The 72089-nt window shown below is 43.0% G+C and overlaps 1 protein-coding gene across 1 annotated transcript; it reads left to right on the top strand.

Annotated features, from left to right (window-relative positions):
- Nucleotides 1-48295: 48295 nt before the first annotated feature.
- Nucleotides 48296-49317, top strand: LOC103017015 (serine/threonine-protein kinase pim-1-like). Its single transcript, XM_057529726.1, is given in 2 exon segments — nt 48296-48356; nt 48359-49317. Coding segments are annotated over 2 exon segments (1020 nt in total).
- Nucleotides 49318-72089: the final 22772 nt, after the last annotated feature.

Below are 72089 nucleotides of genomic sequence, written 5' to 3'. Positions count from 1 at the left end.
ACACAAGTTAGTCCGCAATAGTTATCAATTTCCTAATTTTCAACTTTTTCATAATTGTTTTCTTTAGGCATATATTGAAAAGACTGTTTTTCGAAGCAAATTGAGAGATTGGACTGGAAGGTTTGTGTAACATTCTAGGCAAACTGTAGGAAAACTCATTTTTTGAAAAAATGGATTTTTTAAAAAAAAATACAGATTTTGGTTCAAATTCCAGCTTTACTGTTTATTTAGCTGTGTGACCTTGGGAAAGTTGCTTAGCTTCTTTCTCTGAGCCTAAGCTTTCATATCCATGAAATAAAGATAATACTGTACCCATCCTCCCCACCTCTACTGGGTTATTGGGAGGAATCAGGGAGCTAACATGTGTAAAGAACTTAGCACCATGGCTGGCAAACAGTAGGCTCTCCAGAGACATGATTCTATTTTTTTTTTTTAAGAAATTTATTTTATTTTATTTTATTTTAGGCTGCATTGGGTCTTCGTTGCTGCACGCAGGCTTTTCCCTGGTTGCGGCAAGCAGGGGCTACTCTTCGCTGAGGTGTGCGGGCTTCTCATTGCCGTAGCTTCTCTTGTTGGGAGCATGGGCTCTAGGTGCGCAGGCTTCAGTAGTTGTGGCACATGGGGCTCAGTAGTTGTGGCTCACAGGCTCTAGAACACAGGCTCAGTAGTTGTGGCACACGGGCTTAGTTGCTCCGCGGCATGTGGGATCTTCCCAGATCAGGGCTCGAACCCATGTCCCCTGCATTGGCAGGCGGATTCTTAACCACTGCGCCACCAGGGAAGCCCGAGACATGATTCTTTAGGTTTTAAACACAAGTGCACTCAATTAGATGAAAAGGAATTCAAGTTGCATTCTAGAAAAAAAATTAATATTTCTCAAGGGAAAATAAAGAGCTATATAAGTAATTGTTGGCTATTTTTATGATTCTTTTTGGGAATGCAAAGGGAAGATTGCTTTTATCATTCTTTTTACTGTGACTGTAGATTTAAACAGGACTCAGAATTCCCAAAAATGCATATTCTTAAAATGACCCCCAATTTGTTTCCACTGAGCCTGCAAACATAGATATCTCACTAAGGACCCAGCTATAAATTCTTTCCTGGAAAACTTGTATATAATTTGTACTTTAGCCTTGGGGCTAATATCTCAGAATCTCAATGTGTTATTTGAAAATCATCTTTGGGACGTCCCTGGCGGTCCAGTGGTTAAGACTCTGCACTTCCACTGCAGGGGGCCCGGATTCGATCCCTGGTGGGGGAACTAAGATCCCGCATGCTGTGCAGTGCGGCCAAAAAAAAAAAAAAATCATCTTCTCTGCATCCTCTCTCTTATAACTATTGAGTAAGCAGATTGTTGAGAAAGTAATAACCTTCCAAAACTCAATCAAGGAATCATTGTGTAAGTAAAGAAAAATATAATGTTTTCTCCAGGCTGGCAAAAGGTAGCCACTCAGATTTGGTTAGCTTAAAACATTTTAAATATCATCACCCCGTTTCTAAACTTTGCCAAAATTCTTCAGCTGTTTGTGAAGGACTGTAGACAGAGGATATTTTTTCTAATTTTTTGCCTTTTGGACTTTGATTACCTGGCACTGAAACTAGATACAGTCTTTCTGAAATGGAGCCTCAAGCTATAGGCCTGTTCTCCTATTTTCAAATCCTCTGCTGTGTAACTTTTGGTTTGTTGCTTAACCTCTCTTTGCCTCAGCCTCCTCATCTGTAAACTGAGGATTATGGCGGCCACCACCATATAGGAGTATGGTGAATATTAAATGATTTAATCCATGTAAAAATATTTAACATAGTTCCTGGCACAGAGTAAATACTTGCATCACATGAACACTTAACTTATGGGAAAAGTCAACCACAGGAGCTGGGGAAATTAATGAGAGAGAATAATGTGTACAGCGTAAGTGATTCCAGAGGCCGATATGCTCAAGGGGCCCTGACATGAGCTGGGGTGGGGAGGAGCCTCTGACTATGCCGTCCCTTCCCGCAGCCTCGGTCCCAGGTGCAGGCATCTCACCTCCAGGGCTCAGGTGTTTAAAGATGCGTTTATCGTGGAGCTGTGGTCCCCACATGGGTAGCCAGCCACGTCAGTGGACACTCAACCAAAGGGACAACCGTGCATCCCATAGCTGTCCTCAACCTGAAGGCCCTTCCTAAGGGGACTTCAGAGGTAATTCTGACCCTATATTTCACTAGTTACAATTCAAACATTTTCCCCACATTTTAACATCTCCGAAATCAGGATACATCTATAATCATTGGTGTGTCATAGTTTAATTGAAGGCATTTTCTCTTCTCTAGTGATGTATAAAATAACGACGTGAAATAAATAAATAAACAAATAAATAAATAAAATAACGACATGATATATGCACACGTCACCCTGAATGCCGACTCTGATCACTGGCACAGGAGCTAACTCCACTGTATGCGTCAGCCACTATTACCCTTACAGTGTCTGTCTTTCCCTACCTCATCCACTCCCTAAATAGTCTGCTTTTGGGAGTGTATTCCTAACTCAATTTCACGAGTCACATAGTTGTAGCCAGAACAATCAACCTCTCAGTGGCTGAATTCTTCCGTATTAGACATCTTCCTTCTTGCTCCCTCACCAAGCCATCCTGCAGAAAGGTAGGATGCTAAGGAAGACACATGCTTCTTGCAGAAAACCCACATTCATTCAAAGGCAAAGCAGAACAAAAGAACACCGGTAAGCTACCCCAGCCACGGCCACTTTGTAGGAAACCATGAAAATCAAGCCGGAGCAAGCTTGTGAACAAAAGGTGAGCACCGTGAGCTTAGCTAGGTGGTCTGGAAATGCAAACAAACAAATGAGTAAATTTCCACAGAATGTCTTTCGTAAAACACCGCTCCCAACGTCACTACCCAGCCCTGAAAAGACAGTCTGTTCAGAGCAACTGGGACTTTTGAGATGGAGCCTTTTACTGGAATGTTAGAAATAGAAAAGGGCCTTGATAGGAAAAATGAGATTGCCACATGATAGGTAATTTATTACGCATCATTTATATCATGAGTCACAGCTAACCAGAGTTATCTTATCACTGCAGCTCTTGCAAAGAAACTATATGGAATAAGTCCCCGTGCATTTAATTCTGCAACCCTCTCCTTCCTTCCTACACGATCAGGGTTCTGGGATAAAAATATAAATTGAAAGAAAATATAATGGATTCTGAAGGAGCATTTTGCTTCCTCCTCTGTAACTGGGGAACCGTAATAATAATTCCTGTTTCACTGGAGTTTTGAGAGGATTCAAAGAAAGATACTCTTTGAGAATTCCTTTTTAAGTGTAAATCACTGCTTCATTTGTGTTATCAATAGGCCTTAAGAGAGGTTCAGACCTGTCCTGCCCAGTAGAAATATAGTGTGAGCCACATATGTAATTTTAAACTTTCTAGTAGCTTTCTTTTAAAAAAAGTTAAAAGGTAAAATTGATTTTAATAATATATAACCAAATATAGCAAAATATTGTTTTAACACATCATCGATACAAAAAATTATTAATTCAGTATTCTACTTTTTTTCATACTAAGTCTTTGAAATCAGGGGTGTATTGTAAACTTAGGGTACATCTCAACCCAGACCAGCCACATCTCAAGTGCCCAGGAGGCACAGGTCCCAGGGGTGCCAGAATGGACAGCACGCATCAAGAGAGAGCTTGTAAGAATGATCTCCAGCTCCTTCCCCTTCTATTCAAAAAAACTTTGTAATTAAAGTTGTTGAATAGGTATTGAATATACATGATACGAAAGTTCAGCAGGTATGAAATTCCATACAGCGTAAAGTAAATCTCACTCCCTCCTTTGTCTTCCAGAAAATGAATTTCTGTCCCCAGAGGCAGCCTCAGTTAATAGATTCTCAGAGTCTCCTGCCTCCTTCTAGAAATATTCTGAACAAATAAAAGCATATAATTATGTACATATCCATACACACGTGTCTACATAGTTACCTAAATATATACATATACATATTTTTTTTACTCTCTTTTCTACACAAATGTGAGCATTCTGTACACACCGTCCAGACCTTGAGTTTTTTCACTTAACACTAACCTTGCTACTTACTAGTTGTGTAACACTGGGCGAGTTATTAAATTTCTCTGTGCCTCCATTTCCTCCTCTGTGAAGTGGAGGGGACGATACCTAAATACTCCCGAGGGTTACTGAGAGGATTAAGCAAGTGAAGAAGCACCTACAACGTAGAATAACACCCGGCACATTCAGTAAATATTAGACTTTCTTTTTAGTAGCCACAGTAGTCCACTGCATGGCTCTACTCTAAGCGATGGAAACAGCCCCCTTTCATGGGCACTTAGTTTGCTTTTCCCCCCAGTCTCTTGCTCTTACAAAGAACATCTCAGTGACTAGCCTTGTACATATGTCATCTTGTCCATGTGCAAATACACTAGAGGATCAATCCCAGAATTAGAATTTCTGGGTCTGAAAGTATGTGTGTGTTTAAGTTGGGTTTCACGGCCATATTATCTTCCCGGGAGATCCCACCAGTTTACGGTCCCACCGGTGGCGTGGGAGGGGTGCCTGTTTCTCACAGCCTCATTCTCACGGGACACGTCCACTTTGTTTTTCTTCTGCCAATGTGATAGGTGGGAGACACTACATCATCGAGGTTTTCATTTGTCTTTCCCTTACGGTGAGGCTGGGCATCTTTTCATACGTCTAGGGGTTACTTAAATTTCCTTTTTTGGGAACCTTTGCTCATTTTTCTATTGGATTATTGCACTAAACCTTTTTTGACCCTGTCTACCCCACAAACCTTCAGGCCCTCTCTCTGCAGACCACCTGGATGCCTTTTCCCCCGCACCCCTCCCTGGCAGTAATCTAGACTGCCTTTCTGGTGTTATCTTGAGCTATAATTTCAATCTCATATTGTTCAGTTTTCACACAAAATAGCATATGTCCTTGCTCAAATCGTAAGTATCTCCAGGGCAGGAGTGGACTTCATGTTCTGAGAATGCCCGGCTCTCAGCCATGAATAAGGCAGGCATCTGATGAATACTTTTCAAATTTAATTTTGTAATTGAAAATCAGTGGCAGATAGTTACAGAAAAAAGAACATCACTCTCCCAACATTTTCTTTTTCAAATTATTCAAATTATTTAATTTATTCCATGATTAAAATTACAAAATGTTTAGCCCTTATTATTTTAAAATTATTAAAACTATTGGGGTTTTATTAAATTACTAAAATTTCAGCACCTCATGAGCAAAGACAGTTTCTCTCTCCCCAAAGAGAACTAAACAGTTCGTTAAACACCTTTAAAGATTTTACCTATGATGATACAAACTTATATAACAAGTATAGGGTGTGTGTGTGTGTGTGTGTGTGTGTGTGTAAACAGAAACACATATGGTTTGGGAAAGGTTGTTAGCAAAAATCAGATCCTACATTTTGTTTTTCAATTTGTGATTCTTTTACTTCAAGCATTTAGTCAACAAATATTTACTGAGCACTTACTATGTGCCAGGAGTCATGTTTTGTTTTGTTTGCTTGGATGTGCGTTTCTTTTTTTGTTTTTGGTTTTTAAAAAGTGATTTCTGTGATCAAGGAAGTTTGGGAAACAATGAGATGGTCACAGAATCCTGGGTTTAGAATAACCTTCCAGATTTCTTTTCCCCTGTCTCCAGAGCATCTGACAAATCCAAGTCAGTCTAGAATCTATCGTAGTTTAAAAGGCCTCCAGTGAAAGCGACTTCACTGCAATCTTTAGCACCTCTTCTAGAGTTTGCTCAGTTCCGTGTTCTTTGAAGGAAATGATCTCTGTAACAGATAATAAATGATGCACTAAAGTGCATCATCAGGTCCATAGCATGGACCTGTGTCAAAGGAATTAAACATGGTGACATATTAAATTTAGGAGATGTGTTAGGATCAAAGAATCTAGTCCTAATAGTTGTTGAATCTGCTTGTGCAGACATGTAACTTTGCTGTAGAAGACATTCAGCTCCTCTGAGCCTTCATTTTCAAAGCCAGTACTAAAAGCTAATGTGTAGAGGGAAAAAAATCAAGTATGATCAAAAATTACCCTTGACCATCCTTTCTGTTATCATAGTAGAGCAGGCAGGGACCAGACAAATCTCAGGACCAGGAAGTGCCCACTTCATCTCTTCCTTGAAATAGTGCACACGATTGCCTGGGTAATTTAAATCCTTCTTTATTCTCTCTCCCTCTTTTCTCTCCACACACATATAGTAGAATTCAGGGAGGTGAAATGGACCTAGAGGTGGCTGTACTTTAATATAACTACCCTGTATGCTTTTTCTGAGGATTAAAAATATAATTCGTGTAATGCAGCTAGTTCAGGGCTTGGCACATGGTAAACATCCAACAAATTTTAGCTCTCATCACTATTCCTACTATTACTTCTCTACTGAAAAAATGTTCCTTCTTTTGAGAAATTCTTGAAGCCAGATTTCACATTTCATTCTGTCTTAGTCACCCAAGCCCACTGCCAGCAACAGTGCAGACATATAATTTTGTCTTCATCCCATGAGTAGTTTCATGGCACAGTCACTGGTAAATAAGTGATCGATAAACACTTGTTAGATGAATTACAAAATCTGTGGTTCAGAAGTGATAAGGGCAAAATAAAGGAGGAAGATTATCTGATAATAGCACTTGCCTAATGCCGTCAAGATTTTTAAAAAATAAGTCTGATGTTTAATAAATGTCTAAATTGGCTTTAGCTTTTAAAAAGGCCATATACTCTTACATTTATTCTGTATTTCTTACACTCCTACCCTGTGCCAGGCTCTGAGCTAGGCCCAGAGATCTGGTAATGACAGATAAGAGCCCTTGGAGACCCGTAGGGGAGAAAGCAATAAATAAAGACAGTCCAAGAGATTATTTCAGATTCCAGTGCATCAAGCAGGAAATAAACAGAGAGATGGGATAGAAAGTGACTGAAGAGGAAACCAACCTCTACAGGGATTCGGGAAGGGCCTCCCAGGGGGAGTATATTTGAGCTGAGATCTGCGGTGATAACTTAGTGTCAAAATGTAGTACCAGTGTAAAAAATAAAAATGTTTAAACGTGTGATAGAGTCTGAAGATAACAGCTTCATTTGCATTCTCCCCTTTAAAGAGAAATCATGGCAAAGCATTTAAAAGTCTGATTTAGAAAGAATGCAGACAAAGGGGACCCCCTTTGAACTGCTATTTGGGAGTAGAAATTGATACAACACTTTGGAAAACAATTGATGACATCTAGTTAAAGCTGAGGGTGTGGGGCTTCCCTGGTGGTGCAGTGGTTAAGAATCTGCCTGCCAATGCAGGGGACATGGGTTCGATCCCTGGTCTGGGAAGATCCCACATGCCACGGAGCAGCTAAGCCCGTGCGCCACAACTACTGAAGCCCGCGCACGTAGATCCCGTGCTGCACAACAAGAGAAGCCACTGCAATGAGAAGCCCGCGCACTGCAACGAAGAGTAGCCCCCGCTCGCTGCAACTAGAGAAAGCTCATGCACAGCAATGCAGCCAAAAATAAATAAATACAATAAATTAAAAAAAAAAAAGATTAAAAAAAAAAAAGGCTGAAGGTGTGAATTCCCTACCACCCAAAATTCAGTGTCTAGTTATGGTCTTTAGATAAACCCTTAAAAATATCGCCTCTTGGGGCTTCCCTGGTGGTGCAATGGTTAAGAATCCGCCTGCCAATGCAGGGGTCACGGGTTCAAGCCCTGGTCTGGGAAGATCCCACATGCCGTGGAGCAACTAAGCCCGTGCGCCACAACTACTGAGCCTGCTCTCTGGAGCCAGTGTACCACAACTACTGAGCCCGCGAGCCACAACTACTGAGCCCACGTACCACAACTACTGAAGCCTGCACGCCTAGAGCCCGTGCTCCACAACAAGAGAAGCCATCGCAATGAGAAGCCCGCTCACTGCAATGAAGAGTAGCCCCCACTCACCACAAGTAAAAGAAAGCCCGTGCACAGCAACGAGGACCCAACGCAGCCAAAAATAAAATTAATTAATTAATTAATTAAAAAAAAATATATATATATATCACCTCTTAGGGAAGTAAGGAAGTAATTGTAAAGTCAAACTATAAGACAAAAGGAATTAACTCCACAAATATTTACAGAAGACTTAAAATGTGCCAGGTACTAGTCAAGGCTCTAAGAAAACCATGGTGAATGAAACCATCAAAGACTGTGGCCTCGGGGCTTCCCTGGTGGCGCAGTGGTTGAGAGTCTGCCTGCTAATGCAGGGGACACGGGTTCGAGCCCTGGTCTGGGAAGATCCCACATGCCGCGGAGCAACTAGGCCCGTGAGCCACAATTACTGAGCCTGCGCGTCTGGAGCCTGTGCCCCGCAACGGGAGGGGCCGCGATAGTGAAAGGCCCGCGCACCGCGATGAAGAGCGGTCCCCGCACCGCGATGAAGAGTGGCCCCCACTTGCCGCAACTAGAGAGAGCCCTCGCACGAACCAAAGACCCAACACAGCCAAAAATAAATAAATAAATAAATAAAGTAGCTATACAATTAAAAAAAAAAAAAAAAAAAAAAAGACTGTGGCCTCATGGACATAATGGAGGAAGACACACCAGAAACAAATAAAAAGCCCCAGCACTTGCTGCATACTTAATGTATATACCCAGTTTGTGATGCTGGTTTTACGTAAGAGGAAACTGAGCCTCAGAGAAATTGTCATTTGTCAGCTAGTAAGATGCAGGACATACTAGCCCAATGCCTTAGTCCCTGGACTCCACTTGAGTCCATGCCTACCCTCCCCACTGGACCCCATGGGAAGACAGATATGAGTTTTCATTTAGCACGCTGCCCACTGCCTGGCTGAGAAAGAGTTGCATAGTTTTGGGGTGAGAGTAGGGAGATTGGAGAGCCATCCAGAACTAAAATCTGCAGAAAAGACTGGGAGAAGAAACAGATTTCAGAATTAGCTACTCAGATATGGGAAGAGAGCCCATGGAAATAGGAAGAAAGAAGGCCCCTTTCTCCATGCTAAGCACTGCCTTGAGCACCTTACCTGCCTTCTCTCCTTTCATCCTTGAAAATCCCACAGCTAGTCCTTGGCAGCTCTAGAGTTTGAACCTGGCTGTCTCCAGAACTGAAATAACACTCAACCACTGAAATAACAAAATCAGACAAAATTCTGACATGCCTTCCATAAGGGGGCAGTAGGAAGAAAAGTGAAGGTGGGCAGAGGAAAATCAAAATCAGGTGTCCCCTGTTAATTTTTATCCTGCACTGATGAGGAAGTCCTGGTCTGGGAAGCAGCAGCCCACAGGCTGGAAAAAGGAATACTGACATCATTGTGCCCAGGGGTCATGCCTCCTGCTTCCGGAAGAGAATGACCCTCATGGGGACACTGTGCTGAATTTGTCTTTTGCTACATTTTTTTCTAACAGGAAAGTGTAAACATACAGAAACGTAGGAAAAAAATAATATAGTGAGTATCCCTGTACCCTTCACCCACAATAAATGACTGTTAACATTCCATATTAGCTTTAAGACATTTCTATTTTTTAAATTTTCAGATAGGTGATTTCCTTTTATTTCCATATTTCTTTGCATTTACCTTGTTTCTCTTTCTGCTAAATTCCTAAGTTAAATGTTAACTTATTTATCCTCCATCTTTCTTTCCTAAAAATTACATTCAAAGCTCTATATTTTCCTTCTATCACTGCAGGTGCATCCCACATTTTTTTAAAAAAGGCAATTCTGTTTATGTACATGCATGCAGAATTATATAATTTTCATAAATACATATTTTTTTAATATCACAATCACCTAATTTTCTTCCTTTTTTTCCCTTGATTTCTGCCACCTTCTCCCCTCTTCTCCATAACACTCTTGCTTCCAAACACCCAGCCCCCAGACACACCCAGTCTTCACACTGAATTTCCTATCATTTCATATTTTTATCCAGGTTCAAGTAATCCTGGGCAAGGATAGTTTATCATCGTTTGTTTTACCAAAATGGGGTAGTATTTTACACGTTAGTGCATTATACTCTTGTCACTCAACGATACTTAATGGAAATTCGTTTGACACAATTCTTACAGATTTATTCATTTTTGCTTATTGTCTGTACAGTCGTCCCTTGGTAACCTTGGGTGAATTGGTTCCAGGACTACCACCCACCATACCAAAATCCACGGATGCTCAAGTGCCTTATATTAAATAGTGTAGTATGGTCGGCCCTCCGTATCTGTGGGTTCCACATCTGCGGATTCAAAGGGCCTACTGTATAATATTCCACAGTGTGAATGTGCCAGTATTTATTCCTTTTGTTTCCAGTTTTTTGCTACCATTAACAATGCTGCAATACACATCTTTCAGTATTAAAAAAAAAAAAAAATCCCAGGTGTCCTAGGAGTAGGAGGTTGCTACAGTGCCCCTGTGGCAGGTGAGCTGAGAGGCTCACTAGCGAGGGCTCTTATCTGACCTGCCTTCCAGCATCTGCACAATAAGGAGATCAGATTAGAAAAGGACCAGGGTCCCTCCCTGCTGATGGAATTTTTTACAGTCAAATCATTCATTCACTCATGCAGTCACCTCGCACAAACTAATTGAGTCCCTGGGATGTTCAGACACCGACCTAGGCCCTGTGACTTGACCACGAAGAGGGCAGAGCTGCTGTGCTGGTGCGGAGAAGCAGATGATAAACACACAAGTAAATGATATCAACTCCGCATGTTGAGAAGGGCTGGGAGTTGCAGGATGATGGAGATGGTCTCTCTGCACAGGTGGCATTTACAGAGATGTGACTTGGTCAGTAATCAAAATGAGTCTCGTGATATTAAATTAGTGTATATATTGATGTGTCTGTAGTTCTTTCTGATCGCTGAGTCTCCAGTGAGGGCACTCTTGCAATCAGTCTAGTTTCTAGACCTTCAGAGTCTGGTCCTGTAAATCGGAAGCAAAGCCTGAGAAATCCCCATTTTTGGAAAACTCAGCAGGTGATTCAATGCACAGTCAGGTTTGGGAATGACTTCATGATTGTCAGGAAGCAGAAAAGACTAGGGAGGAAGGAAAGTGGGGATTTGAATTGAAAAGGCTGGCTCAGAGAACTTTCTCTCTCCCCCAGCCCCATCCAGAAAGTTATGCCTTTCAAAATCTTAAACTGCAAAGAGAGAAATCCCACAGGGACCCCCACCCCCTTCCCCAGGAAACACCCTAGGACTATTTCTAGGGCTTGATTCATTTGATGTGCAGTTAGAGAAGTGAAAAACAGCGGTGGGGCTGCCGGAAACCCAGCAGAAAGAAAAATCTCGAATTGCAAATGTAAAACTCCCACCCTCTGACAAAGATTATGCTGATGGCACTGAAAGCCAAAAACAGAGGCAGAAATGACCTGATACTGGAATATCCAAGAAGTGAAACGCCAGGGGGCAAGTCAGGATACCATCCCCCTACCCCATTATTATTCTGGAAATAATAATACCTACCTCAAAGAGTTGTCATGAGGATTAAAAATAAGACCGTTGTCATGTCCAGCGTTGAGCGGCCCTGGGTGCTTCGTTGGGGCTGGTTCCTGGCAGCTCCCTTCCCCCAAGCAAATTCTTCCTCCGGTGATCCTAATGCATCCAAGAAATCCCTGTGGTTACTGTGGACATGATCTGGGGACTTAGCTAGTGGGCTTACCCAGGTGGCACATTGTAACTTTACTCCAACAATTTGGAAAAAACGAACAGAGCCATTCTGACCCTTTTTCATTTCTTTTGCTTCTGCATCCCTACCTCAAGCCTGCATGCTGGTCATGCTCTACGATCTTTATTAAAACCCGTGAGGATGCTCCAAACCGCACACGCTCAAAGAGGCCAGGGCTTCTATCAACAGGTTCTTTTTGCTTTACCGCCTTCATTTCCCAACTTCGCTGATAATTGATGTGAATGATATAAAGGAGCTTTCTTTCGTTAGTATGTCGCTGATTTTCTCCTATCATTGGGCTTAATCAATCTCACTCTTTCCGAAAATTTCACTTTAGTCCATTTTAGGACAGTCCCAAAGGAACCCTTAACAGCTGTTTTCAAGGCAGTGTTGTGAAAACAACCCAAAATGGTCCCTGGTTTGCTGTGTTTACACAACTGTGAGGGGATGGGGAGCAAAATGTTTGAAAGTCATTTCATTTAAATTTTCTCTTTAAAAAATGTATTAAAATATGAGTTATTTTAATACATAGATACGTGTTATTAAATATGTATTTTATTTATAAATACATATGCATTAAAAAATTTTTTTTTGGTTGTGCTGGGTCTTCGTTGCCGCACACGGGCTCCTCAGTTGCGGCATGTGAACTATTAGTTGCGGCATGCGAACTATTAGTTGTGGCATGCATGTGGGATCTAGTTCTCCAACCAGGGATCGAACCCCAGCCCCCTGCATTGGGAGCACGGAGTCTTAACCACTGCGTCACCAGGGAAGTCCCTAAATATGTATTTTAAATATGTATTTATGTAATATGCAAATGTTACATATTACAAATATGTAAATATGTACATAACACGTATGTATTAAATGGTACTATGTATTAAAGTATGTATATTATTATGTATTAAAATGCATATGCAAATATGTATTTAAATACATAAAATATGTATACATACATATATATGAACCAAGCACTTGCTTCAAGTGGTACCTTTGGATAATAGGGAGTTTTTGTGTGAGTGTCAGCACCGACATTCTTCCAGAGATCGATTTCTGTAGCCCCATCTGAAACACTTATTGGATATTTTTGCTGGTTATTGATTTTAAAAATTTGGAAAAGGGCAGTGAGAGGAGATACCACCTCTCGTCCAACCACTCCCAAATCAGGGCTCTAGCACTGAGCTACCTTCTAGCCCTTTCCCCTCCTCACCCCCCCCCCCCCACCCCCGCAGTAACCATTTTAAACCTTTAGACCAGCACCTCTGTTTACCGTTCCTCCTTGTATCCTATCTACCCATGGTCACAAGCTCTGCCCAAATTGCTATCTTAGAAAACTCAAAAATATTTTTGAGGGAAGGGACGTGGGGGGGCGGAGAGAGGAATGGGTAGCAATTCAGAAAAGCAGATACAAAGTTAAGAAACTTTCGCTGTATAATCCGTCATCTGCGCCCCACCCCCATAAGACCCTTCCCCCTACACTGCACCTTCCCGAGGCACTTCACACTTTGTACCTGGGGTGAAAAGGGAGGGAATTTACAGCCCTCAGTGAAAATGTTCAGAGTCAAATTATATACTCTTATGGTAAAGAGAGGGGAGTGGGCAGTGGCGGGAGCACAGCTTTAACAAATCCTAGGCAGGCTTTCGTCCTGGCCGACTAGCTCGCGTCATGATAATACAATTTTGTATGTTAAACAACAGATGTCAAACAGAAGAAAGAGACGGGGTCTTTGCTTTTCTTCTCCTGTGGACCTTGCTCCCCCAAAGCAGCCATTTTTTCAGTTGCCATGACAGTGGTAATAGGAGTTTATCATTTTCCCATGCCTGCTGCATGCTAATGCCGAATCAATTCACGAATGTTATCTGGTTAAGGGAAGAAAGGGTCCAAACCACAATCTGCCATTGTGCTGCAGAGGGAGACATGACCAGTGCCTTTTCGCTCTCCCCACAATCCTCAGCTCCTGCTTTATGGGGCAATTTCTGTAAAGCAGTTTTGATTTGCCTGTCTATTAAGATACATAGTCACGATCAGCCATAGAACTCCTGATGCTGTATGTGCGAATTGACAAAGCAGGTTAACCATTGCTTTTTTTTTGAAAAGAAGTTGTAAAGGACAAAGATCATCTAGATAGTAACCATAAGTAATATCTATAAATCAAATATGTACATTAGATATATAACAATTCTACTCTTTCTTCCTGAATATTAATCCCACTTTCAAAGCATCAGACCCATTTACACACTGAATAGGAGATGAAAGCTCCTTTGAGACTTATCAAAAATGAGAAAATCATAATATTTTTATAAGAAGAGCACCTTCCTTCAAAAAACAAAGATGATGCAGAAATTAAGAAATACCACACTTGGAAGGACTTCTTAGAATGAAGGAAATTTATTCTGAAAAATGGACATAAAGGAAAAATGAAAAAGATGATGGGTACACAGATGTTTCTTATATTATTCTTGGTACTTCTCTGTGTGTTTGAAATATTTTATAATTCCTAAAAACTTTATGAATCAAAGTCTTTCTTTTTGGCTTTTAATTAACAGTGTTTAAGTCATAGCCAAATGAGGAAAAAGGGGGAGAAAAGGAAGAATAAACAGTGTAGCAGGGCAGAAGCAAAACTAAAGCCCAAAGTGATTTACAGCATACTTACGTTTATTTCCCTCTTAATTTCTAACAGAAAGTGGTGGTGGTTGTCTGCTGATGTTTGCTTATTTTCTTCTTCCTAATCCCTTAAAAAAAAATTCTTGCATCAGTTGACTGCTAAAATGATTACTTCAATTGTTGATAGAGTTTATTCTCCGGAATTGAAAAACCAGTTGCTTTTATATGCATTGTCTGCCTTATTTTTTAGGCATCTGGCACATTTTATTCCTTTTTTGTTATTTTGAGTTGTTCTTTTATCATTATCTGCAGGAAGCAGCATTAGCATGCCCAAGATAAGACGAGGGATCCAGATGTGCATATCAAAGGATGAACAGCTACTTATTAAGAAAAACTTTTCTTTTTAAGCCCAGCTTCTCTTCAAAGGCATAATAAAGCCTATGGCGTTAGTGACAAACTGGTAATTCAATGCCTTGTCACCGCCATGCATTGGAATGGGGAAAAAAAGGCAGGTCAAAGAAATTGGTAAGGTCCACACTTTAGAATTCTGAAAAGACAGAACTAGTAAAAGTTCATCTTCTCCAGCAGTATGCATTTATATCCTGCTGTGTTTATTCACTGTTTTCTGGGGGAAATGAATGAGCCACAAATGGGCTGGCTGGCTGTTATGATTAAGGATGAATTTTAAATCACCAGGTTGTTTTTTTAGAAGAGTGAAATATGTTTACATTGAAAGCATCTGATTCCAGTGTCATCGACCTGCATGTGCTTTCTCTGCAATCAAAACACGCTTAGTAACACACGAGGCGTGCATTTAGGTGAAAGAGCCCAGAGCTGTAATAGTTCATAAAGTAAATCTGAAAATCCCTTCCACTGTTCCTCTGCTTCTCATGTTAGATCACTCCCTCCCCCCTCCGTGTGCATCTCTCTGTGTCCCTTGTGGGAATTTACATTCATAGATGCACATAGCTACACACATATATTCATAAAGGCACAGATCTACACACTATATTTAGTGGTGGTGTTTTTTTTAATTAGTGCTGCCAAACCATACGTGTGCTTCCTTGATCTCGGCAGTTTGATTTGCCAGTCATTCCAACTTGGCACACATAAGTCGACCTCATTCTTTTTCATTTATACATTAGTGGTCCCTAACCACTGTACCGTGGTGTCCACAATCACTTCCCTTTTGGTGGCCATTTCAGTTTCTTCCAGTGTTTCCCAATTGCAAAAAAAGGATGCAAAAAATATCTTCACACATATATTTTTGTGTGCTTGTCCCCTGTTCTTTTTGCACATTACTTTTCTCTGTTGTCCAAAAAATATTTCTTTTAGTCGCTGGGGAAAGTTATGCATCTATAAACTTAAGTCTAAAGCAAATTAGAAATAAGTTTGTCTCTTACTTTCTCTTAAGATTAAGAGAAAATGTAGATTTCAGAGAACTGTAATATTTACATCAGTTTTGAGGGCATGTAATATCACTTTTGTTCTTGTGTTCTTAAGCCGATTTCTATAGTTGACTTAAAATTGACCTTGACTAAAGCCATTTTTGTACATGGATCTTTTTTAAAGTTAGCTGAGTCTTAAATTTGTCAGTGAGGCTATCGCTAGAGTTTTAAAAATATATAACTAGCCCTCTTGTTTGGTAAATAAAGAATGAGGTAAAGAAAATTTTCCCCAGGGCATAGATCTGCTAAATTAATTTTATCACAAAAATGATAAGATAGTGGTCTAAATCCTATCAACATATACATAGGGATCTACATTGTGGCAGTATTTGTAATAGTAGAAAGAAGAGAAATACCTCAATATCCACTGGTGGTTTCTTTTAAAAATTATAATACATGCAAAAAATAAAATAATACTAAAATGAATGAGAAGCCATCCCAACAGGAAAAGCATCTGCTGTACTGCTAACTGAAAGGTAAATTGTGAAGCTGCATGTGTTATGTGATCTACTTGTGGATGGGATGGTTGGAGTGGTGGACAGACAGATGGATGGACTCATTAATAAGAGTTATCTCCAAGGTATGGAAGGGGTGAGGAAAAGGAAGAGAGATATTAGGTGTTTACATTTTTTCATATCAAATTATTTACAGTGGGCATGTAAAGGTTTTCTCATTTAAAAAAAAAAATCACTATTTCACTATTGCCAATTGTCCCAAAGACTGGAGGACAGGCTGATTCTAACATTTCACTGGTTGATTTTCTTAAAAGAATATTCATTAAAAAGTATAAAATTATTTTATATCCTTGTCATTTAACTTTTCATGGGTATATGTCCACATAGTTCAAAAGTCCAAAACTAGAAAATGGTTAAAAAAATGGTTCCCTCCCAGAACTAAGTTTCCCTCCCCAGGAGTAATCACTGGTACCATTTTTATATGCATCTTCCTAGGTATATTTTAAGCATATTCAAGGAAATGCATATGTGTGTATATACACATATATAATAAGTTTATGTAAGTATAAGAAGAAGTATAAAAATATTCTTTTGTGGGAATTCCCTGGTGGTCCAGCAGTTAGGACTCCACACTTTCACTGCCATGGTCCTGGGTTCAATCCCTGGTCAGGGAACTAAGATCCCATAAGCTGCGCAGCACAGCCAAAAAAAAAAAAATTATTTTATTTTCCCACAAATGGTGCCCTGCTATTCAAACTGGTCTGTATTTTGTTTTTTCACTTAACTATATATAAAGAGAATTATTTTTTAACAGCTAAATGAATGACTAACCACAGAGCCAAAAGCATCCTTGGGTTTTATGCAACTGTTTCTAAGTCAAGAATTACTCGGCCAATGGTCGGCACACTGACTTACATGAACATTCAGAGTACTCTTGGACTCCAGATGGCCGTGGTCAGAGAACTAACAGGGGACTAATGACTGTGGTTGGGACTTCTCGGGAGAAAAGACATCGAGATGCAATGTCAAGATCCCAGACTTTTCAACCAGTCAGTCCTGGGTTCACATCTAAGCCCTCCCACCTACTTACCAGTTATATATATGACTTCACACATGTTCACGTCAGTAAGCCTCAGTACCCCTGTCTGTAAAATGGGGATAATGACAGTCACAACCTCCCAGGCTTGTAAATGAGAAAATGTAAAATGTCTGCCTCCCTCGTTACAGACCCACTACGTAACTCTTCCCTAACTGCAATCACTACCATTAAACAGAGGGAGATTGAAAGAAGGCAGTTTGCTTTTTCCCAGGAAAGTAGTCCTGGACCAACATATTTTGAAAGTAGCCCCATTTTTCCTAGAGAGAGAGGGTTATATGGAGGGAGGGGCAATTCGTATTGTCCAAAAGTTCCCCCACTTGCTTCTCGTACCAACCGCTCACACCACACGTGAATACCCTGCTGGAGAGCTGGTTTAGGGCCCTGCATGAACTGTGTTCAGCCTGGTTAATTTCTGAGCAGGTGTAGGTAGCTTTTAAGCTGTAAGACGTTTTACATTTGGAAATCAATGTCCTTTAGGAAGGACTATAGCGGCGATTCTCAAACATGAGCATCCATGCAGAGGGCCTTTTCAACCCCAGATCGCTGGAACCCACCTCCAGAGTTTCTGATTTCATAGATCTGGGATGGGACCTGAGAAATCGCCTTTCTAACAAGTTCCGAGGTGGTGCTGACCCTGCTTATCTGGGGACCCACTTCAAGAGCCTTGGAGTGTGTGCTCCAAAGGTAGGGTGGCTGACTTCTCATTCTGGCCTTGCCACCCACTGGTTACGTGATCTTTGGACAGATTGTTTAACCTCTCCCCAGCCTCAGTTTCCCCATCTATACAATGGAAACAATAGAAATATACAGAGGGCTGCTGTAAGGGTTTGGTGAGTTCATACACACTTAAGCATCCCGCCAAAGTAATTGGAGCCTCTTATTCATACCTGGTAGTGCCTCTGACACCAGGTCAACTGTTTAATCAAATACCTTTCTTTACTCTTCTTTCAGGAATAATAATAGCCATCATTTTCTGGAACACTTACTTGGTGGTCAAAATATGCTTCCTCTCAGAATAGGCAAATTAGATTCCTGTCTTATACTACAGAGCAGTTTGCTTTGAAAGGGCACTAAAACTCTCCTGGAGGGCTTCCCTGGTGGCGCAGGTGTTAAGAATCCACCTGGCAATGCTGGGACACGGGTCTGAGCCCTGGTCTGGGAAGATCCCACATGCCATGGAGCAACTAAGCCCATGCGCCAAAACTACTGAACCTGTGCTGTAGAGCCTGCAAGCCACAACTACTGAGCCCACATGACACACTGCTGAAGCCCGAGCGCCTAGAGCTCGTGCTCTGCAACAAGAAAAGCCACTGCAATGAGAAGCCCGCTCACCACAACGAAGAGTAACCCCCGCTCGCCGCAACTAGAGAAAGCCCGCGCGCAGCAACAAAGACCCAACGCAGCCAAAAATAAATAAAAAAAAAAACCCTCCTGGAGAAGAGAAATATATTCAATATGTGTTACATGCATTATATACATATAATGTATTACATTTGTTACATTATATGTATATATATGTATGTGTGTGTATATATACATATCTATAATGTAATACCTCTATACACACACACACATATTCTATTACTGATCTGACACAGCCTAACATTGTCTCAATGGGTAAAGGCACATCTTATCTTTGAGGGGTAACATATTAAAGCCTTCTAAATTTTACTTCTAATGATTCCACTCTAATTAATTAGCTTTATTCTCAGAGGACAGAGCTGTGAGGGAAAGGTAGATTCTAGTTGGAGGGAGGTGAGGGAAGGAATGTGAAAGTCAGGTAGAAATGGGGAAACAAAAATTGGGAGGGCCCTTCTTTCCTTTCTGATCTCAACTTGAAGTTGAGATGGTCAAGAGCAGGGCAGCTGGATTTGGACTACTTGTGTTTCAATCCACTTTGACCTATCTGATCTTGAGCAAAGTGTGCCCTGGTGTCCTCATCTGTAAACTGGGATAAAGATGGAAGTACTTAATTACAAGGGTTTTTTCAAAATCACATTCATATATCCATTCAGTCACTGCCTATTTCTCATCTACTCTTTGTCCTGCATGCTGGGGCTAAAGGGTTCACCAAGACCAACAAGGTCCCTGCCCCATGGACTTGCAGGCTGTTGTCCAGTTGGAGGAGGGGACATGTAGGAACAGTCAGTAAATCCATAAGCAAATAGTAAAGGAGACAATGTTGGCCAGCAATAGTGCACTGAAGAAACTGTGATGGTGACTCAGGACAAGGGGACCACTTTCACTGAGGTGGTCAGGGAAGGCTTCCTGGAGGAGGTGGCTTTTGGGCTGAGACTGGATGATGCAGAACCGACCATGTGAACATCTTGGGAAAGACAAGCAGTGAGATCAGCCAATGCAGATGCCCTGAGGAGGGAATAAGCCAGGGTTGGAATTACACAAAGAAGCCCAGGACGGTCAGAACCAGGTTGGAGGAGACCTCACTGGTGCAAAGAGAAAGTGAGGGAAGGCACTGAAGGATTTTTGTTGTTGTTTAGATGTGGTTTTGTTGGGTCTTCTTTTTTTTTTTTTTTTTTTGTATTTCTTAATAAGACAATTTAAATGTATGAGGTTAAATGTTAAGTTACTTTTACAAATTTCTAACAACTTATAGCAAACATAAGTAATCTTTATTGTTTTAAAGTCTCTATCCATGTCAAACTTCAATGATGGTTTAAGTAAACATGGACCTTCTGTTGAAATCAAAATACAGTACTGGGACTTCCCTAGTGGTGCAGTGGTTAAGAATCCGCCTGCCAATGCAGGGGACACAGGTTCAATCCCTGGTCCGGGAAGATCCCACATGCCATGGAGCAACTAAGCCCATGCACCACAACTACTGAGCCTGTGCTCTAGAGCCTGCGAGCCACAACTACTGAGCGTGAGTGCCACAACTCCTGAAGCCCCTGTGCCTAGAGCCCGTGCTCTGCAACAAGAGAAGCCACCGATCACTGCAACTAGAGGAAGCCCACACGCAGCAATGAAGACCCAATGCAGCCAAAAAAATAAATAAAATTAAAACAAAAACAAAATACAGTACTTACACTATTTCATTTTGGAGGGTCCAGTGACATGAAAAGAATGTATTCCTAAGAATTATATTAAATGAATCCATATTTGAAAAAATACTACCTAGGCCATAAAACTTGAATATGAGCAGTTATAGCATCAACTAAAGATAGCAGTTAGACCAGAAGGAGATAAATCAAAATTATTTTTACAGACAGAAGACATGGGCATATGTCTTGTTGTGGCTGTGGATGAGGTTTCACAGCCCAGCTGCTATGAAAGCGGAATCAAACCTGCATGTGACCCCCAAACCCTGAGCCGTCCCAGCATGACCTTCCAGCTTCCCGGGGAACCTGGTGACCCAGGGGATCCACTGATACTTCTGGGCATCCGCGGGCTGCGTGTGGAACAGGAAGAGCAAACGCTCCACTTGGGAAAGGTTGGAACTTGAACTGCAGGTTGGCCAGTATTCGCCTGATGTGATCGTTGCTTTCTCAGCTCATTGCGCTTCCTCTTGGTGGACAGAGCTGCCATCCACCTTTCTTGGGCTCTTTTCTCATAGAAGAGGATCTCACTTTGCTAGGAGAAAGTGGTTCTCTCCAATTCTTAGTCTTAGTCTTCCTCCATCTTCTTGTAGAGGCTGCACTTCTGACATATATAGTCCAGTCTTCCACGCACTTTGGGACATTTCTTCTCCATCTCCAGGCCATGTGTTTCCTCCTCAATTGATTTTCTCAGGAGCTGCTTTACGTGCTCTTGATGTAATTCAGGCAGCATTCCAGGTTTCAGCGGAAGCTTCTGAATCTCACCTTCCAGCTGTGCGTTTTCAGACTGCAAGGATGCTTGCTCCGATTGGAGACTTTTTAGTTGTCCCGTTAGCTCTTCATTGATTTGATTTGATGCACACAGTTTTCTGGATATTTCTTTTTTTTCCTCTTCACGCCTTTTAAAGGCCACTTTTAAGTTAACAGCCTAAATGAGACTCTTCAGATCAGCTTCCGACAAGTCCATTGGATGATGGTCATTTTCTGCTTCTCTTTTTTCCTCTACTTCCAAGTTGCCCGTCTCTACGTGACCCTCTTTCAAGAGATCAGGCAAGTGTATGGTCTTCAGTGTGGTTTTGATGAGTGAATTCAGTTGGCTTATTTTATCATCTAGCATCCGCTGCATTCGTGCATTTGAGCATTCCAGCAAATCTTTTCGTCCCTTCAGGTCCTGCATTCTCTGCTTCCATCCCTCCGTTTCTGGGGAGAGCAGTTCTAGACTTTGCTGAAGATGAGTATTTTCATTCAAACCATCCATTAATTTCTCCTGGAGGTGTCGTACTTTGTCCTGAGATGTTTTCAAGATGTTTTTTGCCTCGGCCACCTGGGATTGGTGGGATTCTGATGTGTCTCCAAGTGACCGTATCTGTCCTTGGCGGTGAGCCATCGTCAGCCCGTGAAATGAAAGTTGAGGGGCCTCACTTTTCTGTCCTTTTTCAAGGAAGTCTTTCATGTCCTCAAGAGATGAGCCATTCGGATTTCTATTAAGTGCGTCCAAGCAAAGGATTTGTAACGTGGGCGTGCTGGCCTCCACCGTGGGTATCTTGAGGGCTTCATAGGCCTGTGCCGTTAGTCCAGTCTTCTCCCTGACTTTTCTGTAGACTTCAGCCCGGACAGAACACCTCTCGGCCAGCTCTGCCCCTCTTCTTAAAGTACTTCAGCTCTTTACTATGAAAACCACCATAGCAGCACACAGCAGGATCTCCCAAGGAAACCCCAAGGAACCTGGAACTCCTCTCAAGGTCACAGACATCACCAGGAGAGCATCCCACAGCGGTTCTAGGACCAGCAGGGAAGACATTTTGGCCGCAGGCAGCAGGCCCTCCCTGGTCCCATGGGCATCACAGCTCTGCCTGTGATCACCAGTGTCCCATGGACCACAGCTGACCACACGGAACCCTGCGGGGTGCTCCGTCTCTACAACAATCTGGTGCCTGGCAAACAGGGCAAACCACCTTTAGGGTTGGGGGAGGGGAGGCCCACCATGTTCTAGAAAAACATACTCTCTGACTGCTCAGCTCACTACACAGATAGTGATACCACCTGTACAGGACATTCTGGGAATGGAAAGGGCTGATGCAGCCTGGAGCTGGAAGTGGCTGTAGAGCAAAGCTAGAGGGTCAAGCAGTGCCACGTCCTACACCCTTCTCTTCAGAGTGGTGAGCCCAGGCCCCTGGGTGAGATCTCATGATCCCAAGTTTCCCTCTGCCTCAGGGAAACCTAGTCCTGACTACAAAGGTCCAAGGGATCTCCCTCCTCTAAGACTTTTCTCTCTTGTGTTTGGTCAATGTTTGGGCAAGGACAGAGGACAGAAGGGTGTCCCCAAATGGACTAACAGATGGGATTTCAATCGTCAGAACTCAGGAGAAATGAATCACAACTGGCAAGGTCTTACAGGTTCGTGGATTTTCTGGGGAGCCTGTTTGCCTCCATTAAATCCAAGTGTTCCATCCGGGATCGACTCAGGGACCCAGGCTCCTTCGCAACATGGCTCTGCCGTCTTCAGCCCACGGCCTCCAGGGTTCCCTGGGGACAGTCTCCAGTCCGCCGAGGCATCTGCAGCCGGTGCCTCTGCAGAGGGAGCGGGTCCTTTTTGGTTAGTTTACCACCTTTTCCGTCGTCAAGCCCCATCTCCCTCCGCTAGTGTCTCTCTGCGGTCAGGCTCAGGGCCTCGTGGTCCATCACCCAGGACTCTGCCATGAGCAGCCAGGGGAGGGTTTAAGCAGGAGAGTGACATGATGTTTGACAAAGAGTAGGGGGAGGGGTTGGAGGAGGGCGTGTCAAGAATGGAAGGGGTTTGGGCACCACTGGAGTTAGTAGTCTAGGTCCGAGTCAGTGGTGCCAAGCCTAAGGAGATGGCCATGGTGTTTGATTCTAGGGGCTGAACTCGGGATTACGGGAGGTACGTGTGGCACAGATAGCACTCAACAGAAGTGTCATGGCCGTTCAGTTCTGGTTCCCGTTTCCCCACCACGTGATAACTAATAGGGTCTGAGCTGTCCCTGCCTCTGTAGCCAGCTCTCCAGAAAGCATGCCCGCAGCCTTGGGGATGCGTTTCTTCCCAATATTCACTCCCACACTGTCTGCCCCCAAGTCTGTGGGGCAGTGTGGGGCGGCTCAGAGAAGAGGGGCTGGGAGTGAGGATGCCTGCCAGGGCACTGTGCCAGCTCTGTGTCAACTGCCAGCTCCACTGGGTCTCGGTTTTCCCATCTGTAAGGTAATCAGGCTGGCGTCAAGTTCTTATACTTCGTAAACCTGTAGGGTGAATTTTTTACATGAATACGTTATACATTGATATACTACAAATTCAAAAAGTACAAAAGGGTAGGCAATAAAAAAATAAATTTTTCTTTCTCCATTCCCCACCCACCCACTTCCCCTCCCTGAAGCTAGTTGGTTTATCATTTTCCTGTGTATCCTTCCAGAGCAATCCTTGCATACATAAGAAAATAAACATATATCACACCTTAAAAATGATGAATACATGACACCAGTTTGCATGTTACTTTTTTACTCACCTGCACATGACAGAGGGTATCCATGTCAGTGTATTAAATGCTTCCCCTTTCCTTTTGATGAAGATACCATAATTTCCTTGACCATTCTCCTATTGATAGATAAGCAATTTGGCCATGTTTGCCAAAATTAATCATGTATCTTTGTTTTGGGGGGGGGGTTAAAAAATATTTATTTATTTAATTGGCTGCACCAGGTCTTAGTTGCGGCACACAGGATCTTCTTTGCAGCATGTGGGATCTTTTAGTTGTGGCATGCAGGATCTAGTTCCCTGACCAGGGATCGAACCCAGCCCCCCTGCACTGGGAGCATGGAGCCTTAACCGCTGGACCACCAGGGAAGTCCCTAATCGTGTATCTTTGACTTTGATCTAGCTATTCCATTTCTAGCAATTAAGCCAGCAGATAGTCTCACTGTTGTGAAAAATTCAGTATGTACCAGTTTATAATCTGCAGTAATATTTATTATGTAATTTAAAACATGGTAAATTTTTTTTAACATTTCTAATGAAAAGAATCTATGAAAGATGAGAAGCCAAAGAGTGCTCTGTTTAAGAAAAAAGCTTCTGGGACTTCCCTGGTGGTCCAGTGGGTAAGACTCCACGCTCCCAATGCAGGGGGGCCGGGTTCCATCCCTGGTCGGTGAACTAGATCCCACATGCATGCCGCAACTAAGCGTCCACATACCGCAACTAAGAAGTCCGCATGCCACAACTAAAAGATCCCACATGCTGCAACGAAGACCCGGTACAGCCAAAATAAATAAATAAATAAAAATATTTTTTAAAAGAAAAAAGTTTCCAAAATAATCCAGATTTGAAAACCAGCTTTAATACTTCGTGGAGAAGCTACTTGACCTCTCTGAGCCTCAGTTTGTTTATCTATAGAATGGGCGTAATAGTCATGCCCACCTTACGGGGTCATAGTGGCGCATTCAGTAATTGGTAGCTGCCATGATGCTCACTGTTGTGGTGATGATCATTATTATTACTTACTTTAATCTCTGTTTTGGGTAAAGTACATCTGGTGGGTTCTCTGGTATGGTACAGAGTCAGAAGGCTGAAATGAGGAAACCACTATTCCACAACTTCCTTGGACATCAGAAATCCTCACCTTTTCCTCTGGAAATATGAGTATGGATGACATGTCACATAGTAACAGGCTCCGGGTTTATAAGCTGCAACATCTACCTCCCTGTTTCCTAAGCAGTCCAGTGACCTCCAGATTTCGTTTAAGTTTTCTATTATTTTCCTCTGAAAGGGACAATGGAGCTCTTGTTTGAACAGCTTTGGTGAGCCCAGAGGAAAAATTGGTCATTATGGGGAGCACAAAAGATTTGCTTTCCATACATTAGTTTGTCAATTGCTTTCTTAATGCAAAGTTGGGTAGGGGCGTATAGACAGTGAGGGTGAAAAAAAGATTATTTTGAGTCCACAGCTGGATGTCAATATTTGACAGGGATAAATGGGATTTAATATCATGTCTTTGCAAAGATAAAGTCTGAGCAAGTAAGAAATCCTTAGTTGCCCATTCTCCCTTTGCACTGGTTTTTAACCATCACTGTGTTGTGTTTGGTTATGTTTATTAGGTCACGGGAAGGCAGAATTGAGAGACAGTACCGAGGAATTGGCTTTGTTGAGATGTCGGCTATTACTTTTGTCCCTTCAAAATAAAACATACACAATGAAATGAAAACCCTTGTGAGTTAAATCTGGAAAGTGCAGTAAGAAGACACACAACTGTAAATGGGGCATTCTCTAATGGGCTCATGCACACAGTTTTTGGCTTTATCAACTTTTATATCAAAAAGAACAAGGCATCAAAAGTTGTGGTTTTATTCTTAGATTTTATATTTCTATTGAAAACAAAACAAAACAGGGGGAAAAAAAGCTGCCAGATAGATGCCTTGACTCTCTTCTGGAGAATAATTGTTCAAATTAATCCACTTTGAATGGTGACTAACATTCTATAATAATATAAGGGGGAAAATGATTGGTGCTTTTTCTTAAAAATTAATATTAACGCTATAAAAATAAGCTGATTTTATGTTACTTTTATAGCTACTTTATTTATTTATTTATTTATTTTTGGCTGTGTTGGGTCTTCGGTTCGTGCGAGGGCTTTTCTCTAGTTGCGGCAAGTGGGGGCCACTCTTCATCGCGGTGTGGGGACCGCTCTTCATCGCGGTGCGCGGGCCTTTCACTATTGCGGCCCCTCCCGTTGCGGGGCACAGGCTCCAGACGCGCAGGCTCAGTAGTTGTGGCTCACGGGCCCAGCTGCTCCGTGGCATGTGGGATCTTCCCAGACCAGGGCTCGAACCCGTGTCCCCTGCATTAGCAGGCAGATTCTCAACCACTGCGCCACCAGGGAAGCCCTTATGTTACTTTTAACCAAATGCAGGTTGTAATGACAGCTCTGCATTAATTCTGAGGATGTCCTTAAGAATGAATGAAGTGTTTGTTCTTTTGTTTTGGGGGTTGGTTGACATTCCTGACAAAATTGTAGGTTAGTGTATGGTAGGACATTCTTTTTACATTCAACTTAGTGCTGGATAATAAGTCAGTCCGTTTTGGAAAAAAAAAAAAATTATTCACAGGCTTAATTCGTTTTCCCAAAGGACTCTTGGGATCTTTTCATGTTGAAACTGTTCTCTTGCTACTGTGCTCAAGGTATGCCTCCTACAAGGGGAATGATTGAGTTCCCAAGAAGCTGGACCGAGAACGATTTTCTGTTTATTGACTTCAGCTTTCCTTTGATTCTCTTTATAAAATCAGAGTTCTGTTTTCTTAAAGAAAATAAGACGATTTTCAGTGATAGATTTCAATGAAATCTTTGAGAAATTCTGGCCTTTGAGGTCACACGTACCCAGGTTAGACCCCCACTGCCACGAGCTGTATGATGTTGGCCATGCCCTGCAACCTATCTGAGCCCCAGTTCTTCATCCATTCAAGAGAGATGATGATCAGAGGGCCGGTAGCCACTCCTGACCTTTACGTGGAAGGAGCTCAGGGCTGCAGTCTTGCTGCCGAGAGGATAAGTGGGTATTAGTGAATTTGTTTAAAACTGTGTTTCCATAATAAACTCTCTATACTTAATTGTATTTGGAGTGGCTTGTGGGAAGGTAAAGTGGGAAAGGCCAGTTGAAACGGGGGAGCATGTGGTGAAGTCCCTCTAAGCCGCCCTTAATGCCGTTACTGATGTGGTGACAATTAGATGACCTGTACAAACCACCTGGCACATGACGATAACCGGTAGCCATCATTATTGATTACAATTTGATGGTACATTACATATTACTGTATATACAAATTAAGAATACCAAGTACAAATTTGTGTCGGGCTGTGTATAGATTAATTGTTTTGAATAGATTAAAAATTCACATGTTGCCAAATCAAGAGGTACCCAAGAAACAGAAGGGAATGGATTCTCCCTCCCGACAGGTACCCACAGAAGCGCCAGTTCTCCCAATCTCTTGTTTGTGTTTCCAGAGATAGTTGATGCATATATGATTTGATAGGTGTATGCATTTTTTCTCCTCTTTAATATACAAATAGTAGCATATACTACAATTTCTGTACATATAAACAATAGACCTTGAAGCTCATTTCTTATCAGCATATAGTCTCTTCATTCTTTTACAAATGACTGTAATTTGTTTAGCCATCTCCTATTGAGGGATATTTGCATTGTTTCCAATCTTGTGCTATTACAGATAATGCTACATTGAGGAACACTTTTCATGTAAGGGATTAGGTATTTGCATATATGTAAGTATGTCTGTAGAGTTACTGGTTCAAAGGGCAAAAGAGTTTGTAAATTTGATTGATAGATATGAGAATGGCTGTTTCACCATATTCTTGCCCAGATAGTGTGTTATAAAACTTTCTGATCGGGCTTCCCTGGTGGCGCAGTGGTTGAGAATCTGCCTGCTAATGCAGGGGACACGGGTTCGAGCCCTGGTCTGGGAAGATCCCACATGCCACGGAGCAGCTGGGCCCGTGAGCCACAGCTACTGAGCCTGCGCGTCTGGAGCCTGTGCCCCGCAACGGGAGGGGCCGCGATAGTGAAAGGCCCGCGCACCGCGATGAAGAGTGGTCCCCGCACCGCGATGAAGAGTGGCCCCCGCTTGCCGCAACTAGAGAAAGCCCTCGCACGAACCGAAGACCCAACACAGCCAAAAATAAATAAATAAATAAATAAAATAAAGTAGCTATAAAATTTAAAAAAAAAACAAAAAAAACAAAAAAAAAACAAAAACTTTCTGATCATTTGTCATCTGATGATCTCAGTATAGTTTATTTTGCATGCCTTTTTTTTTTTTTTTTTGGCCGTGCAGCACGTCTTGCAGGATCTTAGTTACCCGACCAGGGATTGAATCCAGGGCCCCAGCAGTGGAAGTGCTCAGTCCTAACCATTGGACTCCCTAACCAACAGGGAATTCCCCGCATCCCTCTTATTATAAGAAAGATTGACCACTTCTCTTATGTCTAAAAGCCATTGAGATTTTCTTTTCTGTGGACAATTATCTATATATCCTTTGTCAATTTTTCTGTTGAACTCTTGACTTTTTTCTGATTGATTTATAGGGACTCTTTGTATTCTAGGGAAATTAGTACTTTGTTTTATGAGTTGCAGTTTCTTTCCCCCAGTTTCTTGCCTTTTGACTTTGCTAATGGTAGTTTTTGCTAAGCAAATATTTTTGGTTAGGAGTTTCTGAATAATGTGTCTTAGTAAAAAAGACCTCCTCACTCCAAGATTATGTTAAAATTCCCTGATAAGTTTCTTCTAGTGCTTTTATGATTTTGTTTTTATATATTTAGATTTCTGATTCATTTTGCATTTATCCTTGGGTATGATCCAAAGTACAGTTCCAACTTCACATTTTTTTCTAGATAGCCACCGTTTATTCTGCAATTCATCTTTCCCCCTACCAATCTGAAAGGCAGTCTTTATCAAATACTAAATTCCCACATGTTCTCGGACTTATTATACAGGATTTTTGAGATTATCTTATAAAGTAATGTGGCCAAGCAGGAGCATATGTATGTGTGTACTTTAACTCATTAACTTAAAATTGCAAAGGGAAACAGTGACTACTTGCCAAATCAGAATACATCAGAATTGAAAGGCTTTTAGGGAATTCCCCGGCAGTCCAGTGTTTAGAGATCAGTTCTTTCACTGCTGGGCTGGGTTCGATCCCTGGTTGGGGAGCTAAGATCCCACAAGCCACCTGGCACGGCCAAAAAAAAAAAAAAGTGTTTTATATTCATTTTAGATGCGCGCACGTGTGTGTGTGTGTGTGCGCACGTGTGTGTGTGCGCACACACAGCGTTTCTGTGGCTGTGAGCTCACTATGGTGGTCTCATTTGTCTCACCAAGTCATTAGTTTAGGAATAGGTACGTGACACCACTTTGACCAAAAAGATGACGGAAATCTGCTGAGAGGGCTTCACCCTTGAATAGGGATGAAAGGCAGGGACTTTTTTTTTTTGCCCCTGGTTATCACTGTCTCCCTGTGACTTCTAGAACTCTGCAGCCATCCTGGGGCCATGAAGGAAGGCAGCCCAAGAAAATAAGCCAAGGATGGGAGCATGGAAAGAAGAAGAAGAAAGAAAAAAACCTGACTCCCAAATTAACTAACTAAATCACCACCACTAGAGACATCCTAATACCAAACTCCTTGATAGATGGTTAATCAATGACCTTATTGTCCAAGCCCTGCTGAGTTGGGTTTTCCGTTATTTGCAGCTAAAACTGACCTAACATTCCAGCTTCCCCATGATACTGAAAAATCTAGAACTTTCTCTTCCCCTCTTTTGAGCTGAACTGACCCTACCCTCTCTGTGAAGTCACTGAGTGTGGAACAGGGTGAGAAGGGAACTGTATTAAACTCAACAGTTCAAATAAAATTATAAAAACGCAGGGTACCTTTGGTATTCTTCAACCCAAATATGTGTCAGCATCATGTGGCTTCTCAGAGAAAAAGCTTTCTTTCCTTATAACAAACAATACTTCCCTGCTCCTAGTATATAATTTTATTATTTTTTTCTCATTGCTTTAAAGATGATTTATTTAGAAATTGGTTAGAAATCACTCCAAGTGTCTTGAAGCTATTTTGCAGACATAGGGAGTTCCTCTAAAGAGTATTGAAAGTTAAAGCAAAAAGGATTCTTTGAGATTCTCTAGAGCAGTAGTTTCAACCTTGCTGTACATGGAAATCAATTGGCGAATTTTTTAAAGAATACTAATGGCTGGGCACTACCCCCAGAGATTCTGATTTTATTGTTCCAGGATGTTACCTAAGCACCAGGATTTTTTTTTAAGCCTCTCAAGTGTTTATCACTTTATTTTAATTTCATAATATTTTTCCTCAAACTTTTATTTAAAAAAATTTTTTTTAATTGCATGAATAGTAAAATGAGCTGTGTATCTTCTCCTAGATTGACTCATGGTTGACATTTGGCCATACTTGCTCTGAATAATTCACTTTTCAGATTCATTATAGTAAGTTTTATCCATTTTAATACATTTATAACAATAAAAATGAATCACTGAAAGTAAATTAAAACTCTTGCCTTACGGTCTTTTCTCCTCCCAAAAACATTTATTTTTTACAAATAATACATTGGCATCTTTCAAAATTTTTAAAGTATAAGAAGATGTACAATGAAAGGCCTTCTTGCTTTTCTATTCCCCTCCCTGGAAGAAACCAGCCTTCTCATCTCTTGTATGTCATTCTGGAGATATTTTATGCTCTCTTATTTTCACTTTGGAGCGAAATTTGTCCAGATCTCCTGTATTTTTCTAACACAAGATTACCTATTATCATTGTTATCGTCCAGAAGTACCTATTTCTTTAAAAAAAAAAAAATTTTTTTTTAATGGAAGAATTCCTTGCTGGTGGTTAAAAATTAATCAACTGCAGAAGGCCTAATGAAAGGCCATACCGCCCCACCCTGCCCCCAGTCCCATTCCTCAGAGGAAACCACTTTTAACTCTTTCTGGTTGGAGTTTTTCTAATTCTTATTCCAAATTCCAAATATTAGATTTACACCACTGGTTGTGGAGTATCACCTGGAGAATTTCATCTCTTGACTTCCTGCAGAGAAGATTAAACCTTCTCTCCCTAGAGTCATTACCTACTCTTTCTCCCTTCCCCCTGTATAGATAAAGGTATATCAGGGTTTTTTTGTTTGTTCCTAAAGTAACCTTTTTGAAAGACAGATGCAAGATAACTATTTTCTGGCCGTTTAGGAGCTGAGGATGATTAGTATGTTAGTAGCCCTCTTTCAAATGTTTCTAATATGCCAGAATGCTTTGAAAATGTTCTTCTTATGCTTAAAAAATTTGGATAAATATATTGTTTGGTTGAGCTATAGTGATAACAAGCCAAATCTTAGCATATTCTTTATTTCTCTAGGACTTGAGAGATGACCCTCTTGGATTATCATTGAGTGTGGATTTATACCGTGGACTTTTGTGTTCTTGTAAATAGGTAGCCCTACAGATCAAAGTCTTAAGAGTTGTTATTATAGTCTTAAACACTATCTTTATTTATTCATTCAACAAATACCAGGAAGAGCCAGGAGCTCATGATGCCAGGATAAGGAAGACTCAGCTGTTTAATGAGTACAGGGTTTTATTTTGGAGTAATGAAAATGTCCCGGAACTAGAGAGAGGTGGGTTGCACAACATTGTGAATGCGCTAAATACCTCTGGGGTGTTCACTTTAAAATGGTTAATTTTATGTTATGTACATTTCTCCTCAATTTAAAAAAATGGGGGGAGGGACAGTCCCATGGTAAAATAGGTTGGAAAAACATCCTATTGTGCAGCCCTTTTAGACCTGTACATTGTGTCTGTCGTATCAAAGTATCTGAGAAATCCTGCAGCAAATTTCCCCAACTTTCTCTAACCCAGGTTTGGAAGATAAGCTCATCCTAGAACTTCTTTCAATACCTTTTAACATTCTTTGGAAACCACTTTTAAGGAAATTTATTCATTGACCTGGAAAGACGTTCATGATGATTTAGTACACGAAGCAGTCACAAAATGTTTTGTGCGGTATGATCACTTTTTGGTGAACATATGTAAGTATATTTAGGCATAGAAAATACACGGACATCATTTATACCAACAGAAGTTATCTGTTTTATATTCTCACAAGTAAATTTCTTTTTCTTCTTTTTGTTTATCTGTATTTTAAAATGTGTCTACAAGGGTATGTATTTTTTAAGTAAAGTTCTTTTTTTTTTTTAAGAAAAGAACTCTCCTTTTATCATTTACTTTTGCCCTCTCCTACCTAGAAAAATCCCTGATTTTCGCCCTTGCATCCTTACAGACTTTATAAATTGGACTCTGCATCCATTAACATGGCAGAGAGGGTGAAATTTCGCAATGTGAACACAGCTTCAGACTCTGGTCCTTTAGAGAAGCATGGATCTGCCTGTGCCAAAGTTTTCCATTCTGTGAAGTGGATTCAGCTCTTGGGTTGTTGTAGCTAGCAATTAATTAACGATTGCATAATCCAAATAAAACCAAGGGCTCCATTCAGCCCAGTCAGTGCACAAAGACACATTTAAAGAAGCATAAGGCGGCAACAAAAATTAACTTACAAAGAATTCTTTTTTTTTTCTATCTAAAAACAATTAAAAAGAGATCCATTTAAAGCCAGTAGCACTCATATTCCCTGTATTAGTTTCCTACTGTTGCTATAACAAATTATCACAAACTTAGTGGGTTGGAACAACAGAAGTCTATTCTCTTATGGTTCTAGAGACCAGAAGTCCAAAATTAGTCTCACTGGACTGTCAAAATGTAGCAGGGCTGGTTCTGTAATGGAAAGTGGGGTCCGGCTGCTTGCCTCTCTAAAGCCAATAAAGTGGCAAGGTTGGTGGAAAGTTTGCTTTATTTTGGATGTTAGCAACCGGGGGCGGGGGGGCGGGAAGGACGGATGCCTGTCCAAAGGCTGACTCACACACACACACACACACACACACACACACACAATCAGGGGGCGAGAGCTTTATAGATGGAGGGAGGGGGCTCCAAGCAGAAACAGCACGGTCAGTTCTGACAGTCGTCTTGAAATTGGTCATCAGTGGTCTGACAGCGTCATCTTGATTGTTTTAGGTACAGTTAATCTTCAGTTCCATGGTTGGTTTGTTCCCATTTCTTTGAGGCCAGTTCTCAGAACTGTGGCAACTTATGTCATGGCTACAGTCTGGTCATCGTGTAGTTAACTTCTTCCACCTGGCAGGGGGTTTCAGTATCCATAAGACAGCTCACAGGATATGGCTCAGAATATTATCTCTAGCCCTTGAGAAGGAACTAAAGGTCCTTGACTCTGCTTAATGACTCAACTATTATTATTTAGTCTTGTTGGACTGCTTTTCTTTGCTTCTGCATTTTCTTACTTCTCTGATTAAACTTATTCTTTGGCTAAAGTTTTTCCACAGACGAAAGACAGCCAGAGGACACCGGGGGGTAAGGACCGTAGAGTCCTGCTACGTTTCAGTTCCTTCTAGAGGTTCTAGTAGAAAACAGTTTTCCTTTGCCTCATCTAGTTTCTGAGGCGCCTGCATCCCTTGGCTCCTGGAACCTTCCTCGCATCACCCAACCTCTTGCGTCTGTTGTTACATCTCTCACCTCCTCCTTTGACTCGCTGCCTCCCTCTTCTAAGGACCCGTGTGATCGTAATCAGTCCACCTGGATAATCCAGGATCATCTTTGATTTTCTAAAGATTCTTAATTTAAGCATCTCTGCAAAGTCCCTTTTGCCATGTAAGGTAATATGCCCACAGGTCTCAGGGTTTAAGATGTGGACGTCTTTGGGGGGTGGTATTATTCAGCCTACCACGGTCCCTATCATTTCTTTGGAGCCTTCGGCTCTACCACAGCCTGTAAACATCTTCCCCACATGCTGCTCTTCTTTCTTCCCAAACGATCCACTGAGACTTCTGCCCTCGTCCACCTGTCTTGCCTGGAGCTCTGTTTCCAGCAGAGGACCTGGCAGATTCAGGCCCGTCCTTCCACCCTGATCCTCCCTTCCCCTCGTGCACACAGCCCACTGCGGGGTATGGTTGTCTTCTTGATCCAGCAGCTTTTCTTACAGAAAATTCTGATTACAATAGTAATTCAGTTGTCTGGTGCTAAGTCATTCATTACGTTCTCCATCTGTGATCCTGAGCCCTTTATTATGTATTGGTTATATTATTGATTAAGAATCCAAACGCAAGGCTTCCCTGATGGCGCAGTGGTTGAGAATCCGCCTGCCAATGCAGGGGACATGGGTTCGATCCCTGATCCCGGAAGATCCCACATGCCATGGAGCAACTAAGCCCGTGCGCCACAACTACTGAGCCTGTGCTCTAGAGCCAGCGAGCCACAACTACTGAAGCCCACGCGCCTAGAGCCCGCGCTCTGCAACAAGAGAAGCCACCACAGCGAGAAGCCTGCGCACCACAATGAAGACCCAATGCAGCCAAAAATAAATAAATAAAATAAATAAATTTATTAAAAAAAAGAATCCAAACGCAGAAGTACACTGATTATTTATTAGTCACCGTGATGCTGCTGATGTCCTAAGTTTCCATCCTGTGGTAGTATAAATAGTGGTTGAGTGCACCGAAGCTACACTCTCTGCGTTCAAATTCCACCTCCCCCACTTCCCAGCTGTGTGAGCTCCGTTATCCTCTCAATGCCTCAGTTTACTCACCTGCTAAAAGACTATCCAAAAAATATCTGCTTGTGTTGAAGAATAAATAAAAGAAAGTATGTACTGTGTCTGGCACATAGGAGGTCCACAGCATATTTTAATTCCCTTCTCCTTAGAGATCAAATGTGACCTATCAGGCCGAACTTTCCCCTTATAGTACTGGCAGCTGGTCCCAAACTGTGAGATAATAGTATTACTTCCATTTTCACAGATGAAAAGGCTCATGATGATTTACCCAAAATACTAAGCAGTGAGTGAAGAACTTACCTAGGGCAAAAATTGAATGTGTGTACATACATATATATGTATGTATGTATATATGCGTATATGTCTAAGCTTGGGGAAAAATAAACCTCAGAAAAGTATATGACAAAAAAAAAGAGAAAGAAATGACAAACACTGTTAAAAGTGATGTATAGTCACAATTTTTAAAAAAATTAAGTACAGGGAGTTCCCTGCTGGCCTAGTGGTTAGGATTCTAGGCTTTCACTGCCATGGCCTGGGTTCAATCCCTGGTCAGGGAACAGAGATCCTGTGAGCCGTGTGGCATGGCCAAAAAAAAAAAAAAATTTAGTACCAGAAAGTACCCCCCCCCAAATGAAAAGCTTCCATCTAACGATAACCACTATTAGCATTTCGGCAGCCTCCAACTATATATTTCTCTGAGCATATGTGTGCCATTTTGATGGATATAGTTTGTGTATACATCCTGCTCTGCCATCTGTACCTATACGTTTCAGCGATATGCCATGAGCATTTTTTGTTTTTGTTTTTTTAAAATTTTTATGGCTGTGTTGGGTCTTCGTTTCCGTGCGAGGGCTTTCTCCAGTTGCGGCGAGCGGGGGCCACTCTTCATCGCGGTGCGCGGGCCTCTCACTGTCGCGGCCTCTCTTGTTGCAGAGCACGGGCTCCAGACGCGCAGGCTCAGTAGTTGTGGCTCACGGGCCTAGTTGCTTCGCGGCATGTGGGATCTTCCCAGACCAGGGCTCGAACCCGTGTCCCCCGCATCGGCAGGCAGATTCTCAACCACTGCGCCACCAGGGAAGCCCACCCATGAGCATTTTTTATGAATCTCTTTTATCTTTATTTTTTTTCATTTACAGACTAATAGCTGTCCTTTTTCAGCTTTCTATTTTTAAGTAATTATAGATCACAAGAAGTGTAAACATAGTCCAGAAGCGTCGTTGGTACCCACCCCTCAGTTCCCCGCAATGGCGCCCACATAACTACAGCACATTATCAAACCCAGGATCGTGCCAAGTTGATTGGCACAATCAATTCAGAAGACGACAGACCTTACTCAGATGTCACCGCTTTTTACATGCACTTGTTTTTGTTTTTTAATTTGTCTCTAGGTGTAGATCTATGACATTTTATCTCTACTTGCCCTTTTTAAAAATGCAATCAATACAGAAACATGAAGTGCAGAATATTCAAACCTACTGTGATGTTTGGGATATTTTCCCCAGGTTATTCTCAGTGTATACGCTGTTTTGTTGGGGTTTTTTTGTTTTTCTTTAAACAACAGCAAAAAGGATCTTCTGAGCTATATATATTTTTTTAATTTGCATTTTAAAAAAATCATGGACATCTTTCCATGTCAGAACAAAATCAGGCCTGCTGCAGTGTGAATGTTTTTAGGTTAAAACATCTGCACGGTGGTTGTGGATTTCCCATGGAAGTAGTAACCCAGTTTATGCCCAGGCTCTAAATCTCTTTGGAAAACATGATGGGCCCCACCTGTTAGAATTTCAGAACCTGAGCCTTGGCACTTCCCAAGCTGGGTCCATCCCTTCCCTGGCACAGAGGAGAGGAACTGCTTCCCCTTAGAGCCGGCAGGCCCCTGGGTACATCTTCCAGTCGTCCTGGCTGTGTGTGTCGCTCCCACACCTGCTCAGACCTGAATTACTATTACCATTTCCTAAACATTTTAATGAGACCTCCACCTTAACAACTCCCAGCAAAATCATTCTGGGGACCCACCCTTCCCCCACACCAGGGCAGCTCATTCCAGGATGGTTGTGAACGGTTCCATTTCTGCTTTTATGCATTTGGCATAAACATTTCTTGCAGCTCATAAACACCTTGGCCATTTTACCAGTGTCAGGGAAGATGTTTATGACCCAAATATGAAAACTTGGTGAGAATTAACACTTCGGCAAACGGGCTGTGTTATTCTTGGCAAGAAATATCTTCTAAAGAAGACCCAAAGCAGGCAGGGCCCGGGTGTGAAAATACATGTGTTGGCGACACACCTATGCTTAAAATTCGAAAGATCGGCTATGATTCAAACTCTTTACTGCTGTTCAGTAACGGGGCAACTGTGTGGTTTCTAATTGTTATCAGCTTCCTGTTTGGGTGTTTTTATAGCATTATTATGTTGCCAAGTGAATGAGGCAAAATAAAATAGGAAAAGAGATGTTGGACCAGGAGGTTAATAAAAATCCATTTTGTCACTCCACAGCCTCCCCCAGAGCGGCTTCCTTTTCCAAGGCCCTGTGAGGCTCTTTGTATTGACAGATGCCATTTGCCCATTTACGACGTGATAATAAAAACCTTCAGCCTTATTCAGTGTTATGCTTTTCCTCCCCTGACAGGAGGGCACCAAATGGCTTGGAATCAGCAGGCGTATTTTCATTAAAGATGATAACTTTACATGAACCACATTCAAAAGACGCTTCAGAAAAGTAGCAGAATTTGGTCAGGGAAAGAAAGATCTGTGGGAACAGGCTAACACTCGGAGGGACTCAGAAATAGCTGTATTTGTAAGATGACCTGGATTTTACACAAGTAAAGACTATCTAACAAGCATAGGTGAATGCTGAACTACAAAATACAAAATCATGCATTGCTCTTCTTAAACATGAGGCTCTGCTCATTTTTGCAGTCGTGTTATGTGTATGAAATAAGACATTTAAGCAATAGTTGCCTAACTAATATCAACTTGTAATCCATTTTCTACTATCTTATGCAAAAACTTTTTCTTTCCTTTTCTGTCATTAATTCGTACCTGGTATTTGGCACAGAAGATAATTGAAAATGCAGTTCAAAGGTTTCGTGGTTTTTTATTCCACAAATTTACATTTCATAAATTTTCATTGAGCTCAATCATTTTCAAACTAAAACATTTTTTAGCCATCAGAGCTATATAGAGCTTTTTTCTCAATACATATTATCATTGGTGCTTCTCAGTCACTGATTCAAACCATAAATTAACTAAACCCACTAGTTTCAAACTAGGCCATATGAGACAGTTGGGACTCAAATTGTTCTATCCTATGTATGTCATAAACCATAAATGAGAATTGTTGGTAGATGACAGATGTCTTTTAAAGAACAGGGGCAGGTTTCTCCAGTGTGTTTTAACATTAACCCTCTAGAGGCTAGGCACATTTTTTTTTTTAATTATTTATTTTTATTTATTTATTTATTTATGGCTGTGCTGGGTCTTCGTTTCTGTGCGAGGGCTTTCTCCAGTTGCGGCAAGTGGGGGCCACTCTTCATCGCGATGCGCGGGCCTCTCACTATCACGGCTTCTCTTGTTGCGGAGCACAGGCTCCAGACGCGCAGGCTCGGTAATTGTGGCTCATGGGCCTAGCTGCTCTGCGGCATGTGGGATCTTCCCAGACCAGGCCTCGAACCCGTGTCCCCTGCATTGGCAGGCAGATTCTCAACCACTGCGCCACCAGGGAAGCCCTAGGCACATATTTTTATAGACCACCAACTCTTGTGTATCTTTCCTGAAATGTTCCATCTACAAATAAACCTGTTATGTTAAATATGAGACATGTCCTTGGTTGAAAAGCACAAATGTGGTGGATCATATTCTCCATATTCTGTCATTTGTGGGTTTTTTTCCTTAACCATAAATATGGATCAGTAATTTGGATCAACCTCAGCCTTTTAAAAAAATATGTTGGTTTCTATTATTTGGAATAATAATAATGGCTAAAATTATTGAGCATGTGCTGCGTGACAAGCCTAGTTCTAAACCCTATCGGAGCATTAACTCAGTTCGTCCTCACCACACACCAATAAGTATTCTGAATAACCTTGTTATACAAATGGGGAAATTGAGAAACTAAGCAGTCAAGTGGCTGAGAAATAATTAACGATGGTCCTATTTCTTTTTAACTTTTTTTTTTCGTCTTTATTGGAGTATAATTGCTTTACAGCGTTGTGTTAGTTTCTGCTGTACGATGGTCCTATTAATGGAAAGGTTGTTTCCAGTTTTTTCTATCACAGTGCAGTGGTGAGGGTCCTTGTACATCTATTTTTACACACCCCTGTCATGATTTTTGTAGGCTTACATGCTAAGTATAGAGTTGCTGCATCTATGGCCAGGCACCTTTTTCTTTTCTGTTTTTTTTTTTTGTAGTCATTAACTCAGTTTTTTTGTTTTGTTTTGTTTTTAACTTTGGGTTTATTTATTTATTTATTTATTTATTTATTTATTTATTTATTTTTGGCTGTGTTGGGTCTTCGTTTCTGTGCGAGGGCTTTCTCTAGTTGCGGCGAGCGGGGGCCACTCTTCATCGTGGTGCGCGGGCCTCTCACTATCGCGGCCTCTCTTGTTGCGGAGCACAGGCTCCAGATGCGCAGGCTCAGTAGTTGTGGCTCACGGGCCTAGTTGCTCCGTGGCATGTGGGATCTTCCCAGACCAGGGCTCGAACCCGTGTCCCCTGCATTGGCAGGCAGATTCTCAACCACTGCGCCACCAGGGAAGCCCCAGGCACCTTTTTCATAGTGAAAAGTGTTACTGCCAAATTATCTAGGCTTAGTATTTATTCTTCCTGTGTGGGGCAGGCTGTTTTTAGCTAAAGTCGTCATTTCTTTAGATAGATGATGGATGGATAGATGGATGGATGGATGATGGTCAAATAGACAGAACCCATTTTCTAAGAGGTTTGAATGAATAACATTTTATGCTGCCCTCACCCCCCCAGTCACCAAATGAGGAGTGTGGCCTAAAGGATTGGGATAGTTTCCCCAAAATTATGGGGAAACTATTTGTAGAGTACAAATCTCTTTCTCATTTCATCTCCACTTTGTTAGCAAGTTCCAGAAACCAGAAAAATTCAGTTGCTGTCATAAATTCATTCTGAGAGGCAACACACATGCCAAACGGCGAATCTCGGCAGTGGCCCACACTACAAACAAGGAGAGCCTCCCTAAATTTCAAGCAGGAGTTGTTCCCCAGAAAAACACTTGGTCATCAACATTCCTGGTCCCTCCCCCCCCCCCTTTCTCAATGAACACAGAGCAGAGGCAAACTGCTTTCACTTCAAAAAAGCAGATCGATCTGAAATACAACGAGGCCTTCAAAATTCACAGTTCAACGCTCATAAAATCTGATAGTGAGCAAGGCGGCTTAGAGCGTCTGCACACCTTCATCCTCAATGAGACAGAAACTCACTCTAGCAATTCCCCATGACTTGTCATCTGTGAGCTGGAAGATCAAAGGCTCGACTCCAGGACGGGAAATGGGGAGAATTAGTGTCCCACTAGGAGCCTCTCGCCGCCGCGGTAAGACTGGTGGTTCTTCTTTAGGATCGTGAGCTATTTGGCTCTTAATTTGGGGTTTCATTAAGGGCACATCCACACTTGAATGAAGGGAATGGAAGGTTGCTGTTTCTTTTGAAGTCCGGCTGTTGTTAGAGAGGGTTGTGATTCAGAACGATTCAGATTTGCAAAGCCCATGGCTCGGTGCCCGGCACACAGCAAACACTTGGTAACTTTGGCCATTATTTTTAATATTAACAGGACTCGATGGCAAAATTATCTGCAAGGTTCAAATAAAGTGATCTTATCCTACTTCGATGAAGCGCTTCAGAAATTTCTAGAATGGAATCTGGCCTATACAGGATCACGACAAACTTTTGCTCTACGAAGTGGAGCTGGTTCCTTACACCCGCACCCTACACCCCTGTGAGAAGGTGGCTGAGGCTCAGGGAGCTGACATCCCTTGCCTGAGCTGGGATTTGAACCCAGGTCTTTAGAAGCTTGCCCTGCCTTTACTCTCTTCTTCACACCTAAATCGGCATGGCTGAGCAATTGAATTAGCTGAGGTTTCTGTACCCTTTCTAGTGCAGCCAGTGAGTAGAAGAGATTGTTCTGCACATGTCAGTGATAGCCAAGCTTATCCTGTGGAAACCCACAGACTTTGGAGCCCCATATACTTGGGCTCCATCTCCAACCCTGACACTGTAGCTGTGTGATGCTGGGCAAATCACTTTACCTCTCTGAGCCTCAATGGCCTCATATGCAAAATGGAGATAATGGTACACACATTTCAGGATCCTTGGAGGATTAAATAAAATAATATCTGTAAAGAATCTACATCCTGTTGGATGGAGAGACACAGCTCTCTCTAAGCGACCAGGCTTCCCAAAGATGCGCACATCCTAAGCCCCAGAACCTGTGACTATGTTATGTTTGTTACCCGGCAAAGGGGAATTAAGGTAGCAGAAGGAATTAAGTTTACTACTTAGCTGACCTTGGGATGGAGAGATGATGCTGGATTAATCCAGTGGGCCCAATGTCACCACAAGAGTTTGTTCGTTTGTTTGGTATATACCAGGGGTCAGCAATTTTTTCTGTAAAGGGTCAGATAGTAAATATTTTAGACTTTGTGAGTCAAGAGGCAATGTCCTCAACTCCTCAAGCAACCATTCTTGCCAAAAGCCTGAAGTCGTATTTTACACTTTACATTTTGAAATGTAAAAACCATTCTCAGCTCACCGGCTGAACTAAATCCAACAGGGGGCCTGATTTGGCCGCTGGGCTCCGGTTCACTGACACGTGGTATCTGCGCATGTATATATTTTATTTCCAAAAAAGGCTAATGCTGTATATATAGATAGATTTTTATCTGGTTTTAATTTTTTTTTAATAAATTTATTTATTTATTTTTGGCTGCATTGGGTCTTCGCTGCTGCGTGCAGTCTTTCTCTAGTTGTGGCGAGCGGTGGCTTCTCTCGTTGCGGAGCACAGGCTCTAGGCGTGCAGGCTTCTCATTGCGGTGGCTTCTCTTGTTGTGGAGCATGGGCTCTAGGTGTGAGGGCTTCAGTAGTTGTGGCACGCGGGCTCTAGAGCACAGGCTCAGCAGCTGTGGCGCATGGGCTTAGTTGCTCCGCGGCATGTGGGATCTTCCCGGACCAGGGATGGAGCCCGTGTCCCCTGCATTGGCAGGTGGATTCTTAACCACTGCGCCACCAGGGAAGTCCCTTATCTTTAAAACATAAAGATAAAGATATGTTTTTAAAACATATCATTTATGATGAATATCTTCTTAGAATAAGTTATTTAACAATTCCAGTTCTACAACTGCATATATTCTCTTAAGAACTATAGTGTTCATTTTAATCTCACTCTATTTTTTAACTACTATAAATAATGTCATGCTAACCACCTTTGAACATAAATCTTTGTCCATATCTGTGATTATTTCAGAGGATTATTTCCCAGAAGTAGAATTACCGCTACTTTATCCTTTTAGACAAAGCCTTTGAAAAAGTCAGTGGAATGAGGTGTGATTTTGGCAAAGAGAACAAGCCCTTAATATGGTAAAGAGGGACTTCCCTGGTGGTCCAGTGGTAAAGAGTCCGCCCCCCAATGCAGGGGATGCGGGTTCGATCCCTGGTCGGGGAACTAAGATCCCACATGCCGCAGGGCAACTAAGTCTGCATGCCACAACTACTGAGCTCTTGCGCCTCAACAGAGCCTGTGTGCCGCAAACTACAGAGCCCACGCGCCCTGAAGCCTGCGTGCCACAACTAGAGAGAGAAAACCCTCGCATCACAACTAGAGAGAAGCCCGCATGCCACAACAAAGAGCCCACGCCGCAACAAAAGATCCCGCATGCCGCAACTAAGCCCCGAAGCAGCCAAAAAAATAATAATAAATTAAAAATAAATTTAAAAAAAAAAAAAAAAAAAAAAAAAAAATATATATATATATATATATATATATATATATATATATATATATATATATGGAAAAGAGAGTGGGAGAAAAGAAAAGAATTAGTTGACAAGGGTCTGGCTCTCCAGACAATGCCAGGTTCCAATCCTGGCCTACTAACTGTGTGACCTGGTGCCTGCTACTTAACCTCTCTGGGCCTCAATTGCCTCATCTGTAAAATGGGAGTGAAAATAGAACCCACCTTCCTGACTACATGAGATCACACACACACCTGGCCCACAGTAACTGCTCAATAAATAATAGTTTTGATCATTATTATTACCTCAACTGCAACTCATTTTTAACAAGATCCTGGGAGGAACCTGAATCTACAGTGTTTTACTGACTCTTAGCACCCTGATTTTAACTCTAAAATTTAAATTCAAAAACAAGAAAAAAGCCAATAATACTCTTGCTGCTAATGCCTAAGGATCCTCCAGTGTCAACAGACCCGTTACATACTGGGTTTATCTGCACACGAGGTACTAGTCCAGCACCTGTGGGAGTCTGCACAAGATGCTGAGCAAGTTGGGAATCTGGGCCTTGGTTTCCCCATTTAGGAAGTGGGAGATGATCATGCCTCTCCTACCTGACTTATGAGGATAAAATGAAATAATTAGTTTGACACTCAACTAAGGAAAAAAAAGTCACATTTCTAGCACAGGAAGTACAGGTCCCTTAGCACCAGAGAGATTTTGTAATTTAAAATGTTTCTGGGTAATTTCCAGTGGTTAGGACTCTGTGCTTTCAGTGCCAAGGGCCTGGGTTTAGTCCCTGGTCAGGCAACTAAGCTCCTGCAAGCCATGCAGTGTGGTCAAAAAAAAAAAAAAAAAGTTTCCATCTAGAAATGTAATATAGGGCTTCCCTGGTGGCGCAGTGGTTAAGAATCTGCCTGCCAATGCAGGGGACACGGGTTCGAGCCCTGGTCTGGGAAGATCCCACATGCCGCGGATCAACTAGGCCCGTGAGCCACAATTACTGAGCCTGCGCGTCTGGAGCCTGTGCTCCGCAACAAGAGAGGCCGCGATAGTGAGAGGCCGGCGCACTGTGATGAAGAGTGGCCCCCACTTGCCGCAACTAGAGAAAGCCCTCGCACAGAAACGAAGACCTAACACAGCCATAAATAAATAAATAAATAAATAAATAAATAAATAAATAAAATTTTTTAAAAAGGCCTTCCTTCTCAAAAAAAAAAAACCATTATAAAAAAAAAAAAAGAAATGTAATATAGTGCATGCTGGATCTATTTGTAGGGGATCTGGAACAGCTCGTTGTCATGAAACACATTGATATTTCTGTAGCAAAAAAAAAAGTGTATGAACATTCACACAAATAGTCTTGCATCAATTCAGGTCAAGTTTTGCCACCAAATGAGTTAATATCAGGTGAGCTTTAGCTACCAAATGAGTTTTTAAAAGTTCAATTTTCTGAGCTTTTTGCCTTTAAGTAACGCTCTTCTAAGTAAGTATATTACATAGGGTGTCTCCTTCAGTATGCACGATAAGCTTATGAGACAGATACTGTTACTGTGCCCATTTTACAGATAGGGAAACTGAAGCCCAGAGAAGGCGAGCAGCTTGCCCAGGGCCACACAGCTGGTAAATGGCAGAGCTGGGATCCAAATGCAGGAAGCCTAGACCAGAGCAGTTCTTAACCTGTGCCTTAAGGATAGATTTTATGGAGTTTGTGAGCCTGGTTGGGGGCGGGCGGGGAATTATATTTATTTTCACTGCCTTCTAACTAAAATTTAGCATTCCTTCAATTATGAATGTAGACAGCAAGCCACAGCAGCATGAACAATACCCATGAGTGCTGCCAATAGGAATCACAGATATTGCTTATTGCAGGGGCAGCAGACATCTCAAGATAGCAGTTATTCTCATCACTACTTTGAAGTTACAGGAGTTCTTAGAATCACCACTAGATATTGTCAGTAAATGAACTAATAAAGAAGCACATATGTTACTATGTCACAAAGTTTTTAAAAATATTTCGATAGTTGTATTTCAATATAATTGTTTTCCCTTGTGTTTTTAATCAGTATTTATGCATTTAAAAAGCGTGACGGGCTTCCCTGGTGGCGCAGTGGTTGAGAATCTGCCTGCCAATGCAGGGGACACGGGTTCGAGCCCTGGTCTGGGAGGATCCCACATGCCGCGGAGCAACTGGGCCCGTGAGCCACAATTGCTGAGCCTGCGCGTCTGGAGCCTGTGCTCCGCAACAGGAGAGGCCGCGATAATGAGAGGCCCGCGCACCGCGATGAAGAGTGGCCCCCCTTGCACCGCGATGAAGAGTGGCCCCCACTTGCCGCAACTAGGGAGGGCCCTCGCACAGAAACGAAGACCCAACACAGCCATAAATAAATAAATAAATAAAAAGCGTGACGTTGGGAAGGGGTCCAGGGGCTTCACCAGACTTTCAGAGGAGTCCAGAACCCAGAAAAGGCTGAGAATGCTTGGCCTAAAGCTATGCTTTAACCACTACACCCTGCAGAGTTAACGCGCATGTGCATTGAAAAAAATGAGGAGGAGAGGGAGGAGGGACCGAAGGTGTTATCGATCATGTCCGGGTGGTGGGATAAAGGCTGACTTCCTTTGTGTTATGCCCGTTTGTGTTTCTGAAATCATACAGTGAGCATGTTTGACTTCACCATTCAGGAGGGAACTCAGATATTTAAAGAAACAGAGCATTTTCTTTCGGCCCATAAGACATCCCTACCAGATACCAGTTAGTACTGCTCAGACCCTGACAAAGTAAACCCTAAATTAAAGCTGTTGTTGAGATCAGACTTTAAGGGATTTAATGAGAGCCGGTTGATCACATTTCTCAAATTTTAACTTTGAAAGAACAAAAGGTCCATTCCTGCCTCCCAGACAGACAGCCAGTGGTTGGGAGAGTCCAAAGCCCAGGTGCCTTGGGATGTGCACACACCACGAAAAGAAGGTCCTATTTTTGCCCTGACTCGACTCTAGCACTTCGCAGAAGCAACTATTGCTGAAGCAAAGATCGCCAATGATAACGTCTTCTCTCGCCGCTGCCCTGTGGGTTAGCAGGGTGAGCCCAGGGTCTCTGGTGCCTTTCATTCTTCATCTCATGCTTCTGAGTCTCAACCGTCATTCAGTTCTGCCTTGGCAGTTATTGTGGTCGTGGCTGAATCAAACAGGAGGGAGAATGAGCGGGAGCCACCTGCCCAGGTGGTGGGTCCTCAGACCAGGGTGGGGAGAGAAGAGAGCGCTGGAGGAAAAGCAGAGAAGCCGAGACAGACTGTGTCCCTGTGCAGGTTAGTGATCCATCCTACTCGGCTTCAAGGCGGACTTGAACCTGGAATTTCTGAATCCTATCTGGCTCTCAGAGAATAAAATTGAAGCATCATGGTGGGGTTTACAGGCTCAGCGTCACCAGCGGAAGGACCATGACCAAAACCCACAGCCCACATCTGCTGCCCACACACAGCCTGTACCAGATAACCCCCACCTGCCCACCAGTTTCCAACCCCATCCTCTTCACTCCTAAAGCAACTGGAAAACACTTCTTTATAGCATTCACACTGCAACCCAGTTACCTGCCTTAGTACCTCTCTGTCCGGCTTCCCCGCCAAGCTGTCTACTCCTTGAGGGCACAGGCTGTATTTGGGGGGAGTTTATTACCATGGATAGGAGCATGGATTGGAATTCTGCCTCAGCCACTTCCTGGTTGTGTGATCTTGGGGAAGTCACTTCTCTCTAAGCCTTTGTTTTTTCATCTGTAAAATGGGTAGTCAGTGATTCAACTAAAAAGTATTAAGGGCTAACTATGTGCTAGGAACTCTTCTAGATGCTGGAGATTTAGAACATGACAAAAACCACTGTCCAGCTGAAGCATGTATTCTAGCTGGAATAGGTGTGAGAGGAGGTGACAGGTATAAACAAGCAAATAAATTCAGTAATAACAGTAGGCACCTCATGTGGGTTATTAAGAGGATTACTTGAGATGAGGCCTTTAAAGTGCTCAGCTAAGGCCTGACTCATAATAAATGCCAACAGATGACAGTGCTGATTATTTTCTCCAGGAAAGCATTCTTGACCCCGCTAAAACCGGCACTCCCAACCCACCCACCCCAGGCCTGGCTACCAGCCCTTTGTCTTGACTCTGACAGCACATCTGCACAGCTTGATCATGGCATTTACTACATTATACAATCATATTCTCTTAGATGCATATGGTTCCACATTGACCTCACCTACTTGAAACACGTACAGTGGATTTTTACTTGTATTTATATCTTCAGCATCTCACATGGTGCCTGGCCCACGGTTGGGACCAAATAAATGCTTGTTAGATCAATCAGAGATCAAACCTAAAGAAAACCCCAAGGCCTCAAATGGCATTTTAAAAAAACTTGTCTCAGGACTTCCCTGGCGGTCCAGTGGTCAAGACTCCGCGCTTCCACTGCAGGGGGTGCAGGTTCCATCCCTGGTCGTGGAACTAACATCCCACATGCCCCGTGGTGCAGCTACAAAAAAATTAAGATTTAAATTTAAAAAAACTTGTCTCAGACTTGCTCTGAAAAAGTCCTGTTAGTAACCAACCTCCAGATGGCCTCTGGTGGTCCTTACCTCCTCATCTATGTTCTTGTGTCACCAATAGAAGATTGAGGAAATGACAATGTGTACATTCCCAGGTAAGGTCATAGGAGACATTGTAGCTTCTGCGTTGCTCTCTCTTGGATCACCTGGTCTGGGGGAAGCCAGCTGCCGTGCTGTGAGGACACATGAGAACTCTATGGAGATGCCCACACGACGAGGAACTGAGGCCTCCCGCCAATACCCAGAACCCACTTGCCAGTCATATGAGTGCGCCATCTTGGAAATAGGTTTGTCAGCCCCAGTCAAGCCTTCATTGGACCCCAACCCTGGCCAACAATTTGTCTGCAACTTCACCCAGCTAAGCCATTCCTGAATTCATAGGAGACCCACAACATTTTTAAAAGAAATGTATTGGCATAAACACAACCAGCTCTGGACTGAAATGAGCAGAGACAGTACAAAAGGAAAAGAGGCCTTTGAACCCTCAAACTTCTGCAGGCAGGAAGCAGGCTGCAAAACTACTCAGCTGCAAACAGGATCTGCATTTCTTGGGAAAAGAAGAATGACTCAGAGAATAGATCCCTGAGTCCAGAGGGTAGATCCAAGACATGTAATCACGCCCTCCAGGTCACAGAGCTAATAATGGTAGAGCCAGATTTCAAACTGAAGCAGTCTGGCTCTAGAGTCCATGCTTCTCTCCTCTGCATTATACCATGTCTCTAATGCATGGTTGCATGGATAGATAGATAGTATGATTTTGGTTCACTGAATTAACATTGTAAAATAGCAAGTGGTGCTTATGTAAGTGCACAAAGAGAATTCCAGACACCAATGACCGGCATGTATTGATCTGATGATTGATGATCTTCATGACATTCACTCAAAGAATGATACAGCCTCTGATCCTGAGCCTTTTCTTTTTACACAAAGAAAAATATTAAGGGGACTTCCCTAGTGGCACGGTGGATAAGACTCCACGCTCCCAATGCAGGGGGCCTGGGTTCAATCCCTGGTCAGGGAGCTGGATCCCACATGCATGTCACAACTAAGAATTCACGTGCCGCAACTAAGGAGCCCACCTGCCGCAACTAAGACCCAGCACAACCTGCAGCCTCAGCCCCAGCCGTAGGCACAGCCACCGGCACGACCCCAGCCCCAGCTCCTGTTGCAGCTCCTCCAGACTCCGTCCCTACACCGACATCCTGGAGGTTGGGATGCTCTTGTCCAAAACCAACTCTCTTGCCCACCTGCATGCCACGCCCTGCAATGACCTGCACACCACCAGGTGGCGCCCGGCAAGGAGAAGGATCCCCTGGAGTCACAGTACCAGGTGGGCCCGCTCCTGGGCAGCGGCGGCTTCGGCTCGGTCTACTCCGGCATCCGTGTCGCCGACCACTTGCCAGTGGCCATCGAGCACGTGGAGAAGGACCGTATTTCAGACTGGGGAGAGCTGCCTAATGGCACCCGAGTGCCCATGGAAGTGGTTCTGCTGAAGAAGGTGAGCTCGGGCTTCCCCGGCGTCATTAGGCTCCTGGACTGGTTCGAGAGGCCCAGCAGTTTCGTCCTGATCCTGGAGAGGCCTGAGCCAGCGCAAGAACTCTTCGACTTTATCACAGAAAGGGGGGCCCTGCAGGCGGAGCTGGCCCGCAGCTTCTTCTGGCAGGTGCTGGAGGCCGTGCGGCACTACCACAGCTGCGGGGTGCTTCACCGCGACAGCAAGGATGAGAACATCCTTATCGACCTCAGTCGCGGCGAGCTCAAACTCGTCGACTTCAGGTCGGGGGCGCTGCTCGAGGACACCGTCTACACGGACTTCGATGGGACCCGAGTGTATAGTCCTCCAGAGTGGATCCGCTACCATCGCTACCGTGGCGAGTCAGCAGCCGTCTGGTTTCTGGGGATCCTGCTGTACGATACGGTCTGCGGAGATATTCCCTTTGAGCACGGTGAGGAGATCATCAGGGGCCAAGTTTTCTTCAGGCAGAGGGTCTCTTCAGGGTGTCAACATCTCATTAGATGGTGCTTGGCCCTGAGACCATCACATCGGCCTTCGTTCAAAGAAATCCAGAACCATCCGTGGATGCAAGATGTCCGCCTGCCCCAGGAAACTGCTGAGATCCATCTCCACAGCCTGTTGCCAGGGCCCAGCAGACAGCTTCTCGGGCAGGTGCTCCCCTCTCTGTCAGATGCTCAAGGGAGGGGAAGTGTCTGTTTCCAGCTTCCCAAGTACCAGTGACACTTCTCTCCGAGAAGGACAGTGCTTGATACAGGAACAACATTTACAATTCATTCCAGACCCCAGGCCCTGGAGGCCGCCTCCCAAAGAGAGGAAGAGACTCCACTCCAGCCGTCCTAGGCCTCAACTCCTCCCATAGACGCTCTCCTTCTCATCGGTGTCCAGCACTGCTGGACTTTGCAAAATCCCAGGGGTGGCGGGGTGGGGTGGGAGTGGGTCAGAATCCAGCCATGGAACTCTTCCCTTCCTCAGGAGTTCTGCTGAGGGCTTCCCTGGTGGCGCAGTGGTTAAGAATCCGCCTGCCAATGCAGGGGACACGGGTTTGAGCCCTGGTCTGGGAAGATCCCACATGCCGCAGAGCAGCTGAGCCCGTGCGCCACAACTACTGAGCCTGCGCTCTAGAGCCCACGAGCCACAACTACTGAGCCTGCGTGCCACACCTACTAAAGCCCGCACGCCTAGAGCCCGTGCTCTGCAACAAGAGGAGCCACGGCAATGAGAAGCCCGCGCACCGCAACAAAGAGTAACCCCCGCTCGCCACAACTAGAGAAAGCCCGCGTGCAGCAACGAAGACCCAACGCAGCCAAAAATAAATAAATTAATTAATTAAAAAAAAAGAGTTCTGCTGAATGCCGTGATGGGTCGGGTAGGGGGAAATTGGGTTGGGGTGAGGTAGGACCAGCACCATTTTAAGTCCCTGTCACCTCTTCCAACTCTTCTGAGTGTCTTCTGTAGGGACTCCGGCTGTGCTGGGAGAAATATTTGAACTTGCCTCCTTTACGTGCTGCTTCTCCAAAAATCTGCCTGGGTTTGGTTCCCTCGCTTTCCCCCCCACCCTGTCCCCCCATCCTTCATATGGAAGTTGCCATGGAAGAGGCCACAGGCCCAAATGCTGAGCCACCTGCCCTTTTCCCACCTCCTTTAGTGAAACTCCCCAGTGAACTGGTCTTCCTTTTTGGTTTTTACTTAACTGTTTCTAAGCCAAGACCTCACACACACACACACACACACACAAATGCACAAACAATGCAAATCAACAGAAAAACTGTAAACGTGCATACAGTTGGCATGGTAGTGTATGAAAGGATTGTAGCTGATCTAATTCTTTTTTAATTTTGCCTTTAAATTATTTTACCTGTTTTTTGTTTTGTTTTGGGTTTTTTGTTTTTTGTTTTCTTGGAAAGATGTGCATTCTAACCTGGAGGTCAGTGTTATTTATTTATTTATTTATTTGGTTCCCTTCCTGCTCTAAGCTTCCAGAACTACCGCCATAGTTTTCTTTTCTCCTTTCCTCCTCTGACTTGGGGACCTTCTGGGGAAGGCTGCAACGCATGCTCTGTTCGTTCATAGGGTGATGGGACTCAGGCGGGACAGTTGCTGCAGCTCCCTGACTGCCGCGGGCCCCCTCGCCTGCTTACCCAAGGGGGTTTGGGGGTCCGTGGGTGATGGGGGAGGGGCACTGCTGACTTGTGTACATAGGATAAATATATGAAAAGCAGTTCTGGATGGTGTGCCTTCCGGATCCTCTCTGGGGCTGTGTTTTGAGCAGCATGTAGCCTGCTGGTTTTATCTGAGTGAAATATTGTACAGGGGAATAAAAGAGATCTTTTTTTTTTTTTCTTTTTATACTTGGTGTTTTTTGAATAAAATACCTTTTCTCAAAAAAAAAAAAAAAAAAAAAGACCCGGAACAACCAAATAAATAAATAAATATTTAAAAAAAGAAAAAGAAGTGTTAAGGAAGGTGTTAAAGCTAAGGAAGGACACTAACCTTTCTACACCAGGTGGAGATCTGTACCCCATCTTGTTTTTAACACCCTGGTGGGTCTACCCCCTCAGCCTTCATTTTGTGCATCATTCTTATTTTCTTTGTTTTTTTTCTTACACAAGTAGTTATACTCTACATGATCATTGTAGGAAAATCAGAACTGACCAAGAAGCAAAAAGAAAACAAAGATTGCTCATAATCCCACTACCAAGAAATACACCCTCCTCGCATTGTAGTAGGTTCTCCTTTCAGTTTTGGGTTTTTTTAAGTGCGGTATATTTGCATGATTTGTTACAAGGAGCCAGTTTGGTTGTGCCTGAATATTTTGTTGAAAAGGCTTCAGCTTCTTATTTTCCCCCAGAGAGATTCCTACACCTCTAGATAGTTAATTTCTTTTTTCTTCCAGTAATCATGGACTAAGATAAATAGACAACAGTATTTTTTCACCCCTGGGTGGGATCCCAAGAGGATTAAATGGAAATATCTCCTTAAAAATCTTCACAGTCTTGGGGCTTCCCTGGTGGCGCAGTGGTTGAGAATCTGCCTGCCAATGCGGGGGCACGGGTTCGAGCCCTGGTCTGGGAAGATCCCACATGCCGCAGAGCAACTAGGCCCGTGAGCCACAGCTACTGAGCCTGCGCGTCTGGAGCCTTGCTCCGCAACAAGAGAGGCCGCGACAGTGAGAGGCCCGCGCACCGCGATGAAGAGTGGACCCCGCTCACTGCAACTAGAGGAAGCCCTCGCACAGAAACGAAGACCCAACACAGCCAAAAATAAATAAATAAATAAATTAAAAAAAAAAATCTTCACAGTCTTTTGTTTTGCTACCAAAAGTCTTGCCTGACACAGTGTCTATGCAATATAAGTGTAACTAATTAAAGAGTAGATTTAATTAGTCAACCATTTGTCTGGGTTACACTACAAATGGTTGACTGATAATTTTTGCCTGAATTGACTAGGTGTTTAGTACTGGGATTTTTTTGTCCCCACCACATTGACAGGTTGTTTTGAAATTGTGCGGACACTGACTAACCACTCCATCCCATGGGGAAAACTCAGTTAATGATGGATCTTTCCAGATATCCAAGGAGTGTATATACGTCTATGCCAGCTATTCTGCCTTCTAAAGAGAGATACTTGGAATTGATATGGGTGCTTTTAATGCTTGCTCTGAATTCTCTGTAACCATTACATTTTTTAACTTAGAAACTGATCCGTATTGGGTTTTTCCTCACCTTAAAAAAGAGATTCAGGCTTGGTGGAATAAAAGATAAAAGAGTACAGAAATATACAATGTAGAGAGTGGAGAACTTCTCTCAGCCCACTCCCCAAATAACCACTGTTACCACCATTTATTTAAATGTTTTACATTGTGACTTATTGCAACAATTTCTGCAGCAGCAAGGGTGGGGAAAAAAACCCCCAAAAACCTATATTAAAAGGAGGGACTTCCCTGGTGATCCGGTGGTGGTTAAGACTCTACACTCCCTGGAGAACAGTATGGAGGTTCCTTAAAAAACTAAAAATAGGGGCTTCCCTGGTGGCGCAGTGGTTGAGAATCTGCCTGCTAATGCAGGGGACACGGGTTCGAGCCCTGGTCTGGGAAGATCCCACATGCCACGGAGCAGCTGGGCCCGTGAGCCACAACTACTGAGCCTGCGCGTCTGGAGCCTGTGCCCCGCAACGGGAGGGGCCGCGATAGTGAGAGGCCCGCGCACCGCGATGAAGAGCGGTCCCCACACCGCGATGAAGAGTGGCCCCCACTTGCCGTAACTAGAGAAAGCCCTCGCGAGAACTGAAGACCCAACACAGCCAAAAATAAAAAATAAATAAATAAATAAATAAATAAATAAATAAATAAATAAATAAATAAATAAATAAAAACAACTAAAAATAGAATTACCATATGACCCAGCAATCCCACTACTGGGCATATACCCAGAGAAAACCGTAATTCAAAAAGACACATGCACCCCAATGTTCACTGCAGCACTATTTACAATAGCCAGGTCATGGAAGCAACCTAAATGCCCATTGACAGATGAACGGATAAAGAAGATGTGGTACATATATACAGTGGGATATTACTCAGCCATAAAAAGGAACGAAATTGGGTCATTTGTAGAGACGTAGATGCATCTAGAGACTGTCATACAGAGTGAAGTAAGTCAGAAAGAGAAAAACAAATATTGTATATTAACGCATATATGTGGAATCTAGAAAAATGGTACAGATGAACTGGTTTGCAGGGCAGAAATAGGACACAGATGTAGAGAACAAACGTATGGACACCAGGAGGGGAAGTGGCGGGGGGGGGGAGGGTGGTGGGATGAATTGGGAGATTGAGATTGACATGTATACACTAATATGTATAAAATAGATAACTAATAAGAACCTGCTGTATAAAAAAAAATTAAATGAAATGAAAATAAATTTTTTTTAAAGAAAAAGAAAATTCCAAAGAATCTGCAATTACTGGTACAAAAAAAAAAAAAAAAGACTCTACACTCCCAACGCAGGGGACACAGCTTCCATCCCTGGTCAGGGAACTAAGATCCCACATGCTGCATGGTGCAGCCAAAAATTAAAAGTAAATAAATAAATAAATAAATGTAGGGGGGAAAACAAACTAAGCTAGAAAACAGTAGTCCCCCCCTTGTCCTTGGTTTCACTTTCCAAGGTTTCAGTTACCCACAGTAAACTGTGATCCAAAAATATTAAATGGAAAATTCCAGAAATAAACAATTCAGAAGTTTTAAATTGTGTGCCTTTCTAGTATAAGGATGAAACCTTGCGCTGTCTTCTCTGTCCCATGCAGGAGGTGAATCATCTCTTTGTCTAGCATATTTACATTGTATAGATACCCTCCCGTTAGCATAGGAAAAACATCATCTGTATAGGATTCAGTACTATCCGCTGTATCACATACTGGAATGTATCCCCTTGAAGATAAGGAGGGACCATTCTATCAGCACGTTAAATGTGGTTCTTTCAAGATGATGGGATTATGGGTGATTGTTTTCTATTTCCTATTGTTTATATGCATTTTCTACAATGAATATGTGACTTGTGTAGTTTTTTAAGTTATAAAGACAGTAAATAGTTTCCAAAAGCCAATTTAATTCATTTTATGCATGAATAAATTTTAATTCATCTTATTCATTTTGTGGTTTGAATGTGAACCAACTGAGGACCATGATTGGCTGGCACACTGCAATTGTGAACTGTCTACATGGAGCTTCTGGGTCTCATGAAATTTCTTCTTCTTTGTCTTCATCTTCATCTCTTCGTCTTCCACCCCCTCCCACTCCCCCTTCTCCTCCTTACTCTTCTGTTTATAAATTTATTTTTATTTATTTATTTTTGGTTGCGTTGGGTCTTCGTTAATGTGCGCGGGCTTTCTCTAGTTGCAGCGAGCAGAGGGGCTACTCTTCGTTGTGCTGCACAGGCTTCTCATTGTGGTGGCTTCTCTTGTTGTGGAGCACCAGCTCTAGGTGCATGGGCTTCAGTAGTTATGGCACGTGGGCTCAGTAGTTGTGGCTTGCGGGCTGTAGAGCGCAGAGCCGTAGCTCTGTAGCGCACGGGCTTAGTTGCTCCGCGGCATGTGGGATCTTCCCGGACCAGGGCTTGAACCCGTGTCCCCTGCATTGGCCGGCGGATTCTTAACCACTGCACCACCAGGGAAGCCCCTTCCTCTTCTTTTTAATGGCATCATTAGTTGCCATACCTTCTGGGAGCTCTTAGCGCATCAGAATCCTGTTTGAAAAACTGACAATCCAGAGACCAAGGCAAGCAAACCCTGCGTAATCTATCACCTTCCCCAGAACAACAAACACCATTTTGACAACGTATCATCCCCTCCTGAAGATGTCAGTTAGGTAAATGCTCCAGGAAGTCAAGATGAGAAGGCTCAGCTCAGTTACCAACTAATTTGTTCATTTCTGATGGCTCATGTTCAAAATTAATAATAATGTCAGTTATCATTCTTTGGCAGGTTGCTATATTCCAGGCACCAGGATAAAAGCCCTACTTGCCTGCCTGACCTCATTTACACTCATAATTACCATGTGAGGTAGGAGCTTTACTACTTCCTGGCTGTGAGACCTTAGGCAAGTGACCTCACCTCTCTGTGGCTCTAGTTCCTCACCTATAAAATGGGGACAGTCATAGTATGTTCTTCATAGGGTTGTTGTGGGCTTAAATGAATTAATACTTAGAATAGTGCTAGACGCATTGTAAACGTTCAGTGAACTTAGCTGTTATGGTTCTTAATATCCCCATTGAAGAGGTGGAAAGACTGAGGTCTTAAGTAATGGACCCAAGGTCACACAGCTCTTTACTATAAAGGGCCAGATTGTAAATATTTTAGGCTTTACAGAGCAGACTGTCTTTGACACAGCTATTCAGCTTTGTAACGTGAAAGTAGCCATAGGCGGTACATAAAGGAATGGACTTGGTGGCTTTCCAATAAAGCTTTATTTACTAAAGCAGGTGGAGGCTGGATTTGGCCCATGGGCCTTAGTTTGCCAACCTCTGGTCTTAACTACAAAAACAGGAGCCTACAATGTTAACTGATTTCCAGGCTTTAGCTGCGCTGAAAAGAATCATTTTTATGGCACAAATTTCTTTCTGCTTCTGCCGTATTTGCATTTACATTAGCAGAATGAAGATTTCATGAATACACAGGGAATGCAGTATCAGGCTGGCAACTATTAAACTTCATTTGTCTCCCTTGGAAAACAAATGTATTGCTGTTTGGTTTTGATCTTATGTAGAACATGCATTCTATGGATTTTCATTAAAGCATGTGTTTAAAAAACATTATTGCTGATAGGCAATGCTATCTTGATTGACAGGGCTAACGCTCCAGCCTGCTAAAACCGGATCATCAGAGATAGGTCAGATATTTAGAATTTTCATCAGTAGGGCCTCCTCTAGTAATGTTTAATTCCACTCATCTGAGTCAACATTTAAAGTTCTTTGAGAATGAAAATCATCAGCACTAAGTTTCTTTGTCAAGATCCGTAACCTTGGGTTCTTTTCTTTCCATGGGTGAGTTTTGGCAAGTATTAGAATAGGGCCAATCTTGGAAGCTTTGGGGAATTTTTTAGTTTTCAAGCACTAAGTTTGTATTTTGAAATTTGAGTCTGCTCCAGATAACTGTGAATCCCAGGTCTGAGTGATAAGCTGGAATGTTTGATTCTATGCTAAGGTATTTCATTGTATAGAAGCCTGTAAAATGTTGCATCCATGGACTTTGGTTCTTCAGAAATTCCTTCATCAAAAAGGAAATTAATTTTATATTAATTTTAGCAATATTAAGTTATCACTTCAAATATTAAGTTCAGGAGGTCAGTTAGGAAACTTAGAAGAAAGGCAAGGAGAAAAAAACCCACTATACTTTTACTCTCTTAATTTATCTCCTTTAGGGAAGACTCCACCTGGAAAGTTAACTATTCACATTATAGATAATACAGTGAAATTTGATCTCCTGAACTAACAGAAATGGCTTAACTGGTTAATCAGCCTCATTCCTTATCTCCAAACCTTCCCTCTCCTATTTTGAAAAATAAACAGAGGACTTATGAGAAGTTGGGTGGATCCCTGGGGGCATTCTAATATCTGTGTTCTGGCGGAATCATTGTTAGGATAAAAAGGAGGGAAAAGACAAAGCTACCAGGTGTCTTCACAAGAAGATCAAGGAAGCCATCAGGCCCCCGGTCTTCACGTTCACTAAGGGTCCATCATGTGGACTTTCGACATGACCTTCAAATGAGGTCACACTCAGAGTCACACAGAAGCACTTATAAGGCTGAAGCAAGATCGTGTTCCTCCTTCACTTTTTTCCCTCAAAATATTCCTGTGCTCTTTTAATCACCCTCATTTATAATACACATGAATACATTAAGTACAAATACATTATTCATATTCCTCATAGACTCCTGAGCTTTCTTTATTCTTTTTTTTTTAAAATATATTTATTTATTTTTGGCTGCGTTGGGTCTTCTTTGCTGCGTGCAGGCTTTCTCTAGTTGCGGCGAGCGGGGGCTACTCTTCGTTGCGGTGCGCGGGCTTTTCATTGCGGTGGCTTCTCTTGTTGCGGAGCACGGACTCTAGGCGCACGGGCTTCAGTAGTTGTGGCACATGGGCTTAGTGGCTCCGCGGCATGTGGGATCTTCCCAGATCAGGCCTCGAACCCGTGTCCCCTGCATTGGCAGGCGGATTCTTAACCACTGTGCCACCAGGGAAGCCCCCTTTGTTCTATTTTTATTTTTTATTATGAAAATTTTCAAACATGCAGAAAATTCATTTATATCGCTACACAGACAACCATTGTCTAGATATAACCATTGTTGACGTTTTGCCGTATTTGCTTCATGAATCATTTCTTTTTTCTTCAAGTATTTCAAATTACAGACATCTTGAATTTTTGTCCCTAAACCCCTCAGGTTGTGTCTCTAAAACCATGGGGAGGGTTTTGGGGGTTTTTTTTTAAATTTTATTTTATTTATTTTTTTATACAGCAGGTTCTTATTAGTTATCTATTTTATACATATTAGTGTGTATATGTCAATCCCAGTCTCACAGGGAGGTTTTTTTAAATACAATCCTAATTTTCCCCCAAAATACCCTTCGCAGCTGGTTTATTCAAGCCAGGATCCAATCAAGGACCATGCCTTCCACGTGGTTGTTGTATGTCTTCTGTCCCTTTCAAAATCCAGAACAGCCCTCCCTCCAACCCCACCCTTTTGCTTTTCTTATGACATTAATTTTGTGAAGAGCTCAGGCTGCTTGCCCTGTTCAATAGTCCACCTTCAGGAAGACTTTGTACAACTTTAAACTGGTGTCTCATCCCTGGACCGCAGTACACAGTACAGATGAGTCAATGTTTTCTAAATTGTCTTCTGACTAGCACAGTTACATCACATTACTTTTTAGGTTTCTTCCCCCCTCCCTTTTTTTTTGATATGTTAAAAGTTATAATTTATAACTGCATACACTTAATATAGCACACAGATTTGATAATATATCATACAGTTGAGTTAAAATACCCTACTTTTAATTTTTCTGTATATATACAGAATATTATATATAACCATATATATCATGGCTATAATTATATATACACAATACTCTGTATCATATATATGCAGAATATATTATGTATTCTGTGTATATATATTATGTGTATATACAGAATATGTATGCAGAATATATTCTGTATACACAGAATACATAATATATTCTGCATACAATGTATATAGAATGTACATATATTATTCTGTATATATGGAGTACATATTCAGAGAATCTCAGAAAAGTGGAAGTGACTTGTGACCCCGGTAGCCACTGATCATATGCTCAGTAACTGTGGGTTCATCCTAATTTGGGGGTTCTTGTTCCCTCTATTCATCATTAAATGTCCCCCACACCTAAATCAATTATTTATTCTCCATGATATAATATAGTCATTGTTGCGTCCGGAGCTGGCTGGCCTGGGGCATGTGACCTGTAATATGAATTTGTTTCCAACACCACCGGGCTGTTTCGGCCAGGCTTCCCCTTGTCTGCACAGACACCTTCTAATGCTTTGACAATCACTTCCTGGAGATTAAGCTGAATTATGCGGCCAGCAGCTCATGACTCTTTTTTCCCTTGTCACCTTAATTTCATGCCAACTTTTCTGGTGTGGCAGAGTTTTCCTCCTTCAGTACAAAAGCTCTGTGCTTGCCAGCGCTGTAGATTCTAATCTGTGTCGCCTGGAAGGATTGTTTGATTTGGAGAGGTCAGTTGAGCCGCCCTAGACGGAGGACGTGAGCTGCATGAGGGGCGGTTGTATGAAGCCACTCAGTGCTGGGGTGGTTTGTTGTGAAGGAAACAGCTGCTTTTTCAAAATGTTAAATTAACATTTCAAACTTAGGGGCACTCACATAAGAATTCAGATCATATTCTTTTGACAAATGGGAAGATCTGGTTACACTAGGCCTGCTTTCCCAGGAGGCGACAGGCACCTGGCTGGGCCCAAAGACAGGCTGCCCTGAGGGTGGAACTGAGCTTTCTAGTGGCCACTCCTCGTGTTGCAGAGAGGGGAGCAGAGGCCCTTGGGGGGCCATGGAGATAGAGTCACCCAAGATGTATTGAACTACCGCTATGCATCAGGCACGGGAGTAGCAAAAACAGACATAGTGCCTTCCTTTGAGTAACGTGGAAGATGAAATAGCGCTCAAGTGGACAGACATTAATCATTCAACAGAAAAGGATTGAGCCGTTCCATGTGCTAGTCACCGTTCCAGCAGGAGATAGAGCAGTGAACGAAGCAAAGTCCCTGATTTCATGGTGCTCAGGCTGGGGGTGGGGGAAGGGAGACAGACAATAAACAAAATAATCTAAGCAAAACATATAGTCAGTTAGATAGCAGTAAGAGCTATGGTTAAAAATAGTAGAGAGGGGAACCAGGATTGATGGGTAGGAGTTGCCAATTTATATCCAAAGGTCAGCGAAGGTCACAGAAAAGGTGACTTGAAGGAAGAGCAGAACAAGGGAGGGAGGGAGGGAGGGAGGCATGGAAATATCTGGTGGGGAGTGTTCCAGGCTGAGGGGACAGCCAGTGCAAAGGCCCAGATGTGGGATCACACGTGGGTTCCTTCTGGATTACAAGGAGTAGCCAGTAACGGGGAGAGTGGGAAGAGCCATGGTCAGTGGGACTGTGGGATCCAGGCTTCTTCTGGCTCGAGCAGACAGGCCATGTCATCTGATCTACGTGTTCACGGACCCTCTGCCTGTGTAGAACATGGCGGGGCAGGAGGCACCAGGAGAGCAGCTAGGAAGCCATCACCATCCCCAGACCTGGAGCGGGAGAGAATGGTCATTCTGAACACGTTTCAAAGGTGGAGACAGATTTGTGGAAGGCATGGGGACATCAGAGAAGGAAAGGATCAAGGGGTCCCCTGTTTTTTTAACCAAGGGGCAGGATCAAGTGGCCATGAGCCAAGCTGGAGAATCCTGTAAGAAGAGCAGGTTTGAGGGAGACCAGGAGTTCGGTTTGACATGTTGCCTTTGAGAGCCTCTCTGGGCCGGCGTGGAAATATCCAGAAGGCAGTGGCTGTTTGAACCTGGAGTTTGGAGACAGGTGTGAGTGCTGTGGGCACTCCAGGTGCATTATTGGTGGATGTTGGTGTTTAAAGCCACAGAGGCTGAATGAGACCATAAATGGTATGAGTGTCAGTGGAGAACAGAGGGGGTTCCAGGACTCAGCTCTGGGCTCTGCACCGTGAGGAAGGCGGGAGGAAGAGGAAGGAGTGACCTGTGAACTGTGAGGAAAACCAGGCAAATGTGATGTCTGGAAGCCCAGAATGTGTCCCAAGGAGGATGAATTATGTTGATAAGAAAAAGATGAGGTCTGAGAATTGACCATTGAATTTAACGAGGTGGAAGGGTTCATCCCCTTTCAGTTAACAAAATCATTCATTCATTCAAAATATATCAAGTGCGGGGCTTCCCTGGTGGCGCAGTGGTTGAGAATCTGCCTGCCAGTGCAGGGGACACGGGTTCGAGCCCTGGTCCGGGAAGATCCCACGTGCCGCGGAGCAACTAAGTCCGTGCGCCACAACTACTGAGCCTGCACTCCGCGCGCCTGGAGCCTGTGCTCCGCGGCAAGAGAAGCCACAGCAATGAGAAGCCCGCGCACCACAACGAAGACCCAACACAGCCAAAAATAAATAAATAAATTTATTTAAAAAATATATATATATCTCTCAAGTGCTGTGGAAACCACTGTCCAAGATGGTCCGCAGTGATTCTTTCCTCCCCACACTGAACAGAGCTGAGCTGTTGACAAATAGGATGCTGCAGAAATGAAGGTGTGTGATTTCCAGGACTTGGTCATAAGAGTCATGTGTCTGGAATTAGGTAGCGGTGGTGATGGCACAACTTGGTGAATATACTAAAAAAAACACTGAATTGTATACTTTAATAGTGTGAATTTTATGGTAAGTGAATTTATCTCAATAAAAGAAAAAAATATATACATATAAAATGGAAAAATTAATGAGGTGATATGAATCAGATCAGTCATGTCAGTCATGTCAGTTTCCACAATAAATGTGAATTAAATGAGTATTCTACTTAAAAAAAAAAGAAAAACATTGTTGCTACCAGCCTGCCCTCTGAGATCTCTCACTCTGGGGAAAGCTAGTGCCATGTTGTGAGGACACTCAAGTAGCCCCAAGGAGAGATCTGTGCAGCTGGGAACTGAGGCCTCATGCCTACAGCCAGGTAAATGCACCATCTGGGGGGGGACCCTCCTGCCCAGTCAAGGCTTTAGATGACAACACCCCTGGCCCACGTCTTGACTGCCACCTCATGAGGGGCTCCAGGCCAGGACCATCTGACTAAGCAGCTCCCAAATTCCTGACCCACAGAAACTATGAGATAATAGATGCTGGTTGTTTTAAGACACTAAGTTTTGGATAATTTGTTACACATCAATAAACAGTACAAGCACTGACACTGCTTCAGACAGCGGCAACGGAGAAATGGGAAAGGCATGGGCATTACCCCTCGGACTGTTGCATTACAGGGGAATCAGCTCCCGTATAGCACTCATCATGGTGCATTTTATTATTTTTTATTATTATTATTATTTTATTTTTTGGCCGTGCCACATGTGGGATCTTAGTTCCCCGAGCAGGGATCGAACCTGTCCCCTGCATTGGAAGCGTGGAATCTTAACCACTGAACTTGCCAGGGAAGTCCCATCGCAGTGCGTTTTATATCACCATTATCCCCACTTCTCAGGTGAGAAAACTGAGGCTCAGCAAGGTCAATGACATGACCACTTCGTTATTCATGACACAGAGAGACAAGGGCTATGATAGCTGCCTGAATCCAGGGCTGTGCAGTCACAGAGAAGGGAGCTTTTAACTCTGTTGGAAGCTGGGAAAGCATAACTCAAAGCTTCTAAGTGGGAGTGGGGGGGGGGATGGATCTTAGAAATCAGAAGCAAGAGAGGGCTGTGGGAGACTTTATATCTTTAAAAAGTATTTAACAGCAGAAAAATCTCATTGTTCCATCTTTTCCTTCAAGTCCCAACTCAAATGTCACCTTCTCGGTGGAAGTTTACTGGAGATACTCCCATAATGCCTTATCTATTTATTGAAAAACATTTATCGAGTCCCTACTGTATACCAAGCTTGTGCAAGGAGTCAGGAACACATCAGGCCAGTTCAGTCTTCAAGAGAATCTGTATCCAGTTGGGAGATGGATTTGCTAATAAGTACGGCAGTTTGAGCTCCACAAACAGAATATCCAGGGAGATGATGTATAGCTTCATGGCAAAGAATGCCAACTTTAGAGAAAAACAGACTGGAAGGTGGAGTGGAGGAAGGGTGTTGGGATTCTAATGGCTATACAAAGGAAGAAATCCTCAACCCTTAAAAGATGGTTTCATGGAAGAAGTGACATTTGAGCTGGGTTTTTTTTCATTTTTTGGGTTTATTTATTTATTTATTCGGTTGCACCGGGTCTTAGTTGCAACCAGCGGGCTCCTTAGTTGCAGCTCAGGGGCTCCTTAGTTGTGGCATGCAAACTCTTAGTTGCAGCATGCATGTGGGATCTAGTTCCCTGACCAGGGATCAAACCCAGGCCCCCTGCATTGGGAGCTCAGAGTCTTAACCACTGCCCCACCAGGGAAGTCCCTGAGCTAGGTTTTGAAGGATATATTAGTGACAAACACGTGATCATCGCATTGTGCTACTTTGTTTTTCCAGCTTTATTGAAGTATCATTGACAAATAAAAATTGTATATATTTAAGGTGTACAGGTGTACAACGTGATGATTTGATATATGTGTACATTGTGAGACAGTCACAATCAAGCTAATTAACACATCGATCACCCCACGTGGTTACCATGTTGTGCTATTTTTAATGTGAGAAATAGTGATACACGTAACAAAAGAAGTATCGTGTGGGTACAATCTCTGTGGCAGATCAGGGCACAGCTTGTCCCCAGGATTTATTCTCCCCTTCTTCTTTTAGATTAGAACTCCCGTGTTTCAGCTGGAGGTATGGCAGCTGAATATCACTTTTCCCTGTCTCCCTTTTAATGAGGTGTGGCCATATGCTTAAGTTCTGGCAGTTGGATGGGAGAGAGAATAAGATACAGAATTTCTTTAAAGGGCACCCCCTTGAAGAGGAAAAGTGTGCGTTCTCTCCACCTGCTTTCCTCCCTGCTGATCATCACGTGGCACAGCATCTCAGACCATGAGATGAGAGCCACACATTGGGGATGGCAGGGCAACAGGATAGAAGGTGCCTGGGACCTTGTCACCAGGAAACCACCATGTCGGTCCCGGGCTCCTTATCCTCAAACTGTTGATAGAGAAGCAAACTTCTATCTTGTTGGGCTTTCTTAGAGCCACCAAGCCTGTGGCCAACAGATATGCAGACATCATGGATTAGCGCCTCCAAAACCATTCACTAGCCTCCTTTTCTTTGCCTTCCTCTGTTACAGAGGCTAGGAGTCTAAAATACTTATCTTGGGAATTCCCTGGCGGTCCAGTGGTTAGGACTCTGTGCTTCCACTGCCGGGAGCCTGGGTTCAATCCCTGGTCAGGGAACTAAGATCCTGCAAGCTGCGTGGTGTGCCCACCCAACCAAAAAAAAAAAACTTATATTCTGAGACTCCCATGCAGCCGGGCATTGCCATGTGACTCTGCTTTGGCCATTGAGATACAAGCAAGATTCCCAGGAAGGACATCCCTTTATGAATTTTTTAAAAACTCACAAAGAAAAATCTTTTGTCTCTGCCTCCTTCTGCCGACCTGGAGCAGCTGCAGCCTTTTTGTAACCATGAGGACAAATGCCATATGATGAAGATGGCAGAACAGAAATGTGGGAACCTGTTCCCTAAAGGCATCCTTGAGCAATAGAACTGACCCCAGATTTCCTCTCCCAGATATATGGTGTCATGCCAAATATATATGGTATATATATATATATATATATACATATATATATATATATCTTTATCTTCAGAAGCCACAGAGTCTTCTGTTACCTATAAACAAACACATTCCTGAATGATCCATTATGGAATACAAAAGCTAAAAAGAATCTTAGAAAGGTTCTAGCACAGTTAGAGTCAAATTATGTTCCTAAGAACACTAGTGTTATGGAATGTTAGTTGGCATGCATATTAAAAATGGAGAAGGTATTTGTCAAAGAGCATGGGAAGTTCTGAGTTAACAATGGCAAACAGGTTTTATTTCTGCAGGACTTGTTAGGGCCTTCAGGATGCCAGTGGACCTATGAATCTTTCCAAGGAAGGTATACCTAAAGCTATTTGACTATAAAACTCCCTTTTACGGGAGACCATTTCTCTGATTAAGTTTTCTCAGAACACACTGAAGGACAGTCCCCGTGTTTAGCATATGAGAACCTGAGACCATTAGCTCTCCTGACACCCAATGAAGGATCCATGAGACCGCTATTGTCAGAGGCACACTTTTCTTTGTTTGCTTTTGACCGAACCACACAGCATGAGGAACTTCCCTGACCAGGGATCAAACCCTCGCCCCCTGCAGTGGAAGCGCAAAGTCTTAACCACTGGACCACCAGGGAAGTCGGCACACACTCTTCTTCATGGAGATCACGTGAACTAATTACAGCCCCTCTCTGGAGTTTTCTAAGTCTTCTTTTTCTGTCTGGATGCTGGAGAGATTTAGTAGTCCATGGCCAGGGTTGCAGCCTCATGGGGACACGGGCCTGAAAGGGTCCCCTCCCCACACGCACCCCAAACCTCCATTTCTGGCTGACACTGAACTCTGGACGGATGGGGGAGTAGGGTGAACGCAAGGTGGGACCTCACCTTCTACCTCCAGCAATTATGGGCCTCTCTCCCAAAGGCCCAGGTCTCCTTGCAGGAGTTCTGGGGCAGGCACTTTTCTCCCTTTGACAGCACGCAGTGCTTCCCAGGCCTGAGCAAAACAACACTGGTGTCTTGACGTTGAGGGGGTTCAGGACACACCACCCCAGAACATGCTGGTTTGGCATATTGACAATTTTGAGGTAAGGCACTTGGAAAACAGCAGATACCAAAAGAGATCTCCAACCTCCCCTTTTCTTCCTGAAAGCAGGAGATGAAAGATGCCCCGTGAAAGATGAAAGAATGCCTCCCCTATGAAACATGCCCACCCCCTCACCGCCACCACTGCCGCCGGAGGCGAAGAACATTCTTGTCACCAGAGACCAGGCAGGGGGGGAGGGGGTGCTTTGAGCCCAAGAAGAGTCTGCACAAACTTTGTTGAAATAACCCTTGTCTGCCTTTAGCATCCCCATATATTTTCCTTTTTTTTTTTTTTTGCCACGCTGCAAGGCACGCAGGATCTCAGTTCCCCGACCAGGGATCGAACCCACACCCCCTGCAGTGGAAGCGCAGAGCCTTAACCACTGGACTGCCAGGGAAGTCCCAAGCATCCCCAAATATTTTATTTTATTTTAATTTTTTAATGAATTTTATTTATTTATTTACTTTTGGCTGCGTTGGGTCTTCGTTGCTGTGCGCGGGCTTTCTTTAGTTGCGGCAAGTGAGGGCTACTCTTCCCTGCGGTGCGCGGGCTTCTCATTGCGGTGGCTTCTCTTGTTGCGGAGCAGAGGCTCTAGGTGCGCGGGCTTCAGTAGTTGTGGCACGTGGACTCAGTAGTTGTGGCTTGTGGGCTCTAGAGCGTGGGCTCAGCAGTTGTGGTGCACGGGCTTAGTTGCTCCGCGGCAGGTGGGATCTTCCCAGACCAGGGCTCGAACCCGTGTCCCCTGCATTGGCAGGCGGATTCTTAACCACTGCGCCACCAGCGAAGCCCCCCGTATATTTTAGATACTTTTTCATACTCTGTTCAACCGAGTATATAAGCACTTAGGCCTAACTGCTTTCTGAATCTTCATGTCCATGTAAAAGAATTATTAAATTATTAAATAAACTGTACACTTGACCCTTGAACAACGCAGGGGTTGGGGTGCCGACCCCTGGGCTGTTCAAAATCCAGGTGTAATTTTGCAGTCAGCCCTCTGTTTCCGTGGTTCTGCATCTGTGGACTCAACCAACTGTGGATCGTGTAGCACCATAGTATGTATTTAGCAGAAAAAATTTGCATGTTAAGTGGACCCATGCAGTTCAAACCCATGTTGTTCAAGGGTCAACTGTATATACTTTTCTCCTGTTAATCTGTCTTGTGTCAACTTAATTCTCATGTCCAGCCGGTGACCCTAAAAGGTAGAGGAAAAGTTTTGCCTCTCCTACAATATTATCTGGCTTGATTAACAGCCATATTTTCTTTTCTTTAAAGTGAAATATCATTAACTTTGCCTTCTATGCTTTGTCCTTAGATGCTGTTCCATCCATGATAGGACCATAGCCAGGGATCAAACTTCATCCGAGCAGCTGGCCTGAGTCTTCCCAGGTAGGATCAGTGGGGAAGGTCAAGGTTGAAAAAAATTATCTTAGGTAAAGGGAGTCAGATGTTCAGAGAATGGATCAACCCTGGAGGGAAAGTGACAGAGCTAAGAGACCAGCCCTGGGGCAAGGGGTTTCCAGGCTCCAGGAGTTGAGACTGGACCCTCTGCCCTCCTTTTCTTCTCTCTCCACCACACTCTTCCTGTTTTCCTTAGTCTCCCTCCTCTCAGCCCCCATCCCATTCTGTTCCATGGCCAGAGGCAGCTCTGGGGGAAACAGGGACATAGCTGAGCCTCACTAGTCACAATACAAGAAAAAGCTAAATCAACTGCTGCTCCCATTTATGGAGAATTTTCCTCAATGTGCTATAAATACAAGCAGACTGAGTTGTATCGTGCTTAGCTTTATTGCTCTCCGCAGATACAGCATTTTTTATAAACTGAAGGTTTGTGGCAACCCTGCATCGAGCAAATCTATCGGCACCATTTTTCCAACAGCATTATTTTTAAATTAAGGCATGTACTTTGTTTTTTTAGACATAATGCAATTGCACACTTAATAGACTACAGTATAGTGTAAACGTAACTTTTATACACCCTGGGAAAACAAAGAATTTGTGTGACTTGCTTTATTGCGATATTCACTTTATGGCAGAACCGAGCCCACAATATCTCCAACGTCTGCATAAACTGTTGCACATGCAATGTATATGTATTCAGTATGTATATGCATATATATATATGCACACATACGTTACGCACATGTATGTCCTGTTTTGTTATATATATATTTATTTATTTTCGGCTGCTTTTGGTTCTTCATTGCTGTGCGCGGCTTTCTCTATTGAGGCGAGCAGGGGCTACTCTTGCTTGCGGTGCGCAGGCTTCTCATTGCGGTGGCTTCTCTTGTCGTGGAGTATGGGCTCTAGGTGTGTGGGCTCAGTAGTTGTGGCACGCGGGCTCAGTAGTTGTGGCACACGGGCTTAGTTGCTCCACGGCATGTGGGATCTTCCCGAACCAGGGCTCGAACCCGTGTCCCCTGCATTGGCAGGCAGATTCTTAACCACTGCGCCACCAGGGAAATCCACACATGTATATCCTTAAGACAACCACTGAGGTAGGCACTGCTATTAGCCCCGTGTGAGAAATGAAGAACTGAGCTACAGAGAGGTTAAGGAACTTGGCCAAGGCCAAGGTGGAGAAGCCCTGGGTTTGGGTCCCGACAATCATGTTCCTGATTCCACCTGCTTAACCACTGTGCAATACATGGAAAGGTTTATAAACGTGTAAGGGGCATCATTAGGAAGTTTTTTTAAACAAGTGCACATTTGATTCGAAATATGTATGCATCTGGGAATACTTGAAGCCACCAATTCTTCTGATTTCATTTTTTTTTTAATTAATTAATTTATTTATTTATTTTTGGCTGTGCTGGGTCTTCGTTTCTGTGCGAGGGCTTTCTCTAGCTGTGGCAACCGGGGGCGAGCCTCTCACTATCGCGGCCTCTCTTGTTGCGGAGCACAGGCTCCAGACGCGCAGGCTCAGTAGTTGTGGCTCACGGGCCTAGTTGCTCCGCGGCATGTGGGATCCTCCCAGACCAGGGCTCGAACCCGCGTCCCCTGCATTAGCAGGCAGACTCTCAACCACTGCGCCACCAGGGAAGCCCTCATATTTTTTTAATACCAAAATATTATACCAGCAGAACTATCGGTATTACAATTCTTAAAAAGAGCACCATATACAAGGATATTAAAATCTCCCAAAGTGGCTTTGCAATGAGGAATTGCTAATTGCAAATAAAATTTAGAAGGAGGGGAGGGTGGCTGAGTAAATACGGTCCTAGACACGGGGTGTGTCGGGTGAAGGATTGGAATTCCACAGAAGGCCTTTCGGCGTGGCTGTACAAGAAAAGGGAGACCTTTGCCTGCTATTTTATGTTTGATCAGGTCCTCCTGTTAATAAACTTGCAGGGTTCCTATTGGGCAAACTCCCGGCCATGCTGTAAAAATGCTTTGTCCCCAGAACATATTTAAATTTCAAATGCATGCCTAATATAATAAGCCCAAGCCTAGTGCGGGTTAAATTCTCTGCATAACTTGAGGGGTTATTTCATTTCACTCCAGCTCTTTGGAGTTCTGCAGTTGGGTTTTGTCCACTGCCCCCTGCCCCCAAGCCTGTCTTCCTTTCTCTCTGCAATCTGCTAGTGGCAATTAGCCTAAAAGATATACCTTTGTGCTCTGGTTTGGTTTAAAAAAGCATTAATCTTGGTTATGGGGGATACGCTATGCTAACGTGTGTTTTATTTTCAGCAAGTCTTATTGATCTGCACTTTCCATTCTTCCTTATTAATGTCCAGCAGCCTAACTTTTAAAGGGTCAAATTTCAAAGAGACAACAACCTCTCCTTGGGAAGTACTCCCCCTCATATTTCTGGAAACACAAGTAGACTATTTGGCCCCTGATCCATATGCATGGATGGGTTCATGTGAGCGTCCTGGGGTTTGAGGGTTTGCAGTGCAGGCCTGGAAGCTAAGGGTACCCAAAGGAACATTTCTCACTGTACAGCTTTTATAGAACGCTAAGTGGTGGTAGTGGTGGAGGGATGGGGGGAATGGGGGTGGTGGAAATCAAAATCACCTCTTCTGAGTTTGAGGATCTCTATCTTCTGTTTCGGGACTCTCTAAATTTACCATTTCAATAGTTGCCTAGTCCCAGTGCTGTACTGCCATTTATGGAAATTCTAAATGTAGTCACTTCAATGGCTATTGTTAATGACAGCAACACAAACTTAAAAGGAGAAAGATAAGATCGCTCCAACTTCTGGACTTAGCCTTTTCAAATAAATTTCTCATTTTGGAATCATTTTAGTTTTACAGAGAAATTGTAAAGATGATATTGAGTTCCCACATGCTCTCTTTATCCAATTTCCCCTGATTTTAACATCTTACATTTCATGGTACACTTGACAAAATTGAGAAATTAACATTAGTAAAACACTATTAACTAAATTCCAGATTTTGTTATGATTTCATCAGTTTTTCCACTGACTGATGTCCTGTTTCTGTTTTAGGATCTAATCCAGGATACCACTTTGCATTTTTAGTGTTTTTTTTTTTTTTTAACTCTTATTTTGTTTTCATCACATTGACCTCCCCACATCATTGCTTTTTGTTTTGTGGGGTTTTTTTTCTTTCTGTTTTTGCTATTAATAAAAAAAAAACAAACCACAGGAGAGCACAATCTTCTGAAAGGAACACTAGAGTCTCTTTATTTATTTCCTAAATGGTGATATGCATCCCACTGGTGGTACACATGAGATAATTTTAGGTGGTATAACAATGAACGTTTCTTATTTAAATAATTATATTTTTTAATGGCTTTTGGAAAAATATATAACAAGCCAATAAGTCCATTTTACAGACATCATTTCCCAGGATGAGGCTAAATGTGACAAAGTGAGTCAATATCAAGATGGCTTAAAGGAAAATATTATGTAAGTGATTGTACTAGTGATTCACAGATAAGGGAAGTGCTTACAGGGCTGAAATTTGGAAACACTTGGTCTCTTTCAAATCCTTCCTTATGTGTACGAGGAAACTGAGGCCTGTGCCTCCACTGCAAAGATCACTTCTTCCCCGGTGGCCCCATTCCCCTGGAGGCCGCCTCTCCGCAGAGCCAGGGTACAGTTCCTGGCTGGTCTGTGTGTCCTGCCAGGTGATGGGTGCAGTTACGGGCTTGAGGTCATTCTGGTCCATCAGACACGAGAGCAAACCTGCCAGGGGCTTCAGGAAAGTTTTCTTTTGTCTTAAAAAAGGGATGCAGTCATCAATAGTGGGCAGGACCCGTAAGCCATGGCACCTCCACAGAATGAGGAGTTCTGCACCGCCGTAAAAACGACCAAATCCCACTGTGGAGGGATCGCTAAGGCATGTTGCTATACGAAACAATCTAGAAAAGTATACTGTTGACCCTTGAACAATACAGGTTTGAACTGCATGGGTCCATTTATACGCAAATTTTTTTCACTAATAAATACTACAGTGCTGCGGAGTTCACAGTTGGTTGAATCCGCGGGCACCGGGGATAAAGGAGGGCCGACTATGATTTATACGCGGATTAACCCCTACCTTGTTCAAGGGTCAGCTGTATATAGTATATTATTAACCATCTAAGAAAGGGAAGAGGTACAAATACAAATACATGTTTGCCTATATTAAAAAACAAATAGTGGAAAGATGAAATAAAAACTCTTTTAAAAAACTGGTTACCAGCAGGGAAGGGAGGAAAATGAGAAGAGACAGGCCAGAACCTTCTCTGAAAACTACTTTGGTAATTTCACTTTGGTCCCATCTACGTATCTTACATAGTTGAAACTTAAATTCAGTTTTTTAAAAAAGCAAGCCCTAAAATTTGAAAACAAATCAAAAAAAAAAAAGAAAGAAAGAACCTAACCGTATATTTACTTGGTAGCATAACTACACAGAGAGGAAAAATTTCAAGGGACTTAAGTCCCAAACTCCTTCTGAAATGGAGTAGCTCAGATCTCATAATTTGACTGTATATCCTTGGCGGGGTGTGTATGCCCTAAGGACAAAAAACCCTGTAAAACCAAATCTTAAAAACGATTTTTCTTAATCATATTGTTGGTGGTCAAGTTGATACTGCTCTTCTTAGATGGTTATGTATATATTGTGGGATAAAGCAAATATTTGTCTCTTAGGTCAAATGATTACCTTAAAAAAAAGCCTTTTAAATAAAATTTTATTGCAAATTAATATGTATTTATTCTACAAAATGTTGAAGAAGGCAAGTAACCGTAATAAAAATCACCCATCCTCTTATCATTCAGAGATAACCAATATCAGCACTGTATATCTTTTTTTTATATATATAAATTTATTTATTTATTTTTGGCTGTGTTGGGTCTTCGTTTCTGTGCAAGAGCTTTCTCTAGTGGCGGCGAGCGGGGGCCACTCTTCATCGCGGTGCGCGGGCCTCTCACTATCGCGGCCTCTCTTGTTGTGGAGCACAGGCTCCAGACGTGCAGGCTCAGTAGTTGTGGCTCACGGGCCCAGCTGCTCCGTGGCATGTGGGATCTTCCCAGACCAGGGCTCGAACCCGTGTTCCCTGCATTGGCAGGCAGATTCTCGACCACTGCGCCACCAGGGAAGCCCCAGCACTGTACATCTTTAACTCATTTTCTGTGCATGACTCTGTACTTCTCTTACAAAAATGACATCATGCTGAATATACGTTCAGAATATAACCCATTTTTCAATTTTTTTATTATTGTATGACATTCTTTCCATATCTCTAACCTAAGCATTTTTCTGCATCTGCTAGTCTGTAAACTGCTTAAGGGTAGGGCCTTTGACCAATATTTCTCCAACTTTATTCACATACCCCAAACTCAAATTTTGTCATATATGCATTGCACCTCTTCAATTATTTACTTAATATTTTCCTTTAGACAACTCACATTTTTTTCTTAGCCTAACCTTATGCAATTGTGTTCTTGAAATTAGAGGCTTGAAAAACTAGTTATACGTTCTGCTAATAT

The sequence above is a fragment of the Balaenoptera acutorostrata genome, chromosome 15 (genome assembly GCF_949987535.1).
Source record: "Balaenoptera acutorostrata chromosome 15, mBalAcu1.1, whole genome shotgun sequence".
Classification (NCBI taxonomy): Eukaryota; Metazoa; Chordata; class Mammalia; order Artiodactyla; family Balaenopteridae; genus Balaenoptera; species Balaenoptera acutorostrata.
The sequence above is the reverse complement of the archived record's forward strand: the minus strand, read 5'-3'. Positions and strand labels throughout refer to the sequence as shown.